At 40.0% G+C, this 61,113-nt stretch overlaps 1 protein-coding gene across 2 annotated transcripts; it reads left to right on the top strand.

The window, feature by feature from the left end:
• The first annotated feature begins 30,579 nt into the window (after window positions 1-30,579).
• GZMK (granzyme K) lies at window positions 30,580-48,266 on the top strand. 2 transcript variants are annotated; one of them, XM_064271928.1, is made up of 5 exons: window positions 30,580-30,721; window positions 30,997-31,144; window positions 39,166-39,316; window positions 40,058-40,327; window positions 48,077-48,266. In XM_064271928.1, exons 1-5 carry the CDS (start codon window positions 30,658-30,660, stop codon window positions 48,089-48,091), a joined length of 648 nt encoding a protein of 215 aa, XP_064127998.1. In that variant the 5' UTR covers window positions 30,580-30,657; the 3' UTR covers window positions 48,092-48,266. The 2 variants fall into 2 exon arrangements, with proteins under 2 accessions (XP_064127998.1, XP_003407962.1); XM_003407914.3 differs by lacking the exon at window positions 48,077-48,266 and adding an exon at window positions 42,392-45,126 and having other exon boundaries at window positions 30,581-30,721.
• The last annotated feature ends 12,847 nt before the right edge of the window (window positions 48,267-61,113 follow it).

Consider the following 61,113-nt stretch of genomic DNA (forward strand, 5'->3'; position numbering starts at 1 on the left):
CCCCGAGTTATGAAAGAGATCCAGTCCGAACCGTGTCTTTAAGTCAAATTTGTATGTAAGTCTTAAGTCAGAACAAGAACATACAGTTCTTATTTAGCCTTTCTTTGCCTGGTGGAGTAGTGGTTAAGAGCTATGGTTGATAACCAAAAGGTCAGCAGTTCAAATCCACCAGGTGCTCCTTGGAAACCATATGGGGCAGTTCTACTCTGTCCCATAGGGTCACTATGAGCTATGGGTTTGTTTGGGGTTTGTTAGTGAAAGAAAAGGTTTGAAGCCTTTTCAATGATTTAAAAGCTGCACATGCAGCAGGGGTAGGTGATGGTGATGAAGAATTAGTTGCAAGTAGGGGTTGGTTCAATCGTTTCTAAGTGAGGGCAAATTTAACATTAATGAGCAAGTATGAGTTGTCTGTAAGTCAGACATTCATAACCTGGGAAGTGCCTGCAGTCTTTATTTAAGAAATTAAAAAAATAATTCAAGATGCCAATGGTTGCCAATGCTTATTTCTACTCTAAGCTTGATAATGAAAAGATTTCCCCCAAAAATTGTTTTTAAAATATGGATTTACTATATGTTGGTTTTTACCCAGGAATTTTCCATCAATTTGTGTGACCCTTTACTCCAAGGGCATTGGTCATGTGAATGCTTGTAATCTTTATCTTTACCCAGCCTATTCTCTCTCTGGAGTCCTTTTGACACATTTACAAAACCACATTCTGGGAATAAAATCCTTAATAACAAATGTTGCAGAGTGTTCTAGATATCTAGAATGGAAAGCTAACGGATCTGTTAGGAGGGATTTTCTTCTTTCTTGAACTGTGAGTTATTAAAAGTTTCCTCATCTTATGGAGGTCCCCAGGTGGCACAAATGGTTTGTGCTCAACAAGTAGCTTAAAGGTTGGTGGTTTGAACCCAGCCAGTGGTGCTGCAAAAGGAAGTCCTGAGGATCTGCTTCCATGAAGATTATAGCCAAGAAAACCCTATGGAGCAATTCTACTCTGTAACACATGGAGTCACTATGAGTCGAAATCAACTCAAGGGCAACAGGTTTGGCCTTAGTTTTCATTTTATAAAACACTTCGAGCATTTTGATTTGGACCCCAGAGCAAGCGTCCTTGCCTTTGGTTTGGGCTGGTTACTTTGCAGAGTGTCAGCTGGTCCTGCAACATGCTAGCTGCAGGCAGCTAAGTTAGTCACAGGATACTTTTCTAAGGCTTCTGACTCCGTGAGATATGGCTCTTAAAGCAAGTGTCTGGGAGTTAGTGACACAAAGGAAGTGTCACTCAGAGAAGGAACTTCTCTACTACCATGCCATCCCACTGCCTGACTTCTTATATTCTGATTATGTAGTTATTACCCTGGAAATGGCTTGTGTGTGTGTGTGTTAGAGTGCTTCTGTAGACCAACAGTGCCATATTGTTCCTGGGGCCTCCTTCTCTGTGTTCTTTGCTTTCTTCAGAGAGGTGTTTAAACTCATTTTAGAGAGAAGAATACTTTCTGATTGAAGTCCAAACTTTAAAATATTTTTCTGGCTGCCACCCTACACAATATACATACACCTTGGCCAGAAATGCCTGTGTCCTAGCATGTCCAGTGGAATCCCTGGGTAGTGCAAATTGTTAACAAGCTTGGCTGCTAACAGAAATGTTGAGGGTTCGAGTCCACCCAGAGGCACCTCAGAGAAAAGACCTGGTAATCTATTTTCAAAAAATCAGTCATCAAAGACCCTACAGAGCACACTTCTACTCTGACATGCATGGCGTCACAATGAGTCGAAGTAGACTCAACAGCGACTGGGACTGGTAGCTTGTCTAGTGTGACAGTTTAAAGCATCCCCTTGGCAGCAGCAGCTCAGGAGCTTCTGGCTTATTTATTCCCCAACAATGTCCAAAACACCATTCCTAGAGCCAGCCTGTTACATCCACAGAGTAGGTTATAACATATGTAGTGTGACATAACAGAAACAAAGAATGTCCTCTACCCAAACTACCTCCACCCCTGATGGTCATCATAGCTAACATGTCACTATCATACATGCTTCCTTTGACTCATAAGAGATCTTTTTTTTTCAGTATTTCAGAAACCCCAAATAAAATGAGACTACACAAGAGAGTGACAACACATTAAAATACTATTGGGCAATGAGATATTGATGAGTATTAGCTGACAATAAATCCTTGCAGAAGAGGTCTTAAAGAAAAAGAGGAGTGCTGCAAGTAGAGATGAAAGGGTCCCAGTGGCCAGTTTCACCTGCTTCAGAATGTGGTCTTGACCAGTTCTGATCATTCTGGTTTTTTGCAAATTTCAGAAAACACTCAGAGAACTAGAGAAAAACACTTGGAAGGCATATATTCAAAGTTCATTTTGTTTATTAAAGGAGAAGTGGGCAGAAGTAGATTTTGAAACATGTGCTTTCCTGTTGACACATGTTCAAAGAATGTCTGGAGGAAATACTAAATTAAAATACAGACTGATTCAACTATTGGCATCAAATCACTTACAATGAAATATGGTTGCTATCTTGAATTTGAGGGAAAAGAAAAAGAAACTTCCCAACATTATAATTTTGTTGATGAAAACAATGAAAGTCTTAATTTAGAATCTATTTTATGTTATTTTTATTTTATCATTGTGAAATTCATTGGAGATATTTACTCACAATTACTCTATTATATCTCTGGTTCCTGATATTAGTGGTATAAAGCATGCAAAGAAAAAAAGGACTTTCATACTTAAAACAGAGAATTAACAACTAGAAATATTCAACTACGAATATTCCTCCTGTGATGTAAATTTTTAATCTTCCTCATGGAAAGGTAGTAAATCCTACAGGATAATATTTGATAATAAGCGTTTGACCAGCATAGAGGATATTGTTGTTATTGTTGTTAGGTGCCATCAAGTCAGTTCTGACTCATAGTGACCCTATGTAACAGGTTATAGCTACACACATTATTTGGCACAACCGTCTGTCCATCCTTTCACTCATTTAACAGATCTATAGAATGTGCAGTATATTCTTGAGGGGAGCTGAACAGGATATTAAGGGGCAGCGGTTGCCATTTCCACCTTCTAACAAAATCCCTATTTTATTCACGTCTCTCTCCTTCATGGAAGATAAGCTAAACCCCAGCTCAGTTGGTATGTCTAAGCTAGTCTTATGGGAAATCACATTCCCTTGCCAGTGATTGGTTTCAGGAAGACATGTGATCTTATTCTGTCCAGGGATATGTGGGAGGTGAGATCTGCTGCAGGAGCTTGTGGGAAAGGTTTGAGATCCTAAGAAACAGCTACAGGAAGAGCTGGCCCTTTCTTCCCTTTAACCTTGTTGTGTGGCCAGATGTAACACCTGGGGCCATGAAGTTAGTGCATGTGAGAACTGAGGATGCACGCCTAGGTCATTGATAGTAACACTGAGCCAAGGAATTAATCAATCTGGTGCCACCCTACCTCTGAGTTTCTTGTGTTTTCTATGAGAAAATGAATGTACTTGTTTAAGTCCCTCTGGGTTGGGTTTTCTGTTACTTGCAGCTGAAAGCATTCCTTGCTGGTACAAGGCACATAGACACAGACCTCAAGCAGTTAAAAATCACAGAAATAAATAACAAATATACAGAAATAAGATTGCTATGAGTCGGAATCAACTCGATGGCAACAGGTTTGGTTTTTTTGTTTGTTTGTTTCAGTTGCGAAGTAGTTAAAGCACTTGACTGCTAACTGAAAGGTCGGCAGTTTAAACCCACTAGCTACTCTTCGGGAGAAAGATGTGGCAGTCTGTTTCTGTAAAGATTTACAGCCTTGGAAACACTATGGGGCAGTTCTACTCTGTCCTATAGGGTCACTATGAGTCAGAAGTGACTCAGCAGCAGTGGGTTTGGTTTTGGTTTTATACAGAAATAAACAGGCTGAGTACGATAAATGCCATAATAGTATCGAGCAATATATCGACTCTATTACTTACAGGTGCTCCTCTTGCTTTTGGAAGAGGAAGAGAGCATTTCTGCCAGGAATGATCAGGGAAAAAAATCCTGTATTCAAATCCTACAGGATAATATTTGATAATAGCTGAATGTTTGACCGGCATAAAGGTTGTTGTTGTCATTCTCGTTAGGTGCCATCGAGTCAGTTCTGACTCATAGTGACCCTACGTACAACCGAATGAAATAGTATCCAGTCCTGTACCACCTCACAATTGTTGTTATACTTGAGCGCATTGTTGCAGCTACTGTGTCAGTCCATCTGGTCAAGGGTCTTCCTCTTTTTCACTGACTCTCTACCAAGCTTGATGTCTTTCTCCAGGGATGGGTCCCTCCTGATACTATGGCCAAAGTACGTGAGATGAACGAGGTCTTACCATCCATGCTTCCAAAGAGCACGCTGGCTGTATTTCTTCCAAGACAGACTTGTTCGTTCTTCTGGCAGTCTGTGGTATATTCAACATTCTTTACCAATACCATAATTCAAAGGCATCAATTCTTCTTCGGGCTTCCTTATTCATTGTCCAACTTTCCTATGCATATGAAACTGAAAATATCATGGCTTGTGTCAGGTGCACCTTAGTTTTCAAGGTGACATCTTTGCTTTTTAACACTTTAAAGAAGTCTTTTGCAGCAGATTTACCCAATGCAATATGTTGTTTGATTTTCTGACTGCCGCTTCCATGGGCGTTGATTGTGGATTCAAGTAAAACGAAATCCTTGACAAAGTCAATCTTTTTTCCATTTATCATGATGTTTCTTATTGGTCCAGTTGTGAGGATTTTTGTTTTCCTAATATTGTGATGTAATCCATATTAAAGGCTGTAATCTTTGATCTTCATCAGTAAGTGCTTCAAGTCCCCTTCGCTTTCAGCAAGCAAGCTTCTCTCATCTGTATATCAAAGGTTGTTATTGAGTCTTCCTCTAACCCTGATGACACGTTCTTCTTCATATAGTCCAGCTTCTCAGCATAGAGGTAGTGAATAGAAAGTAATGTATTCTCACTTGATAATAAGGAAGCTAGAGGGCGTAGAAGAAAAAGTGTTGTTGGAGCAATGTAATAAAGAGAGGTTAAGGTGGAAAATCATCCACACTGAGGTTGAGGGCTGAAGCTCTGGGACAGGGAAAAACATTTGCAGTGTTTCCCACTATAATTTCTGTAGAAGCCAGTTCTCTTGGTATGCTCTATGAAGAGAAATGTTCCATGGTTCAGGAAATTCAAGAAATTTAACACACTATATTTCCACATATCCACTTGGGTACTAACAATGCACGTTAGCATTTAAAACCTCTGAGACATCCTAAAGACAAGAACTATACTTAACTTTGTTTAATTACCTATATGTTTCCCAAACTCTTGGCCCACAGAACTCTTTTTTTCCTCAGGACAACTGTTATCATCACACCCACGGCTGGTGCTCCACTTTGGAAAAGGCTGTGCTAAAGATACTAGAAGGGGCCTAAAAAGAGAAGAGGAAGTAGTAGTAAAGAGACAAATAAGGACTGAACAAAGAGGGAGAAGAATATCAGGACAGGGACTGTGACAAAAGTCAGGGTCAGAGGATGTTTAAAGGTCAACCTGGTCAGCAGAGTCAAACGATGCAAAGAAATCAAAGAGAATGAGAATTGAGAAAAACCCACAGGATTCAGGGATAACACATTTCACTAGTGCAGTAAGACATAAAAAGCAATTTGTCAAGACAGCAAGAGAGAAGAACCTGATTATGAAACAAAAAGCTTTGATTATAAAGTAAAAAAATAAGTAAAAATTGAGTGTCTCTCTGAGTCGGAATCCACTAGGCAGCAACAGGTTTTAGGGAAAATGTGAGCTCCAGACTTTGGAGAGACAAAGAGGTAAATTAAGAATGCGCTAAGCTGCTAACTGGAAGGCTGGAGGTTCAAGTCCAACCCTCGGAAGAAAGGCCTTGCAATATATTTCAGAAAAATCAGTTTTTGAAAACCCTCTGGAGTACCCATGGGGTTGCCATGAGTCAGAATCAACTCAACAGCAATGGTTTTAGTAGGAAATCGGGTTTACAAAGCTCAAGATCTAAAGGAAATGACATGATAATTACATTGTTGCTAAAACCCATCAACTAACTTGTTGACCAACAATGAGAATTTAGCAGATCATGGTTTTGTCAGAGCCCTGGTGGCACAGTGGTAAAGAGATTGGCTGCTAACCAAAAGGCTGACAGTTTGAATCCACCAGCCACTCCTTGGAAACCCTATGGGGCAGTTCTACTCTGTCTAATAAGGTCATGATGAGTCGGGATTAACTCAACAGCAAAGGGTTATGCTTTTGTTGGTGTATCTCTTCTTAGCTTGGTGGTCTTTTTATGAGTGCTCCCTATAGTCGTTGGGCCATGTGTTGGCTCGCTAAGTCTTATAAAAATAAGAAATACGCTTTATTTTTTATGCTATAATCACCAAGATTTTTTTAATTATTATTTATGTGCTAGGTCCCTAATAAAGAAATTTAACTGAGGTATTGTTTCTATTTATATTGATTTGTTCACCATCAAGCCCACTTTATCTTTTCTTTATCTTTTTCTGATTTATTTCTAAAAACTCTTCATATATTAAAGATATTATCTTTTTGAGGGAAATGTTTTTCAGTACAAATGACACTTGTCATGTGCCTTTGGAATTGCCTGAGGTGTTTTTTTTGCCTTAAAAAATCTTGAAGTTTATATGTTCTAACTTATTGATGTTTTTCCTTATGTCTTCTTCTCGCAAACATTATTTTTAATTTACTATTTTTGGTTAGTGTTTACAACGACTTTATTTTTTCATTAAAATCTTTGAGTCACCTGGAATTTATTTTCAATAAAGAGTGAGGTAGGGTCCTCCACAAGCCTGACCCCAGAAGAACTAGGTGGTGCCTGGCTACCACCATGACCACTCTGACAGGGATCACAATAGAGGGGCCCAGACAGAGCAGGAGAGAAACATAGAGCAAATTCAAATTCACAAAAAAAAAAAAACAGAGACTGGCGGAACACCCCAGATTATGGTCACTAGACACCCTACTAACTCAGAACTGAAACCACTCCCAAAGTCCACCTTTCAGCCAAAGATTAGATGGGTCTATAAAAGAAACAATAACACATGTGAGGAATGTTCTTCTTCATCAACTATATGAGGCAACCCCCATGTGTCTATCAATTTCTTGTACCGCGGGGGCTTGTATGTTGCAGTGATGCTGGAAGCTATGCCACCAGCATGGTCACCCATGGCAGACAGGTTTCAGCTGAGCTTCCAGACTAAGACAGACTAGGAAGAAGGACCTGGCAGTCTACTTCTGAAAAGCATTAGCCAGTGAAAACCTTATGAATAGCAGCAGAACATTGTCTGATATAGTGCTGGAAGATGAGCCCCCCAGGTTCGAAGGTACTCAAAAGATGACTGGGGAAGAGCTCCCTCCTCAAAGTAAAATCAACCTTAATGACGTGGATAGAGTCAAGCTTTTGGGACCTTCATTTGCTTATGTGGCACAACTCAAAATGAGAAGAAACAACTGCAAATATCCATTAATAATTGGAACTTGGAATGTACAAAGTATGAATCTAGGAAAATTAGAAATCATCAAAATGAAATGGAACACATAAACATTGATATCCTAGGCATTAGTGAGCTAAAATGGACTGGTATTGGCCATTTTGAATCAGACAATCATATGGTCTCGTATGCCGAGAATGACAACTTGAAGAGGAATGGCGTTGCCCTTACAGTCAAAAAGAACATTTCAAGATCTATCCTGAAGCACAACACTGTCAGTGATATGATAGTATCCATATGCCTACAAGGAAGACCAATTAATACAACTATTATTCAAATTTATGCACCAACCACTAAGGTCAAAGATGAAAAAATTCAAGATTTTTACCAATTTCTGCAGTCTGAAATTGATCGCACAAGCAGTCAGGATGAATCAATAATTACTGGTGATTGGAATTCAAAAGTTGGAAACAAAGATGGATTGGTAGTTGAAAAGTATGGCCTTGGTGATAGAAATGATGCCAGAGATTGCATGATAGAATTTTGCAAGACTTCTTCATTGCAAATACATTTTTCACATTTGTGTTGAAAAATATTACCGTCGAAAAGATAATATCTTTAATATAAATGGTGGCCATGTACGTGGACCCTGCCAGATGGAATACACAGTGATCAAATCGACTATGTATGTGGAAAGAGACTATGGAAAGGCTAATATCAGTCAGAACAAGGCTAGGGGCTGACTGTGCAACAGACCATCAACTGCTCATATGCAAGTTCAAGTTGAAACTGGAGAAAATTAGAACAAGTCAAGGAGAGCCAAAGCACAAGCTTGAGTATATTGCACCTGAATTTAGAGACCACCTCAAGAATAGATTTGAGGTGTTGAACACTAATGACCGGAGACCAGGTGAGTTGTGGAATGACATCAAGGACATGATACTTAACCATTATGCCACCAGGGTTTCCAGAAAAAGTACAGTTAGCCCTAAAGACCAAAAAGGTTTTTTGGAGTCATCTAAACACTGGATTGCCCAGGCATAGGGTTTGGGAGTTGGATTAAGTTAAATTAAGGTGACCGGGGTCCAGAGTGCCACAGCTTCATATTTACATGAAACAGGGTCTAGCTTAGGAGACCTACTCTTTTAAAACGGGGGAAATATGAACAGGAATGCAAAAATCACAGTTAACAGAATGCAAATATTGAAGATCAAGCTCATACTCTATGGGTTGAAAACTCAGAGTTTCTTAAACAGATACGTCAGGTCTGTTTCAGTTGTCCTAAAGAGTATTGTCATTGTAGGGTCGGGGTCTAGGGCATGTGTTAACTTAACACCAGCTGGCAGAAGTGTCCCCTAACAGGGGAATGACACAATTTAAACTCAAAACAAATATTATGAGGAGGGCAAGAGCAAAGTTACCCCTAAAACCCTGGTGGCGCTTACTGACATACTAGGGATACCGATGGAACGTGTACTTAAGGTCCTCTACAGGGGCACAAGTCCAATTTTCCTGGTTTGGGGAAGTTTGTCTCTTGACATCCAGCAGCAGGCTCTTCTTGATTCTGGTATGATGAATTCAGGAGCTCAATCCACTGACCCTGACTGCAGCAGGGGTGGTGAGGAGAACTTTAGAGTCCAGTCTGCTTTTCTTGTAGGATGTCAGACATCCAGGTTTTGATCTCGGCCCACGCGCTGGGCTGAATGGAGTGTAGAGGGACCTCAGGCACTGGACCAGGGTTGCAGAGATGAGCATGACTGTGGAGAAAACACACTATGCTCAACAGAGATTGCAAGTATTCTTTTAAGAATTGGGTAAATTTTTCATGTAAGGGAGGTGGCTTCCAAATCTAGGGGGTGTGCCATATGCTTCCAGGGTTTCTGTCTCAGGGTTCTTTAGCAAAGGACAGCCATACATCAGTTCAAAGGGACTGAGTTTTAATTTGGACGTAGGGGCAGACCAGAACCAAAGCAGAGCCATGGGGAGGGCCTTAGTCCAAACTTAGTTTCCTCGCAAGGTTTCACTATATGTTTCTTAAGTTGTTGATTAGCTTTTTCGACCACTCCACTGAATTGGAGTCTCAGCACTGAATGCAAATTCCAATTGATGTCCAAGGTGGTTGCTACATCTTGAGTAGTTTTTGCAATAAAATGAGGCCCACTGTCACTTCCAATGGATCAGGGCAACCCAAACCCTGGAATGATTTCTTCTAGGAGTCTTTTGACTATCTTGGTGGCTTTCTCGTTTGGCATGGAAAAGCTTCAATCCAAATGGTGAAAGTATTTACAAACACAAGGAAATACTTGTAATTTCCAGGCACTCTGGGCATCTCAGTGAATCTACCTGCCAGTCTTCTCCAGGGTGTGTCCCTTTTCTTTGGGTCCCAGGAGGTGCAGCAACATTGTTTTGCAGATTATTCTTGGCGCAGGTGATGTACCGTTGTACCACTGTCTCGATGGCCTTGCATATTCTCTGTCCAATCAAATGTCTCTTTACCCAGGCATGCAGTGCATCATGCCCATAGAGAGTGGACTGGCGTGCTTCCCGCAGGACCGGGGTGACTAGAGTCTCAGGAAGGAAAAATAAGCCGGCCCTTATTCTTTTCTGTGGCGCCCCATTGTTCTGCCACATACCTGTCTTTTTCACTGTAGTGTGATGATTCATCTCATGGGGGCAACGTTAGCTGGGGAGCCAAAGGAGCAATAGCATGCCATTTTTAAGACTCAGACCCAGCAGCTCTTTAGCTAGAAAAAAAAAAAATTTATTTATTTATTTATTTTTTTTTTAGCTAGAGATGAACCAAAAAAGGGTTGGTGAATTTTTGAAGCCTTGCAAAAGCACAGTTCAAAAAAATTGTTCTTTTTTGCCTGGTACTGGGGTCCTCCCACTCAAAGGCAAAAATCTCTTGGCTTTTATGTTCAACAGGAATTCAGAAAAAAGCATCTTTCAAGTCTAAACCATGAAGCACTTAAAAACTGGTGACAGCATTGATAGCAGGGTGTAAGGGTTGGGTATCACAGGGTGGACAGTCACAGTTACCTGATTGATAGCCTGGAACTCTCACACAAACCGGTAGCTTTCATCTTTCTTCTTCACAGGTAAGATTGGGGTGTTGAAAGCTGACTCAGCTTTGAGATCTTCATTAAAGAAGGTCAGAGCACTCCGTGGGGTGGTTGGCCCTGGTATCGGCTGACACGGCATGAAGTGGGCTCACCAACCTTGCTCCACCAACACGTTCACATGCATTTCTCCATTCTGAAACAAGATCTCAGCCTGCAGTTTACATAATAGGTCTCATCCTAACAGCTTGACCAGGCAATTTCACAGGTATAAGGAGTGAGTGAGTATTTTTGTGGGAAGGGAGCAGGCGAGTGGTTGAAGAAAAGGCCTGGAGACTTCTTTCTCTGATGCTTCCACGACGGTAGTTGTTTTTCCCAAAGGTGAGGCTTGTTTTTGAGGTAAGACTGAATGAGTGGCCCCAGCGTCCATTGTAACCAAAGGCTCAAGTGAAAGGCTTGCCTCCCGCTCCCCTTCAGTCTGATTCATCCTCAGTGTATGCCATGGCTAGGAGTTGGGCTGCTCCCAAAGGTTTGTTTGGGTTCAATGGGCACATATTTTGGAGTCTCTTGGGGCATTCATTTCTCCGGTATCTGATTTCCTTACATTAGGCACACTGGGTTTTATCCAACTAGGGTTTATCACCAAGCTTTGGTCTTATCTTCTTGGAAGGTCTTCCTTTTCTTTGGCCTCCTCCCAGGCCCCTGATCCTTGCAAATCATCACCATCCTCACTTCTAAGGAATATTCTGGCTGTACTTCTTCCAAGACAGGTTTGTTCATTCTTTTGGCAGTTCATGGTATATTCAGTATTTTTTGCCGACACCATAATTCAAATACTTCAATTCTTCTTAGGTCTTCCTTATTCATTGCCCACCTTTTGCATGAATACAAGCCAATTGAAAACACCATGGCTTGGATCAAGCACACCTTAGTCCTCAAAGTGACACGTTTGCTTTTTAACACTTTAAAGAGATCTTTTGCAGCCGATTTATCCAGTGCAATGCGTCATTTGATTTCTTGACTGCTGCTTCCATGGGCATTTTTTGTGGATCCAAGTAAAATGAAATCCTTGACAACTTCAACATTTTCTCCGTTTATCATGTTGTTGCTTATTGGTCCAATATTAGCTTTTCATTAAAGCTATCAATTATTAGCCTTTGGAAAAAGTATTTCTATCATACTTAGAACTGTGTGCTAATTTCTACTTGAATTCATTCTAAATGAAAAAATTATGAAACGCTGAATCAATTAATCAATTACATTTATTGAGTTCCATCTTGAACATTGTATTTACTGCATTTCCCTCATTAATGAACTTGGCCGGCCCTTTCAAAACACCTACTCTTTTGCTTTCTGTGGCTTCATTTATTTTACGAAATCATTCTGATTAGTTTAAACAATTCAATTGCTTTCAACATGATAAAAATTGTTCCTTTTACCAGATCTGTTTGTATTATAAGGAGATGATATCATGTTTGTCATGGGACATATCACAGTATCTGAGTAGTTCAAATTAAAATGGAAGTGTTCAGCAGCTCCTTGGAGACCCTATGGGGCAGTTCTACTCTGTCCTACAGGGTTGCTATGAGCCGGAATCAACTCGACGGTAATGGGTTTGATTTTTTTGGTTTGATCCTTAATTGAGAGGCATTGGTGGTGGTTCAGTGGTAGAACGCTCATCTCCCATGCAAGAGATTCAGGTCTGATTCCCACCCAATGCACCCCATGCACAGCCACCAACAATCTGTCAGTGGAGGCTTGAGCGTTTTTACGAGGCTAAAAAGCTTTCTGAGGAGTTTCCAGGCTAAGACTAGGAAGAAAGGCCTGGCAATCTACTTTCAAAAATCAGCTAATGAAAACCATATTGATCACAACAGTCTGATTCACAACTGATCATGGGAATGACACAGGACCAGGCAGCATTTTGTCCAGTTGTGATTGGGGTTGCCATGAGTCAGGGGCCAATTCCATGGCACCTAACAATAACAACAATCCTCAACTGATCATTTTCTTCTTTCCCCTCTCTCTATATATATTTTTTTCTTTCCTTTCTGCCTCCTCTTTGTCCTAGCCTTTATCATCTGGTCCTTCCCTTGCTGATACCTATTCGTTGACTTGATTTAATATTAACCCCAGTTTTCTCCTTAAAACACTATACTCGGCTCCTACAACTTCTCACCTTCCTCTCTGCAAGGCCAGTGTCTCCACAAGCCTGGAGCCTGGGAGACGGGTCAGAGCTGCAGACCTTACTTCAGCAGTCATCACTGCTGGTAGGATTTTCATATGCGTACATCTCTTAGGACAAATATTTCAAGCAGTGTAAATAGTTTGTCTCAGGTCCAGCAACATCACAAGGACTACCTCATGTGGGTCTTTCTCCACTCCTCCCATAGCATGTGAACACAATGAAAAGGAACATTAAAGGCCACCCTGAAGAAGAAAAGAAAAAGAAGAGGCATCACAAAAGGCAGCGTGAGGTCTGGAGAATAAGTTGGGATAAGGGCAGTGTATCACCAAGCAACCAGTTTCAACAATACTGGGAAACTCCCATTTGCCAAATTCTGGAAGTGCTTTCTTGTGATTACTGTTCGTGCCAAGATCCTATACTCAAGGCTACTCTCATCCATTTCAATTACATCATAGTTTACTTGGAAAGGGGTGAATTAGGAGGAGGTTAAAGGACTATTGTGTTACTTAGTAATAGTGGATTAAGAAGCATCTTCATACTTAATAAAGGAAGGTCATTAATATGTTAAAAAAAATACGTTCTGATTAAAAGACGGAGTGGAGGAAAGTAAAACAAATTTCCCTCCATTCCACCCTCATCACTACCATCATTCTACCAAGAATTTCTGAAGCATGAGGCCTCTGTTTCTTGTTGTTAGCTGCCACTGAGTCAGCCAACAACTCAGGGCAATGCCCTTTCAACTGTTGTAATTCATAGGGTTTTCACCGACTGATGTTTTGGAAGCAGATTCCCAAGCCTTTCTTCCTAGACTGACTTAGTCTGGAATCTCTGCTGAAATCTGTTCAGCATCATAACAACATGCAAGCAGAAGGGTGGTGGCTGCAAATAAGGTTCATTGGCCAGCAATTGATCCTGGGTTTCCTGCATGGAAGGAGAGAATTCTACCACTGAACAACCACTGTCCCCTATGAGACAGTTTATTTCTACTTCTCCTCCACTTTAATAGCTCATATACAGGAGTTGTCAAGGGCTGATCAAATTAGAGCTCTGAGTGGTCAAGTGGTCTGACAGGTAAAGTCACTGGGTATTAAAAGGCCAGTGATTCTGGAGGAGACCATGTTGGGAATGGTGAAGGGAGTGCCATAGAACAATTCTCTGAAGTATTTAATTTGCTTAGGAAAAGGCAGTGCTCCACATGCCCCAACACATCCTACCAATTTCTCCACATGGAGGTTAAGGCCAAGGTCCCAGCCTATAATCAAGTGTTACTTCTCTTTGCTATTGCTGCTAAGCTCATCCATTTTAAGGGACCTCGCAGGAGAGATGGCTGTAATTTGAGATAGGATTTATATTTTCTTGGGACATTTGGATGTAATATTATCATACATCATCCCACCCCACCCCCAAATTTCCAAAGTTGCCATAGCATCATCATAATTGTTAGCAGATTCATTTATTAAATTACTGAAGCCTTTATAGGACAGACATCAAGGACAAGAGGATGGTAGTCTATACCAAAGGGGCTCAGGAAAAATACTGCCAAATCCTGATATCCAAGTGCCTGGGCCTCGTGGCCCAGTGGTTAACATGATTGGCTACTAACTGAAAAGTCAGCAATTTGAACCCGCCAGCCCCTCTGCAGGAGGAAGATGTAGCAGTCTGTTTCCGTGAGGATTACAGCATTGAAAACCCTATGGGGCAGTTCTACTCTGTCTTATAGGGTCGCTATCAGTCGAAATCGACTCGATGGCAGTGAGTTTTTTTAACTTTGGAGGGGGGCAAGGCTGGGGAGGGTTGGGCAGCCATGGAGCCTTGGAAACTTTGGTGTTAAGAACTTTTTTCAAAGGGGGCAAAAAGGAGATAAATGGGAAGGGCTTGAAACAAAGCCACTTTGTTATATCTACAGAGCAGTGCTTCTCAAACTATCTGTGGGGAGGACTGGGTGTATTTGTTTGCTTGTTTTTAGTTTTAGTCCATCATAGGCTGACATTTTTATAAAATACAATCAAAGTAGTATAAAAATTAAGTTAAATAAAAAACAAAGACATACAAAATGCATGCCAGATTTTTATGATCAGATTGAACAGACGTTAGATTTTTCACTATTAATTGTTATTGAGTCAATTCCAACTCATGATGACCCCGTGTACAACAGAATGAAACATTGCCTGGTCCTATGCTATTTTCACAATCTTTGGAATGCTTGAGTCCATTGTTGAGGCTGCTGTGCATTTTAAGTAACTTCCAATGTAAGGGGCTCATCTTTTAGCACTATATCAGGCAACACACTGTTGTGATCCATAGGATTTTCACTGGCTAATTTTTGGAAGTAGATTGCCAGGCCTTTCTTCCTAGTCTGTCTTAGTCTGGGAGCTCCACTGAAACCTGCCCATCATGCGTGACCCTGCTGGTGTTTGAAATACCAGTGGCAGAGATTCTAGCATCATAGCAACACCCAAGCCACCAAAGATTGGTGGTGAGATATTAGATTACATTTCATTAAATAAAATAAATTAATATAGAGCAATGCTAAATTGCTATAACAGCTTCCAAACTCCAACTCTCAGTTACTGTCCTCATCTTGCCTGTACCGGTAATTAGCAGGTCACAGACCATGCTTTGAGTGACTTTGTTCTTATCCACAAAACAAGGCTAACGATGAAGCAGGTGTCTGGGCTGTGGGAAAAAGGAAATCCGTTCAGCCCAAGGTGAAGAACCACACACATGACCTTTAGAGCTTCAGAGTGATTATTGTATTAGGGTCTCCTTATACAACACGGAGGAAACCCTGATGGCAGAGTGGTAAAATTCTACAGCTGCTAACCAAAACACCAACAGTTCGAATCTGTCAGGCACGCCTTGAAAACTCTGTGGGGCAATTCTACTCTGTCCTATAGGGTCACTATGAGTCAGAATTGACTTGACAGCAATGGGTTTGGTTTTTTGATTTATAGAACACAGAAGGGTCGAAAGAAAAAGAACAGAGATGGGGGAAGCAAAACCCTGTGCTCAAAACAACATCTCTAAGAGCAGCTAATGACAACAGCAAAACACAACGAAGCTAAGAAAATCTGAGAGGCCCCCAACATGTGCAGCCAGTCCTGGGCTGCATACAGTCTCGCACTTGCCCAGCCCAACACAGCTGCTGCAAAAGCCATCCAAACCAAACACACTCTCCATGCAGCAGACTCAACAGAACAAAAACCAACACCCAGAAATAAATTAGATCATGGAGCTCATCATGTTACACAGCCCACTGTTCTCAAATCCAGGATCCTAAATGCAATAACAAATGATACTATTAACCAGCATATCTGTCTAAAGCCAAAACCAAATAACTCATTACTATGCACCAGCATGGTTCTCAGAATTTTCCAGGTCAGCCATAAAAAAGAGTTATGAGGCTGTCTTCCCAATTGAATTAAATCTCACCCATGTCTAATTGCAGTGTATATAGCTAAATCCTTTATCCCTTCTGCACAGCCAGCTTGCTTCTTAAAGCATATAACCCCCTAGAACTTCTCAAAGCAGGGAATGTAGCCAGGTTGAAAGGAACATGGAGCCCCGAGGCAGAACATAAGTGTTTAAGAAATGACTCTGCCACTTGCTAGCTCTATCATCTCAAGCAAGTCCTTGAGCTTCAGTATTCTTATCTACAAAACAAGACTAAAGACACCCACTACCCTGGAAAAACAGCTGAAAATGCTTTGCAATTGGTAAGAAGCCATGTGGGTGTTAGTCCATACTGCACATAGCAATAAGCATCTGAGAGATGTTTTTAAGTATGCCTTACTCTCCACCCCCCCATAAAAAATGAAGCTTTGTCTTTTATAATTTGCATATCTTCCTGATAGTTAAAATCACTTCTGCATATCATGCATTATCTTCATTATTTTCCCAACATCACTGTGCTATACTAAAGAACTCATAGGATCCTGGGTGGCACAAGAAATTTTGCAATTGGCTGCTGACCTGAAGGTTGGATTCTGAACCCATCCAATGGCTTCAAGGAAGAAAGTCCTAGCAAACTGCTTCCAGAAAGATAACAACTGATTAGGAGTAGACCCAACATGCCACTATAGACAGAAGCACCATGTCATCCTTCTGCAGCAAAGACCCAAAAAACTAAGTAAAACACATACAAACATCAATCCTGATACCCCAAGCATCAAATGAAGGGGTAAAGAACTCAGTCAAGCATCAAACGGAATAAGAAACTGACAGAGAACAGAGAACGAGGACGGCTATGGAGTAGAGGTTCCCTACCAGCTAACATGGCACAGATTCACCCTCTTGGACTAGAGCCACCAAGAACCGTAGATAGGGAGTATGAGAAGGCAACTTCATGGAGCTCCCAACAGGAGACAAAGCACCCTCTCCACACATCACATCCTCTCCCTTCCCTCCTGCCCTTCTGCACAGCACACCAAGCACTGCACCCCTGAGCAGCACTGGTGCAGACCCCCGAGTCCCTGAATTCCATCTTGCACTCCCCCCTGGCCCTGCCCCGCCAGCCCCAGTTTGTTCTGCAAATGACCCATCCCCACCCCTTCCCACCCCCATAGGACCTGCACTGCTGTACCATAGATGAGCAACTGGCCCTTCTCACCTGGACAAGATTATGAGAAGTATTGTGCCCACAGACAAACAAGCAACAAAATATGCCCAGCCCACCTGCCCAGACATAACCAAATAAAACAAAAAAGCAGAACCAAAAAAACAAGTCTAAAATCAATAAATGAACAAAATAATTCCTAAATGTCCCAGAGACAATATCAAAACATGTTTAAAAAAACAGGACAGGACGGCTCCAGTAAGCAACCAAAATAAAATACCAGACGACTTTCCAGTAGAAGAAAAGGCACTGGAACTGGAACTACCTACTGGGAATTCAAAAGTCAAATATTCAGGGCTCTCCAAGAGATTAGGAAAGAGATGAAGGAAAACACAGACAAAAATAAGGAGAAAATAGACAAAATCATGGGAAATACAGACAAAATCAGGGAAAACACAGATAAAGCAATGGGAGAATTCAGTAAGGTAATACAGAAATAAAATGTCAAAATAAATAAACACCTAAAAATCATACAAAAACAGCACTTAGAAACCCAAAAGATAAACAAGACTTCAGAAATGGACAGTGCGATAGAAGGTTTTAGAAGGAAATTTCAAACAATGGAAGACAAGATCAGCAAAATTGAAGACAAATTCCTGGATATGACTTTGTTTTAGGAACATCAGAGAAAAGAATGAGGAAAACCTGAGAACGGTGTGGGATAAAATCAAGAACAAAATTTGCATATGATCAGAGTTCTAGAACAGGGGAAGAAAACAGAAAACACAGAGAGGATCATTGAAGATTTGATGACAGAAAACTTCCCCTAATATCCTGAAAGATGAAAAGCTAACTATCCAAGAAGCTCAATGAACCCTATATAGAATAGACTCCAAAAGAAAGCCACCAACACATATCACAATCACACTCAATTAAACCAAAGACAAAGAAATAATCCTGAGGGCAGATCAAGGAAAACAAAAAGTCACATACAAAGGGGAAAAAATAAGACTAAGCTCTGATTACTTGGCAGAAACCATGCAGGCAAAAAAGGCACAGGATGAAGTATATAAAACCTTGAAAGAAAAAAAAATGTCAACCAAGAATAATACATCCACAAAAATCTCGCTTAAATATGATGACAAAATCAGGACATTTCCAGATAAACAGAAATTACGAGAATAAGTAAAAAGCAAAACAAACTTACAAGAATTACTAAAAAGAGCCCTTCGGTTAGAGAAAAAACTTCAGGCAACAACCTGAATCTGGGAAACGGGACAGCATCAGCCAGATACCAATCTAGATAATGAACTCTCAAGGATAAAACAAAACTAAAAGACTTACAACAGGGAACCAGAGACATCAATCTGTAAATGACAACAACATTAGAATGAACTGTGTAGGTATAGAACTTTCAAATTTAGAGGAAGTCAAGGTGATATCAAGTAATAAAGGACTGGTTTAAACTTAGGGAGATACAGGTAAATTTCAAAGTAACCACAAATAAAGTTAATAAACTTACTCATCAAAATAAAGAAGAAAAATATAAAGTCTCAGTAAACACAAAATTGAAAAGAAAATCCACAAACAAAATGAATTCAGCAGAGGAGCGTTAAAGGAACAAAGAAAACATCAGCACCACAAAAAAAAAAAAGCATTACAAAATGACAGCAATAAACTCACACCTATCGATAATCACTCTGAATGTAAATGGCTTAAATGCACCCATAAAGAGACAGAGAGTCACAGAATGGATTTAAAAAAAGACCCATCAACATGTTCTCTACAAGAGACACACCTTAGAAACAAAGACATAAATATATTAAAAATCAAAGAATGGGAAAAACACATCACGTGAACACCAACTAAAAAAGAACAATAGTGGCAATACTAATCTCAGATAAAATAGACTTTGAAACAAAATCCACCATAAAAGACAAGGAAGGATATTATAAAATGGTTAAAGGGACAATCCACCATGTGGAAATAACTATAATAAACATCTATGTACCCAGTGACAGGGCTCCAAAATACATAAAACAAACTGTAACAGCACTGAAAAGAGAAATTTACAGTTCCATAATAATAGTAAGAGAGTTCAAAACACCACTCTCGGTAAAGGACAGAACATCTAGAGAGAAACTCAGCAAAGATACAGAAGATCTAAAAGCCACAATCAACCAACTTGACCTCAAAGACAAATATAGAACACTCCGCCCAACAGCAGCGAAGCACACGTTCTTTTCCAATGCACGTGGAACATTCTCCAGAATAGACCACATCTTAGGCCACAAAGCAACCCTCAACAAAAGCAAAAATATTGAGATAATACAAAGCATCTTCTCTGATCACAACACCATAAAAGTAGAAATTAATAACAGCAAAAGTAAGGGAAAAAATCAAATACATGGAAACTGAATAACACCTTGCTTACAAAACACTGGGTAATAGAAGAAATCAAAGACAGAATTAAAAAATTCCTAGAATCAAATGAGAATGAAAATACATCATACTAAAACCTTTGGAACACAGCAAAAGCAGTGCTCAGAGGTCGATTTATAGCAATAGATGCACACACCAAAAAAGAAGAAAGGGACAAAATCAAAACATTAGTTTTACAACTTGCAAAAATAGAAAGAGAACAGCAAAAGAAGCCCACAGCTACCAAAAGAAAGGAAATCATAAAGACCATAGCAGAAATAAATGAAATAGGGAATAGAAAAACAATAGAAAGAGTGAACAAAACCAAAAGTTGGTTCTTTGAAAGGATCAACAAAATCAACAAACCATTGACCAAACTGACAAAAGAAAAACATGAGAGGAAGCAAATAGCCCCAATAAGAAATGAAATAGAGGACATTACAACAGATCCAACTGAAATAAAAAGGACCATAACAGAGTACTATGAAAAATTGTACTCACACAAATTTGAAAACCTAGAGGAAATGAACAAATTTTTAGAAACACACTACCTAATGAAAACTAACACAACAGAAGTCAAGAATCTGAATAGACCCATAACAAGAGAGGAGATTGAAAGATAATTAAAAAAAAAAAAAAACCCAACAAAAATAAATCCTGGCCCAGATGGCATCCCCCCAAGCTTATGTCAGTTTGTCATACTGTGGGGGCTTATGGGTTGCTGTTATGCTGGAAGCTATGCCACCGGTAGGATCACCCACAGCAGACAGGTTTCAGCTGAGCTTCCAGACTAAGACAGACTAGGAAGAAGGGCCTGGTGTTAGAGAAAGAATTAGCCAGTGAATTAGCCAGTGTTATGAAAAGAATTAGCCAGTGAAAACCTTACGAATAGCAGTGGAACATTGTCTGATACAGTGCCGGAAGATGAGCCTCTCAGGTTGGAAGGCACTTAAAAGACTGCTGGAGAAGAGCTGCCTTCTCAAAGTAGTTGTTGTGGTTGTTAGGTGCTGCTGAGTCGGTTCCAACTCAGAGTGATCCTATGTACCACATAACGAAACGCTGCCTGGTCCTGCTCCATCCTCACAACCATTATGTTTGAGCCATTATTGCATCCACTGTGTCACTCCATCTCATCGAGCGTATTCCTCTTTTTCCCTGACCCTCTACTTTACCAAGCATGATCTTCTCCAGGGCATGACAAACCAAGTTATGGTGTTTTCAATCATCTGATATACATGTGAAAGCTGTACAGTGAATAAAGAAGACCTTAAGAATTGATGCCTTTGAATTATGGTGTTGGCGAAGAATACTGAATATACTATGGACTGCCAGAAGAATAAACAAATCTGTCTTGGAAGAAGTACAACCAGAATCTTCCTGACAAGCAAGGATGGCAAGACTTCATCATGCCCTGAAGAAGATCATCATGGCATAGGACTGGGCAGTGTTTAGGTCTGTTTTACATAAGGTGTGTTGAAATTGACTTGATGGCACCTAACAACAACAACCACAGATCTTTTCGGTTTCTTGCAGTAGTGTTTTGAAGTTTATATCCCTGGTTAGATTTATTCTAAATTTCCTCCCCTTCCCCCCAGCAGTAAATGGTATTGCTTTCCAGATTTCCTTTTTGTAGTTCTCTTTATTGGTGTATAGGAATCCAACTGATTTTTGTATGTCTATATGAAGAAGTATTACGTCAATTCCCAGAGACTTATTTTTCGCCAATGCCTTCAGTGCAGCTTGGACTTCTTTCTTCAGTATCATTGGTTCCTGATCATATGTTACCTCCTGAAATGTTTGGACATCGACCCACTCTTTTTGCTATAGTGACTCTGTGTATTCCTTCCATCTTCTCTTGATGCTTCCTATGTCATTTAATATTTTCCCCATGGAATCCTTCACTATTGCAACTCGAGGCTTGAATTTTTTCTTCAGTTCTTTCAGCTTGAGAAATGCTGAGAATGTTCTTCCCTTTTGGTTTTCTATCTTCAGGACTTTACACATGTCATCATAATACTTTACTTTGTCTTCTCCAGCCACACTATGAAATCTTCTGTTCAGTTCTTTCACTTCATCATATTTTCCTTTCACTTTAGCTACTCAACATTCAAGAGCAAGTTTCAGAGTCTATTCTGACATCCAGTTAGGTCTTTTCTTTCTCTCCTGTCTTTTTAAGGACCTCTTGCTTTCTTCATGTATGATGCCCTTGACGTCATTCCACAACTCATCTGGTCTTCAGTTATTAGTGTTCAACATGTCAAATCTATTCTTGAGATGGTCTCTAAATTCAGGTGGGATATACTCAAAGTCATACTTTCGCTCTTGTGGACTTGTTCTAATTTTCTTCAGTTTCAACTTAAACTTGCATATGAGTAATTGATGGTCAAGGCTCTGGGAATTGATGTAATACCAATTGAGATGCTTCAACAAATGGAGGTTCCGTTGAAAGTGCTCACTCATCTATGCCAAGAAATTTGAAAGGCAACTACTTGGCAAACCAACTGGAAGAGATCCGTATTCATGCCTATTCCCAAGAAAGGTGATCGAACCGAAAGAGGAAATTATCTAACAACATCATTGATATCACAGCTAAGCAAAATTTTGCTGAAGATCATTCAAAAGTGGCTGCAGCAATATATCAACAGTGAACTGCCAGAAATTCAAGCCCAGTTTAGAAGAGGACGTAGAACCAGGGATATCATTGCTGACATCAGGTGGAGCCTGGCTGAAAGCAGAGAATACAAGAAAGATATCTACCTGTGTTTTATTGACTATGCAAAGACATTCAACTGTGTGGATCATAACAAATTCTGGATAACATTGCGGAGAATGGGTATTCTGGAACACTTAATTGTGCTCATGAGGAATCTACATGGATCAAGAGACAGTGGTTCAAACAGAACGAGGGGATACTGCATGGTTTAAAGTCAGGAAAGGTGTGTGTTGGGGTTGTATCCTTTCACTATACCTATTCAATCTGTATGCTGAGCAATTAATCCATGAAGCTGGACTATATTAAGAAGAATAGAGCTTCAGGATTGGAGGAAGACTCATTAACAACCTGTGTTATGCAGATGATGCAACTTTGCCTGCTGAAAGGGAAGAAGACTTGAAACACTTATTGATGAAGATCAAAGACCACAGTCTTCAGTACGGATTACACCTCAATGTAAAGAAAACAAAAATCCTCACAACTGGACCAATAAGCAACATCATGACAAACAGAGAAAAGATTGAGGTTGTCAAGGATTTCATTTTATTTGGATCCACAATCAACACCCATGGAAACAGCAGTCAAGAAATCAAAAGATGCATTGCATTGGGCAAATCAGCTGCAAAAGACCTCTTTAAAGCATAAAGAAGCAAAGATGTCACCTTGAGGACTAAGGTGCACCTGATCCAAGCCATGGTGTTTTTGATTGCCACATATGTATGTGAAAGCTGGACAATGAATAAGGAAGGCTGAAGAATTGATACCTTTGAATTATGGTGTTGGCTAAGAATATTGAATATACCACGGACTGACAAAAGAATGAACAAATCTGTGTTGGAAGAAGTACAACCAGAATGCTCCTTAGAAGGCAAGGATGGCAAGACTATGTCTCACATACTTTGGACATGTTATCAGGAGAAATCAGTCCCTGGAGAAGGACATCATGCTTGGTAAAATAGAGGGCCAGGGAAAAAGAAGAAGACCCTTGATGGGCTCAAGCATAGCAACAATTTCAAGGATGGCACAGGACCAGACAGTGTTTCATTCTGTTGTGCATAGGGTCACTATGAGTCGGAATCCACTTAACGGCATCTAACAACAACAACATCTTATATCCTGCTACTCTGCTGAATCTTTCTATTAGTTCTGGTAGTTTCTTGTGGATTCTTTTGGGTTCTGTATGTATAGTACCATATCATTTGCAAATAGGGATAGTTTTACTTCTTCCTTACTAATTTGGATACTCTTTATTTCTTTTTCTTGCCTTATTGCTCTAGCTAGGGCTTCCAGCACCATGTTAAGTAGGAGCGGTGATAAAGAGCATCTTTTTCTTGTTCCTGTTCTCAGGGGGTATGTTTTCAGCCTCTCTCCACTGAGAATGATGTTGGCCATTGGTTTTGTATAGATGCCCTTTATTATATTGAGGAATTTCCCTTCTATATCTGTTTTATTGAGAGTTTTTATCAGGAATGGGTGGTGGACCTTATCAAATGCCTTTTCTGCATCGATTGAAATGAACATGTGATTCTTTTGTTTTATTTATGTGGTGGCTTACACGGATTGATTTTCTAACGTTGAACCATTCTTGCATACCTGGTATGAATCCCACTTGTTCATGATATATAATTTTTTTGATACGATGCTGAATTCTATTGGCTAGAATTTTGTGGAGAATTTTTGCATCTGTATTCATGAGGAATACTGGTGTGTAATTTTCTTTTTTTGTGGTGTCTTTGGCTGCTTTTGGTATAGGGTTATGCTGTCTTCATAGAATAAATTTGGAAGTATTTCTTCCTTTTCTATGTTCTGAAATAGTTAGAGTAGTACTGGTGCAAGTTCTTCTCTGAGTGTCTGGTAGAATTCCCCAGTGAAGCCATCTGTTGTTGTTGATATGAGGTGTTGCCAAGTCAGTTCTGACTCATAGCAACCCTATGTACAACATAACGAAGCACTGTCTGGTCCTGTGCCATCCTCACAAGTGTTATTCTTGAGACCATTGTTGTAGCCACTGTGCTAATACATCTCATCAAGGATCTTCCCCTTTTTCCCTGATCTTCTGATTTACCAAGCATGATTTCCTCCAGGGACCGATCCCCCTGATAACATATCCAAAGTATATGAGACGAAGTCTCACCATCCTTGCTTCTAAGGAGCATTTTGGCTGTACTTCTTTGAAGACAGATTTGTTCATTCTTCTGGCAGTCCATGGTATAATCAATATTCTTCACCAACAACATAATTCAAAGGCATCAATTCTTCTTAAGGTCTTCTTTATTCACTGTACAGCTTTTGCATGCATATTAGGCGATTGAAAACGCCATAGCTTGGGTCAGGCGCACCATAGTTCTTAACGTGACATCTTTGCTTCTTTGCTTCTTTAAAGAGGTCTTTTGCTGTAGATTTGCCCAATGATTTCTTGACTGCTGTAGATTTGTCCTATGATTTCTTGACTGCTGCTTCCAAGGGTGTTGATTGTGGATCCAAGTAAAATGAAATTCTTGACAATTTCAATCTTTTCTCCATAATTAAAAAAAAAAAAAAAAATTATATATTTTTTTTTTATTATGGTGTTGCTTATTGGTCCAGTTGTGAGGATTTTTGTTTTCTTTATGTTGAGTACTGAAGGCTGTGGTCTTTGATCTTTATCAGTAAGTGTTTCAAGTCCTCTTTACTCTCAGCAAGCAAGCTTGTGTTATCTGCACATTTGCAGGTTGTTTATGAGTCTTCCTCCAATCCTGATGCCCAGCTCCTCTTCATATACTCTAGATACAACCCTGATGCACACTTTGCTTGACTTTAAACCACACAGTATTCCCTTTTTTTTCCTTTTGGTCTGAGTACATGATCCTCATGAGCACAATTAAGTGTTCTGGAATTCCCATTCCTCATAATGTTACCCATAATTTGTTATGACCCACACGGTTGAAGGCCTTTGCATAGCCCATAAAACACAGGTAATCATCTTTCTGGTATTCTTTGCTTTCAGCCAAGCTCTATCTGACATCAGCATGACATTCCTTGTTCCACTCCTCTTCTGAATCCGGCTTGAATTTCTGGCAGTTCCTTGTTGATGTACTGCTGCAATCACTTTTGAATGATCTTCAGCAAAATTTTACTTATGTGTGATATTAATGACATTGTTCGAAAATTTCCACATTCTGTTGAATCACCTTTCTTTGGAATAGTTACAAATATAGATCTCCTCCAGTCAGTTGAGCAAGCACCTCTCTTCCAAATTTCTTGGCGTAGACGAATGAGCACTTTCAGTGCTGCATCCATTTGTTGAAACATCTCTATTGGTGTTCTGTCAATTCCTGGAGACTTGTTTTTCGCCACTGCTTTCATTGCAGCTTGTACTTCTTCCTTTCCTTCAGTATCATCGGCTCTTGACCATATGCTGTCTCTTGAAATGGTTGAACATCGACTAATTCTTTTTGGTACAGTAACTCTATGTATTCCTTCCATCTTCTTTTAATGCTTCATGCATCTTTAATATTTTCCCCATAGAATCTTTCAATATTGCAACCCGAGGGCTGAATTTTTTTCTTCAGTTCTTTCAGCTTGAGAATTGCTGTGTGTGTCCTTCCCTTTTGGTTTTCTAGCTCCAGGTCTTTGCACGTTTCATTATAATACTTTTCTGTGTCTTCTCAAGCCACCCTTTGAAATTTTCTGTTCAGTTATTTTAATTCAATAATTCTTTCTTTCTTTTTAACTACTTTATGTGCAAGAGCAGATTTCAGAGTCTCTTATGATATCCGTTTTGATCTTTTCTTTCTTTCCTGTCTTTTTATGACCTCTTGCTTTCTTCATGGAGCTCTGGTTGCAAAGCGGTTAAGAGCTAAGCCTGCAAACCAAAAGGCCAGCAGTTTGAATTCACCTGATCTTTGACAAAGGCACAAAGTCCATTAAAGGGAAAAGAGAGTCTTTTTAATAAATGGTGCTGGCAAAACTGGCTGTATATCTGTAAAAACGAAAGAGGATGCATACCTCACACCATACAGAGGAACTAATTCAAAATGGATCAAAGGCCTAAATATAAGGAAAAAAAAAAACTATACACTATAAAAATCATAGAAGAAAAAATAAGCTCAATGCTAGAGGCCCTAATACATGGCATAAACAGGATACAAACCATAACCAACAATACCCAAACACCAGAAAATAAGCTAGATAACTGAGATCATCTAAAAATTAAACACTTAAGCTCATCAAGGAGTCATGGTGGCACAATGGTTAAGAACTCAGGCTGCTAACCAAAGGGTCAGCAGTTCAAATTCACCAGCAGCTACTGGGAAACCCTAGGGGGCAGTTTTATTGTACTATAGAGTCCCTACGAGTCAGAATCAACTCAACAGCAGTGGGTTTGGTTTGGTTTTGAATGCTTATCAAAAGACTTCACCAAAAGAGTAAAAAGAAAACCTACAGACCGGGAAAAAATTTTTGGCTATGACATATCCGGTAAAGGTCTAATCTACCCTACACCTCTGAAACAAAAAGACAAACAATCCAATTAAAAAATGGGCAAAGGATATGAACAGACGTTTCACCAAAGAAGACATTCAGGCGGCTAACAGACACATGAGGAAATGCTCACAATCGATAGCCATTAGAGAAATGCAAATCAAGACTGCAATAAGATATCATCTTACCCCAACATTACTGGCACAAATCAAAAAAACAGAAAATGACAAATTTTGGAGAAGCTGAGGGGAGATTGAAATTCTTAGGCATTACTGGTAAGAATGCAAACCGGTACAACCATTTTGGAAAACAATATGGTGCTTCCTTAAAAAGCTAGAAATGGAAATATTATATGATCCAGTAATCCCACTCCTAGGAATATAGCCTAGAGAAATAAGAGCCATCACAGGAATAGACACATGTACACCCATATTCATTGCAGCATTATTCACAATAGCAAAAAAATTAAAACAACCTAAGTGCCATCAACAGATGAATAAAAACAAACTATGATACATATTACACAATGGAATACTATGTATGCAACAATAAAGAACAATGAAGAATCTGTGAAACATCTCACAACATGGATGAATCTGGAGGGCATCATGCTGAGTGAAATAAGTCAATCACGAAAGGACAAATACTGTATGAGACTACTACTATAAAAACTCACAAAAAGGTTTACACACAGAAAGAAACAATTTGGTAATAACTGGGGAGGCGAGAGATGTGGAGGGAAAAACACGAACTAGACAATAGATAAGTGGTAACTTTGATGAAGTGTGAGACAGTACACAATACTGGGGAAGTCAGCACGCCTTGACCTAAGGCAAAGTCATAGAAGATTCGTAGACACATCCAAACTCCCTGAGGGGCTGAATTATCGTGCTGATGGCTGGGGATCATGGTCTCAGGGAACATCTAGCTCAATTGGCACAATATAATTTATAAAAAAATGTCCCACTTCCTACTTTGGTGAGTAGCATCTGGGTCTTAAAAGCTTGTGAGCAGCCACATTTAAGATACTCCACTGGTCCCACCCTGACTGGAGCAAGGGAGAGTGAAGAAAACCAGAGACACAAGAGAAAAACTAATGGACCTCAACTACAACAGTCTCCACCAGATTAAGTCCAGCACAAATAGATGGTGCCTGGTTACCACCACTGACTGCTCTGACGGTGACCTCAATAGATGATCCCGGACAGGGCTGGAGAAAAATATAGAAAAAATTCAAACTAAAGAAAAAAGGACCGGGCTTACTGGTCTAACAGAGAATGGAGAAAACCCGAGAGTATGACCACCAGACACCCTTTTAACTAAGTACTGAGGTTACTCCTGAGGTTCACTCTTCAGCCAAAGATTAGACAAGCCCATAAAACAAACAATAATACACGTAGCTCAACCATGTATATGAGACTAAATAGCCACACCTGCCCAGGGACAAGGACAAGAAGGAGGAGGGAACAGGAAAGCTGAATGAATGGAAATGAGGAACCCAAGGTCAAGAAGAGGAGGGTGTTGACACATTATGGGGTTGGCAACCAATGTCACAAAACAGTATGCATATTAATCGTTTAACAAGAAACTACTTTTCTCTGTAAATATTCATCTAAAGCACAATTTTAAAGAAAAAATATATATTATTAAAGTAAATATTGTTAAAAAAAAAAAAAAAAGATTACAGACAAGAAAACCCTATAGAGCACAATTCTACTCTGCAACACATGGGGTTGCCATGGGCCGGAATCAACTCAATGGCAGTGGGTTTGGTTTTATTTTGTTTGATATTAACATGGCCACTTTACGACTTGGAAAAGTAACGCAGGAGGGATCCATCCAGGGCACAACAGCAGTGACAAAGATGCCTTGAAAATTCACAGGGACATTGGGTGAAACTAACAAGTTTGGTTTGTTAAGTTTGTGGCATTTCTTTACCTGGCTCCTTCTTGTCTTACCCTTTGTTCTCTCTGGCAGAAATCCACTGCTCTGCTGAGTGTTAATTCTGTTTATCTAATATGCAGACAGCTTTACTGTTGCCACATCCTGTAAAGTGAAAGGAGGCTATCAAATTCTGTGCTCTGGCAATGTCTTTATTAGCATACAAATTATTTCAGTTCAGGAAGTGCTTTCCTCCAGGTTGCATGCTGTGTAACCTTGGGCAAATTAAACTCTCTGAGCCTATTTCTTCAGTTGTAACCTAAATATAATACTTGTCTTGCTTTCCTCACAGATGCAACACATGAAAACATATAAATGACCATGTAAAAAGAATTTCTGAAATAATTTAAAGCACTTTACTTATATAAGCCAATAAAAATTATAATTCCTACTTTGTTGTCCTGGAAAACAACAATTTGGTAAGAGTTTCTTGCAATCTGCCAAGCATAATAGCGCAGGATTTCAATTCTCCTTTATGAAAAAAAATAGACTATAGAATACATATGTTTTTGAAAAGGGAAAGTAAAATCTGCTAAAGAAAAAAAAAAATTTTTTTTTTTTTTAAATCTGCTAACTCAATGCAAATTTCCATCAGTGTTCTTGGAAAGTAACTAGGTGCCGGATTTATCTATTTGTGCTCACTTCATAATGTTTGCACTACAGAGCAGCTGCTGTTGTTGCTGTTAGGTGCTGTCAAGTTGGTTACTACTCATAGCAACCCTAGGTACAACAGAATGAGACACTGCCTGGGCTTGCGTCCGTTGCTATGTTTGAATCCATTGTTGTAGCCACTGTGTCGACCCATCTCATGGAGGGTCTTCCTCTTTTTCCCTAACCCTTTAATTTACCAAGCATGATGAAACCAAACAGAATCTTGTAGTGAAGGAGAAAGTGCTTTAGAAGGCCTGGCAATGCGTTTGTCATCTGTCCCTGTGAAAATGACAAACCGCAATCCTTGATTTTTAAAAGATGTTGTTATTAAATCCCTGGATAAACACATGATCATTGTCAATTAAAAATGAGCAAAAGAGAAACTCCAAATTAAAAATATTTTGCCAAAGATCTTCTTTAATAAACTATGAAATCTCCCAAAAATGTAACTAAAATTTAACTAAATTTGGCCAAGTTTAGGGAAAATGGCATGACTAGGGATAAAGTTTGCTACAAAGTGTACGGGTTTCTCTGGATGACTTTCAGGCTTAGATAAGCCACATCGTAAAGCAACCGTGATCTGTGTAAGGTTCTACAACTCTACACAATAAATCTGTATCCAAAGGAAAAACAGAGAAAAATGAAATACGACCGGCACTATTTTCTGCCAGAAAAATGATAAGGATTGCTTTAGACTAATGAACGCCTTTGAACACTGTCTGCAACTTCATCGAGGTCTTATAGTCTGGATTTTTTTTTCACTCTTTATAACATAAGTAATCTTATACACGTATTGGACATGATTACCTCCAGAAAGGAGTTCTTTAGTGCCCGTATGTATCTCCCTCATGGAAACGCTGGTGGTGTAGTGGTTAAGTGCTACGGCTGCTAACCAAAAGGTTGGCAGTTCAAATCCACTGGGTACTCCTTGGAAACTCTGTGGGGCAGGTCACTATGAGTCGGAATCGACTCGACGGCCACAGGTTTGGTTTTATATCTCCTTCAAAAGTGCTAGAAGCATAGCTCTGAAACTCCCCCAAACTAAAATACACTCAAATCAGGGTGTGAAAAAAACACAGTGGTAAGAAAGTTAAAACTTGCCAAAGTCAAAACTCAGTCTTCAGAACCTTCTTCCTTTGCCAGTAGGGTCAGAGTATTTAACCTGGGATTCTTATCTCTAAATTATTAAAATGGCCAGGTTTTCCTCTTTTTCCCTATTTTTCCTAATAGCTGGCTCTTATATGACTCCAAAATGTAAGTATCTCTTATGCCTACTAAGTGCAATCATTAAATGAATTTGTAATGATGATATTGTTACATTAGAGACAGAAAACATTTTCACAACCATTTCTATCCTAAACTGTAATGTGTTATACAGTTATTTGTCAGCAAAATTATAATAACAGCTCTTAGGTGACTGTAGGGTTTTTCTTTTATCTTTGAAAATAATATAGTGACTGACAACAGAAGAATTATATGAAACAACCTGCATGGATCTTTCATGTTAAGTCTTGCGGATTTTTTTCTAGGTTTCAACATGGAAATTCTTGGAGGCCAAGAAGTGTCACCTCACTCTGAGCCATTTATGGCCTCCATCCAGAGTGCTGGAAGTCACGTGTGCGGAGGAGTTCTGATCCATCGGCTGTGGGTGCTGACAGCAGCCCACTGCCAGCTTCAGTGAGTACCCTACACTTTTCTGGTATATGTGTTCTTCCTTCAAGTTGGTTAGAAAAGAACTTGCCTCTCCTGGGAGAGAGTTCGATCTACTGTTGGCTTCTGTGATAACTGACTGACTGGTGGAGTTTATTTACCTTTCACGCATCCACACATTATTGGATTTTCCTCGTTGGGAAGAACTGGGCTACCTTTCCATTCTATTCTGAGGCAGACCGTTAGACACTTTCCAGTCTTCTGAATAATGCAGGGAAAACAGCAACCGTAATAATTGAAGCAGCAGTGCTCCTAACCTTGTTAGGTCATGTTGCTTGTGAGGAAATCAGACAGCCTGAGTTTGCTCTGTGCTCCTCAGTTTCCCCATTTTACAAGACAGTAAATAATAATAATAGCATCTGCTTCCAGGGTTTTTAAGAACTAAATGTTATCAATTTAAATATTCTAGCATGCTTGGCACAGAGTAAGTACAAATAAATTGCAGCTCTTATTATTATTGGAGTCCCGGGCTGCAAACGGTTAAGCGCTCGGCTGATAACTTCTAAGTTGGAGGTTTGAGTCTTCCCAGAGGTGCCTCAGAAGAGAGGCCTGGTAATCTACTTCCAAAAAATAAGGCATTGAAAACCCTATGGAGCACAGTTCCCTCTGACACACGAGGTTGCCCTCAGTTGGAATTGACTCAATGGCAACTGGTTTGGTTTGAATTATCATCATCATCATCATTACGTGTGTGAGAAGCTGCTTCGCTAAGGAACTTACAGGCTCCTTACATTAGCTCCTTGCCCCACCCCACTCCCAGAGCTCTAAGGCTCACAGTTTGGCTCTCTAAGCCTCTCTAAGGATCAATAAACTTTTCCAGGTGAATTTTTAAAAGTTATAGTTTACCAAAAGAGAGAGAGATTTTTCTGGGATACTTAGAATGAAAGCTTTTCTGAAGACAGAGTGTAACCTCTCAAGTCCATTTCAGCCTATTTATCTCTTACCTACTTCAGCTAATAAAATACAAAATCATCTTGGGATACTGCAACCATCACAAAGGAGAAAGCAGTAGAAAACTAATTTTGTTGTTATTTTATTTGTTTGGTAGGCTTGTTTTTAGTTTGTTCATTCGTTCATTCGTTTGTTCGTTCATTGGTTTGCTGCCTTACATTTCTTGCCTGAATAAGCTAAGATGAAACGGAGCTTTCCCCTTTCCTCACATTCATTACTTCACTTAAGAATTTAACTTCGCATAATGGCTTGCTGTCTGGTTATCACCTGTATCTAAATAGGACAACTGAACTGAATTGCTTCTCCACATTTCTTTTGGGTTATTGCCTGATTGCCCCATCTTAATGGTACTGTTTAAACGCACATGGGAAGTTTTGAAGCCTATAAACAACAATTCCTGTTTTATTTTTAAATAGCAAGTCACTGATTCCCAACTTAATATAGTGATATCTTTTAAATGGGGTTCTTGCCATCACAGGGACCCATGTGTCCCCATCACTTCTGCCCTTCTCTCCAGGACACAGACCACCTTGGGACCAGCCTGACAGATGGTGACTGTCAGCGAATGTTCACTCAATTCAAAATGTTCACTTCTTCGACCATGTTTCTCATATGTGCTCAATTAGACTATAATCTTGACAAACACAGAGCTTGACATAAACACTCAACAAATGCTGGCTAGAAAGAAGGAAATAAATTGGAGGACAAGGGGGAGCGGTTAGGGGTGGCTAAGCCTAAAACATTGTGTATGAAGTCCTTCACAAGCCATGAAGTGCTATCCAGTGTTAAACAGTATAATTGAGTTTAAAATTTTGTCAAGTAGACTTGAATCAGTAGAAGCCGATTCCCAAATTGCGAGAAAGAGTTTTTAAGAAAACAGGCAAGACATCTTGGAATGAAAAAGAAAAATTATTGCTAAAGCCCATTTGAAATGGCTGGAGTATAAAGAACTCCAGGATATGTGGATCAGATTTCCTCTACAGAGCACTTGGGTGTAAAAACGGAGGCGGGTCAGTGCTTGGAAAAATATTAAGCTTCATGAAATCCAAAATATTTATGAGCTAATTCAATGGTGACTTCCGAGGAATGTACTCCCAAGTCTCCTGTGGGAATATTTTACTAACTCCAGGCCTCTCTTAGCAAAATGGTAAAGTGAGCCAACCCAAGAGATGATCCTTCCTCACCCACATCCACACGGTTCCCCATGTAGTGTCTTTATTAGCTGCATGTCAAATATATAAGGAAACCAAAAAAAACCTCCTGTATAATCTTATTTTCAACATTTTAATTTATCAGAAGCAAAACTATCACTGACTACCATCCATTGTCCTTCATTCCTGGCCTACCTGCCCCCGGGTCTTCTCCAAATCCTCCCTCAATGAGCATCTCCCCCTCCTTCTACCTGCTTCTCAGGCTATTAGATGGAACCCACCAGAGCCCTTCTAGCACAGGCTTACCCAATTTGGAATCACTCAAGGCTCCCAGAGTATAATGGTTAAATGTATAGGCCTTGCACTCAAACCATTTGAGTTTTAACTTTACCCGAGTTTGCACCCTAGAGCCTCCTCTTAATATCTGTGTGATTTTCTCAAGTCTGTTAATTTACCTGAGCCTAATTTCCTCATCTATAGAGTGGAGCTAATCATAATACCTACCTTATAGGGATGTTGTGAGGTTTAAATGAGGGAAAATATGTACAGTGCTTAGCATAGAAAATGGCATACCATAAAAACTTAATAACTGTTATTTAGTGTTGTTCTTATTTGTGCCTTCTCAGGTAATATTAGAGGAACTAGTCTGACAACCCAATCAGTCGAGTCAATTCCAACTCATAGTGACCCAATAGGACAGAGCAGAGCTGCCCCATAGAGTTTCCAAGGAGCACCTGTTGGATTTGAACTGCCAGCCTTTTGGTTAGCAGCAGTAGTGCTTAACCACTACACCACCAGGGTTTCCGTTGATGGGTTAGGACCCTGAAAGTCCTACGGAGAGCCAGGCCCTACCTCCCCTTTTAGGCAAAAGAGACCTAAAAGAATAGGGACTCTGCATTTCCTGTCAAACCCCAAGGAGGGGGTCTAAGTGGAAACACTGCTAAGCACCAAGGCAAGCTAGTTGAGGAAATAAGAGGCTGGTCATGGGGCTTGAAGAGGGGTCGTAGAAAGAGCACTGGACTTGGAGTCACAAAAGCTGGGTTTGAGTCCTGATTCCCCTACTTAAGAGGTGTGTCATCTTTCAAGCTTTTGAAAATCAGGGAGGACTCTTCATAAGGTCAAGTAACGGTAGTCTTCCCCAGAGCTACAAAAGATTCCTCGGGGGCTAGTGAGGAATACACAGCCCTTTAACAACACTAAGAAGGGTTATCATTATGCTCAGTAGAGAGAACACTACACATGTCTTCTGGCAGGCGATGAAAAGACAGTGAGCAGTACTGTGGTCCTGCTCTGCATGCAATCCTGTTCCAAATAAGCCCAGCACAGCACTCAGGAAACTGCATTTTAAACAAACACCTCCAGCTGGTTCTGAAGCAGGTGGTCTAAAGGTCACACTTCAGAGTAAACTGTGCTATACAAATGTAAGACAGCTGGTGTTATTTCTTCTTCATGAGAATTTAGACCTCCGTTTTAGCTAAGGAGGTGGGATCCTAGAACTCAGGTAATTCCAGGTATCCTGCAGACAGAAAAATTTTCTGTACCGTTGTAGCACAGAGTCCAGATGAAGAATATCTAGAAATGGAAAGTTCAGAAAGCATTCATCATCTGCTTGGGTTGTTTTGGGAATTAACATGTCCCAGTGGAGGCAAAAATAACCAAAACATTTCAAAGGCAATAACCAGGCAAAGAAATTGCTAAACAATGAAGGAAAACCTAAAATTTTCTCAGCCACATCCTCCATCAAAATCTGTCCTCCGAAAAAAATAATAAAAATTTTTTAAACCCATCTCCCTTGCCCCCCACTTGTATTTCATAACCTTCCTTGTGTGAGTGACTTTTGCATGGATCCATCTTTTCTGTTAGAATGTGAGTCCCTGGGGGTTTTATATCAGCCTAACCCTCCAAAGTTTTAAGTTTAGTAGGTATGTTGCATTTGAATTTGAATCAATCATAGGGAGTCCAATCCACATCCTATGAGAAATTTCATCACCAGCCTGATTTTGGAACAGGCAAACCTTTCAACAAATAGAGTGGAAATTCCTAAAATAAACCCTTTTGGTAGAAACCATTTAGGGGATAATTCCAGGAAGTCACAGCTCCACTGTACACAAACCAGCTCTACTGCCGTCACATCTCATTCCCCAAACCAGAAACAATCATTACCTCATTTCTCTGTATGTTTCTCTGCTCTTTTTCATATGATCAATCTTTATTAATCTGTAGCATGAGTGTGTTTGCACTGTAAGCTCCCTTGATCCCTTTTACAAGTATCAAGGAAATAATCATATGTAAACAAATAAATATAATCATAAATATAATTTTTATTCCCCAAAAAAAACGATTTGAGTGACTTCAAAAAGATACATTGCAATAGGATATTTCTGTAGTATACAAATGGCTCTAAGGTATTGCCAAAATCTCAAAAAAAAAAAATTCTATTTTTGCATTATTGCATTAGATACACATGCAATTTTACCTAACACACAGCAAATCATATCAACTTTGGCACTATTGAAACACTGGTACTGTCACCGTGTGTGACCAGGGATAAAAAAAATTCTTGTTTCTTTACCTGACTCACCAGTTTGTACCGTACAACCATCAACAATAGAATTATTAATGACTTGACTCAACGGCACTGGGTCTGGGTACTAACCCTAAAGAATCTTCAAACCAGCAATGTTTTTGCTAGTTTGAAAGGAAAGTTTCCTTTCTTTCCCAAATCATCTTTCTAGGTGAGAATACAGGACGTATGAGCATGTGTGGCAGTCGTGTAATGGTCCTTCCTTCCCCATGTTGTCCCAAGATGAGGTCTAGATGTGTCAGGTGAACAAGTATAGAGTTGGGTCCATATCTTTGGTCATGAAAAACATTTACAATAATGTGCACAAATCTCAACCCGCAAACTCAAGTATCTAAGAAATAGAACTTCCTTTATTTTTAGATAAATTAACATAATTTATTGTAAACTTGATCTCAACCAATTAGGACTTCACCCCTTTCTTCCCACGGTTGGCAGCAAATTCTGACATTCTTTCACAATGCTGAGGTATGGAGTGGGGTTGAATGGGGTGAGGTTGGCCCTTGATATCAACCTTTCATGCAGGTGTCCACTGAGATCTCTGTCACTCTATCTAATTCTCAGTCCTTGGTCCAGGCAGGTTACCTTGGAGATGCTCTTTGTTCCTGTATGTATACGACCTTCCCCACCATTTCCACTCCCTAGTGGGGAATTTGGAAATGATTCTGCTGCTTCCATTCCACTCTAAGGCCCAGGAACTTTGGTGAGGCCACCTGTAACCTCAACAATTTCACCCTACTCTGCAGCAACCACTTCCTGTCTGGGGCTCACTGCCTCTGAAACACTCAAGACTCAGGCTGCTTCACCTAAGACATCTGTGCTCTCATTGTGTCCCCTCTATCACTGCTACCTTGTCCTACAGCCTCCAGGGAATCTTTCTGGTTATGGGGAAGCCTACTGTCGTTTGACCTTGTGAAGAGTCAAGCCCTTTGTTTTTTAAAAGCTTGAAGCCAGTAAGAAAAATGCCACATCTGAAAAGGCTGCTTTTTTCCTTGCTTTCCGTCAGTAAACAGGCCTCCACAGAGGGAGCAAGCACAGCTCTTGAATGCAGAGGGGAAGACAAAAGGGAGAATTTATCTATTCATCCATTCAACAAATATTTATTAATGATTACTACATGCAAGGCACTGTTATAGAAACTGAGGACACAGCAGTGAAAAGACAGTCAAAATTATCCACCTTCAAGGACCTTAAATTTATCAGGAAGAAGAATTTATTAATATCTTTAAAATATTATTCTATAAAATATATATATGACTGGTGTAAATAAATAAGATTGGTTTTAGGGAAATTATCTACCTCCAAATGCTCAAAATTTTCTCTCTGCTTAGGACAGTGGTTTTCTGACTTGTTCAGGTGGTGGAATCACTGGAATCCATTGTGTTCTTTGCTTTGATAATATATTTAATTCTATAATATGAACCAGGAACCAGCATAATATCTGGAATTATGACTCACATGTATACACATTCACAGGAAAAAAATGAATAGATTAAACCATATGAAATTCCATTTTCATTGGTGAAAATGGCTATCAGAAATTTCATATGGTTCTATTAGTTATTTACCTAAACAAGGCTAACCGATTCCATTTTTAATTGATTTTTTTTCTGCTATTTGTTTGTTCTGATGTCTGCTAACCTACTTTTTACTAACAGATAAAATATGGCTTAAGTAAAAATGATGGACAAAAATAAGGTAATAAGTAGAATTTTCTCAGTATTGCCACTTGGCAAAAGATAGCCTTTGTTCTATTTAAGAAGCAAAGTTACCTCTTTCCAGAAAGTAGAACACAAGTATTGTAACAAAAAAACTGACTAAAGAATGACATTGCAAAACAAAATCTGTAAAGCAGTGACAAGTAATGCAACTACCATTCTAAGATAGTTTTCTTGGTCCTCAGAAATGTACACCTGGCACGTAGATGCATCTGCATTAGCTGAACTGCCACCAGGGAACACTGGTGTGCCAGAGCCAAGCCTAAAATGGTAGGTTTGCCCCACCTTAGCTTATCAGCGTATTACATCTTTTTCGGAGGCACTCACTTTAACATTATACAAATTCATTAGACAATTAGATTGATTTTTTTTTTAATTTTTAATTAGTAAGAAGCTTAGGTAACATGAAGTCCATTTATCATGAATTTACAACTTTTATCAACTTATTGTGACCTCTTGGCATTAAATAGCTTCCCCAGAAATTTCCCATCTGCTTCAGGACAGCTCCGACACAGCATCTCCTGACCTCTGCCCCCAGGTGGTGATGAGCTTTTGCATCTCTGGACAGAGATTTTCACTCCATCTAAGCTGTTCAGGATCTTCACTCCGCCTAAGCGGAACACTTTCAACAAGATGGATTGATACCGTGGCTGCAACGTGGTCTCAAGCATAACAACAAGCATAAGGATGACTCAGGACTGAGCAGAGTGTTTCGTTCTGTTGCACCTAGGGTCGCTATGAGTCAGAATCGACTCCATGGCACCTAACTACAACAAGCTGTTCAGGAAGCCCTGGAGGTGCAGTGGTTAAGAGGTCAGCAGTTCAGATTCACCAGCGGCTCTTTGGAAACCCTACAGGGCAGTTCTGCTCTGTCCTATAGGGTCACTATGAGTCGGAATCAACTCAGCGCCAACAGGTTTTAAGCTGTTCAGAATCCCTGGGTGGTGCAAACGGTTAACACACATAGCTGCTAACTGAAATGTTGGAGCTTCAGGTCCACCCAGAGGCACCAGGGAAGATAGGCTTGGTGATCTACTTCCGAAAATTCACCCATTGAAAACCCTGTGGAGCACAGTTGTACTCTGACACACATGGGGTCGCCATGAGTCAGAATTTTTTCAAGCTGCCCAAGCTTTAGCTTTCCCCTTACACTCCATGTTCTTGGAGTCCTACTTTCTGAACTATGGAGGCCGGAATCATAGATATTGCATGTAGAAGAATGCTTTCTCTTGGCCTTCTTTTCAGGGAAACCTTGGTGGCATAGTGGTTAAGTGCTACAGCTGCTAACCAAAGGGTTGGCAGTTTGAATCCACCAGGCACTCCTTGGAAACTCGAAGGGCAGTTCTGCTCTGTCCTATAGGGTCGCTATGAGTTGGAATTGACCCAACGGCACTGGGTTTGGTTTTTTTTTTCTTCTCTTCTCTGCCCCAGAGCATCCAAGAAGCTACAGACATGCCCTCCCTACTTCTGTAGACTAGGCCCTATGCCTGGTCATGCAGGCTGAACACAGCACAGCCCCATGATGTGTCTCTCACTTTGTTGTCTGTATTCTCAAGGTGATTTTAGCTGACCTCTTTGCTTTTACAGCTTTGCCAAAGGCCAGTCTCCCAAGGTGGTTTTAGGAGCACACTCTCTCTCAACAAAAGAGGCCTCGAAACAAACATTTGAGATTCAAAAGCTCATACCATTCCCAAGATTTAGATCGGATCCTACATCGAATGATCTCATGCTGATTAAGGTATGTAGCATCACCTTCCTTCAACTTCTCCAACGTTCTTATACAGCATGGTTCAGTAAGTTAAACCATCCACACAGAACCATCCTTCCTTTGTTTGAGATGATTGTGACATATTCCATAAAGGTCCAGATTATTCCATAAACTGCCTGAAAAAGAACAAAAATTTATCACCAATGGGTCAGAGCTGTGTTTATCCAAGAAGAAGCAACTCCAATGCTCTCATATGTGGAAGAGGAACATCTCAACGATCCACACTGAAGGCCTTTTTCCCAAATGCTTTTCTCATTATCAAGTGAAAAATGTAACCCTAGTTTATACAACAGAGCCAACCAAGCGACTTCAGGGACTCAGCAGTGAGTTACAACTTAGTCTAGACCATACTTCGTCTAGACCATACTCAAGGGTCCTATACAGCAGGAAGTGGCCCAGCCCTGAAAGTCGTGAACTGTGGATGCTGTTCCACGGAAACCATCCAATGCAGGGCAAAGGCCAGTGTGCTGGAGACTGGGCAGAATTCCTACTCTGTGTAAGCTCTTTCCCCAGGCACCACTAAGCTCTGCAGGGAATGGAGAGCATGTTCAGAAAAGCAACAGCCACAAAGGCAGCTGTGAGCTACCACCAAAGTAGATGCGAGAAGAGTGACACCCTCCTAGGACAGAGGGACCACACATACGCCGCTTAGGGTAATAGCAGAATCCTACTGAGGTTGAACGATAATTTATTCTCTTTTTAATCTGCCAGCTTCACACGGCTGCAAAACTCAACAAGAATGTCCAGCTGCTCCATCTAATATTCAAACACGGTATTAGAGCTGGAACCAAATGCCAAGTTATTGGCTGGGGAGCCACTGACCCGGATTTGTTAATCCCCTCAGATACCCTGCAAAAAGTCACTGTTACTGTGATAAGTCGAAAAGTTTGCAACAGCCAAAGTTACTACAATCACAACCCTGTTATAACTGAAGACATGGTATGTGCAGGAGACACCAAAGGCCAGAAGGATTCCTGCCAGGTAAGAGTCTTGGGACCAGAAGCCCTGGTGGTACAGTGGTTAAGCACTCACCTTCTAACAGAAAGATCAGTGGTTCAAATCCATCAGCTGCTCTGTCGGAGGAAGATGTGGCAGTTGGCTTCCATAAAGGCTTACCGCCTTGGAAACCCTATGGGGCAGTTCTCCTCTGTCCTGTACAGTTGTTGTGGGTCACAATAGACTCAGCGGCAATGGGTTTTTTTTTGTTTTTGTTTTTGGGTTAAGAGTGTTGGGTATCCTTCAAACAGGCAGCTCAGAGTGCTGAACTGCAGTCAAGGCTCCAGTTGCTCACTAACACAGAGAAGGAGCCACATGGAGGATATGAGGTCGGAGTTCTAAAAATTTATCCTCCATTCCTCAGTGGCAGTCTCTATTATTTCTCATTTACCAAGATGAATAAGTCATAAGAATTCATCCAATGCCTGATAAGCACTCATTAAATGTTTGTTAACGAGGACAGCAGGCTATATCTGAACGTTTACAGGCTTCCTATGAGGGTTGTTACCGTCCTCAGAAAGCCTACCGACACTAAGGTCACTGGAGGTGACAAGAAGGTAACTTACCCAAAAAAACAAATACCGTATAAGTTAATAGAAGGATCTCATAAGACTCAAATGCAAAAAAAAAAAAAAACACTGAAATATATAGTCTGTGTTTCTTAAATAATGTTGATTGACAAAAAAAGAAGACTGTTATACTTTTCAAAAGCTTTAGTTTCTGAAGATGATTTAAAAAAAAAAAGAGTATGTTCATCTTTATAGGTGACTAATAAGTAGCATATGGATTCCCTAAATTGTGCAAACCACTAAGCACTCAACTACTAACGGAAAAGTCAGCTGTTCAAATCCACCCAGAGGCACCTCATAAGAAAGGCCTGGAAATCTACTTCTGAAAGATCACAGCCATTGAAAATCCTATGGGACGCAGTTCTACTCTGACATGCATGGGGTTGCCAAGAGTCAGAACTCTACAGCAACTGGTTTTGTTTTGTCTTTTTAATATGTAGCATAGATGAATTGCTAATTTTTTTAAAACTTAGAACATTCACAAGCATTATGTGAGGAGTGAGGGGTTGTGATTTCAAAGATTCTTTGTATCTGCAGTTCCCCCAAACTATCATCCTCTTAAACATCAATATCCTAGCTGACCAGAACACAAAGCACTGAAGTTTGCAACATGACTGGCAGCCAAGAAAAAGGCTGGTCTTCAGATTTGAAAAACAGCTCTTCAAATGCAAGTCCATGTCACCCTCTCTCTCTTTTCTTCCTCTTGACAAAATTTTAGTTATGTATTTTATCGTCACATTGAGTCCTCAAAATGCATTTCAGCCAAAGAGCATTTACTAAGAGTTGTGTATATACACAGCGCTATAAGAATGTGAAAAAAGAAACAATAGCAGAAAAGATAGTTTCCACCATCAAGACATTTACATACATTGCTCTTTTCTGCTGCACTCGATGGCCGCTTGATTTAAGGTCTGTGAGCAAAAAAATGAAATTAAAAATCTTTTTAATTTCATTTATTTCAGTGGATTGTTTCAAACTTTGTCTGCACTCATTTTTTAACTAACAAATTTCAGTAGTCACTGGTCACCAAAAGAGTGTACATATTTTTAAGCAAAAAAATGAAATTCAAAATCTTTTTAATTTCATTTATTTCAGTGGATTGTTTCAAACTTTGTCTGCACTCATTTTTTAACTAACAAATTTCAGTAGTCACTGGTCACCAAAAGAGTGTACCTATACATAGACATAGGCCCAGGCGGAATGGAGACATAGACATGGACATGGAGACATGGACAGAGACAGAGACTTAATCACAGTCATAGACAGAGACAGAGACATGTAAAGAGAGAGAGAGAGAATGTGTGTCATTGAGAAAAGACATAAAACATCTATACTGAGCAACAGCCTATGTCAGGCATTCTTCAGGACACAAAGAAACAAAGGACCTAGATCATAACCCTTTGATTAATCAACTGTTGGTAATAGAAATAGCTCAACAGCTTCTTGACCAATTATTATCTGCTCATTTTCTTCTTTCCAGGGTGACTCAGGTGGGCCCTTGATCTGTAAAGGTGCCTTCCGTGCCATAGTCTCTGGAGGTTTCAAATGTGGTGAAGCTAAGAAACCTGGAGTCTACACCCTATTAACCAAGAAATACGAAGCTTGGATCAAAACCAACCTTGCACATTAAAATTACACATGATTTTCTTGGATCTACTACTTGCTTGCTTTTTTCATAATATGCTCTACAGGCCAACTTGATCTTCAGATATGGGTTGCTATAGTTAAAACAGGGCACAGATGGCATCTAGTTCTGCCCCCTTATGACTGATTTTGTTAACGAATCAAATTCTTTATCCTGTATATCACTAATGTATGTCTACTATGCTGATTTCATTCTGAATAAAATTTAGAAGACTGTTTTGTCTTTGATGGAAATAAGGTAAAGCAAGTGATACCCCCTACTCCACCTGCCCTCCCCAAAGGGCAAAGAGGTGATTAAATAAGACAGTAATGATACCATCTTCAGCCAGGGGTATGTTGTGATTTCTGCTGGATCATCATAAGTTGTCTTTTTTGAAAAGAAACAGTAAATGCTAACTCCCCAACTCAAATTAGAATAGAATCATCAAGGTTTATAGAAATATTTAAGATTGCATTTATTATTTATTTATGCCACACTTGGTTACAGAAAGAACTAAAACAGTGTACACAAATACCTGCAATAAAACAAAATTTAAAAAGTAAGTTGGGGAAGAAATTGAGGCAAAGGAGAAATGAGAGTAGGAAAAAGATGAAGGCCAGAGTGTTGTTAATGCCCAAAGTCCGTTAAGTTTCTTCCTATATGTTTGCTAGGAGGAGTGACATTTTGCTCTGCGCTTTCCATTAACCAATGCAAAAAGATCAACGCAATCCATTATGTGAATTACAGTGTTCAGGAAATAAAAATAAAATATTTTCTTCGCCGAGAAGTAGGACCACTTGTGCTGGAACTGGAACTAGAGAGAAATTCTCCCACTGTTCTCTTAAGAAGGACACTGTGACATGGTTCCCATACCCCTACCCTCAGGATCAGCTGAGAAGATTGTTTTTAATACAGAATTCCCTGGCCCCTTTCCCAAAAATTCAGGTTGAATAGGTTTGAGGTGGGCCGGGAAATCTGTATTGTTTAAAAGCAAGTCAGTTGATTCTGATAAATGGGCAAATCTGAAATCCACTGATAATGAACTGCCTTAATAACATCTTACAATAAAGACAGCAATGGGGAGTACACAACGTGGGATTGTTTTGTGTAAATTCTTCAGGGTACACTGATGGCTTAAGACCAAAGTGCAATTCCGTAAGTGCACTTCAGGGTCTCAGCTGTCTTAGACTGGGGTAGACCAATGACTAGAGCGGTGACAATTTCTAGTTTGGGATGGTGGTAGGGAATGGGAAGAGTCCTTTAGTCTTCTCCTCCTTCAACAGTCAGAAGCCAAAGGTTAACCTCAGCTTCTATATTTAATTTGAGTGTGAGAGGGTAAATAGGGTTCCTTTCCAGGTGGCACATCAAGTTTTCTTATATCCATATAGAAATGGACGTTTTTGGTTGGCTGGCTGCTTAGTTGGTTGGTTGGTTGGCTGGTTGGCTGGTTGGCTGGCTGGCTGATTGGTTGTTGGTTAATTTTTGGCATGGTTCTTAGAAACCAATAACAAGCACAACACTGAACTATGAATACTTAGACAAATGGAAGCACTGGTAAAAAGTAACCTAATAAAAATCATATAAATGCTTTGAGAGGGTAAGTAAAAATACTTTTCTATAAGTATGTCACCTTGTGTCATTTTGATTCATTAAAAATGTATTGATTATCACCCCAAAATCCCAAAGTATATTTCATAAGAAAAGAAAGGGGAAATTTTGCAGAGACTCTGGACTCACTATTAAAAAAATAATTCTAAATCTATTTCCTCTAAATTTCAAATCTGTGGAAAATATCCTGTAAGTCTTTTTAACAACAAGGACTGTTGAGATCACCCCTGATTACAGTTGGTGAGTATCCTGAAAAGCTGTCACTAAAACCTAAGAGTTGCTTTTTTATTTCAAACACCATGGTGTTAACATCCAATAGTCAAACTAGATTAAATTGCCAGACAGGAAGCTTTGTTCAACAGCTGTGGCAGAACTGGAGACTCTGAAATTGGAAGATAAACAGTTTATTTTGACAAGCAGCTGATGATGGAGCCACAATTGAAATGTATCCCTTATCTTTTCAGGGAAATAGTATTTGGTTAAACATACGGACATCTCCCCAGCAGAGCCTAAAAGAGGATAGTATTTTAATTTGGGGAGTTCTGTGTTTGAGAGCTTATTTGATTCTATCTGTGGCTTCAAATGGAACTTGAGAGTCAAACTGAGGCAAATAGCCAGATTTAAAAATTGCTTAAAGGTTTTAGGGGAAAATGGTTTGCTGAGTTCCTAGGTTGTGCAAATAATTAATGCACTTGTCTGCTAACCAAAAGGCTGCAGGTTCAAGTCCACCCAGATATGCCTCAGAAGAAGGGCCTGGTGATCCATGTCGAAAAATCAACCACTGAAAACTCTATGGAGCACAGTCCTGCTCTGCACACATGAGGTCACCCTGAGTCAGAGTTGTTTCAGCTGCAATCTGTCGTGGTCGTAGTGTCTTTCTGAGTCATCCATTTTCTCCCTTCTTTGTGACTGTGAATACAGCACATTTGCTTTCTCCACAGACATACAAGATGACTTCAAGCTTTTATGCCCACCCTGTTTTAACAGAAAGTGACAGTATTAAGAAGAATTAGGTCCAAATATAACACATGAAATAAATGAATATTAATTCAGGTAAGCAACTAAACCAGTCTAGAACCAGGTAGTAAAGTTAGTCCTACCTTCTGACTCATAGCGTTTGCACATAATAAACCCCACTCACCCTCCAAGGATCTGAAGAGCAGTGCTTCAGAGCTTGATTGTGTCAGAAAAGTATTTAATTAAAAGAGGTGGTGTCTTGGTCAGTCAGGGAGGCTCTTCCTCTTTGCCTGAGCTCTCTGTTTGGGAAGACATTCACGTGATGAGGGGGGAAGGAGACATGCGCTCAACCAGACAGTTCACAATGTACCCCGTTCTCTCAAAAAGCTTACAATTTCACAAGATTACGAAAACACACCTGAGAAGTTAGTTACTCACATAATGTCTTATGGTTATTTGAGAACCAAATACATGCTGGCTAAATAGTCAGACTCAATGGGTTTTGAATGAGTCAACTTTGCTTTTAAGCTTTCACACATTGACTTCCTGTTTACAGGCTTGACTTCTTCAGTCTTTTTGTTGAGCCATCTCAGTCAACTCTAGATTGACATACACTCCTCATCACCACTTATCCTCCTGCCTGAAAGGATCACATTCAAACCCTAAGTGTCTAACAGCTTACTAGGGTCAGCTTGAGGACGCTGGTGGTTTAACGGTAGAATACTCACCTTCCATGCGGGAGACCAGGGTTTGATTCCAGCCAACACACCTCATGCGCAGCCACCACCCATTTGTCAGTAGTGGTTTGCATAGCTATGATGTTGAACAGATGTCAGTATAGCTTCAGACTAAGATGGACTAGGAAGAAAGGCCTGGCAACCTACTTCCAGAAATCAGCCAAGGAAAGCCCTATGGGTCACAACCATCTGATCCACAGCCGATCATAGGAATGGTTCAGGTAACATTTCATTCCACTGTGCATGGGGCAGCTAACAAAAACAACAGTCAGCATACAGGGCTTACACTGAGGCTTCTGCTGGGGACTTGGAACAAAGGAGAATAAAATTGCCTTCTGTGAGTTAAAATTTAAACTTCATAAATATTAGGCCAGACCAGAGATGCAAAATCACTCTGAAGAGACTGAGGTTCCCATGCCTGCAAGATTAGCTGGAATCTAACAAATCTCAGGACTTAGTATCTCAGCCAGAAGGAGAGGGTGACAACTGTGGTTACAGGAAAATGGAGTCAACACAGGCAGTGGGCCAATAAGTACTAACTGGGGAAGGAAGGAAGGGTTAGCCCCAGACCTGTGTTCTAGTCCCATGGTAAGCCATTCTTAACTGTAGCCTGACCTGCTTCATAGAGATTTCTTAGCTATAATCCTTACGGAGGCATATCACCAGGCTTTTCTTTCATCGTGCTGCTGGGTGGGTTCAAACTGGCAAATTTTGGATTAGTCAAAACCCAAATCCATTGCCATTGAGTCAATTTTGACTTGTAGTGACCCTAAAGGACAGCATAGAGCTGCTGCATAGGGTTTCCAAGGCTGTAAATCTTTATGGAAGCAGACTGCCACATCTTTCTCCCATGGAGCAGCTGGTGGGTTCGAACTGACACCTTTTTCGGTTAGCAGCTGAGCGCTTAACCACTGTGCCACCAGGGCTCCCTTTAGATTAGCAGTTGAGCACAGACCATTTGCACTAAGGGACCTTTTCAGTTGACTTACTTGGTCTTTTTCTGATTCCATGTTCACTTAGCAAATTTTTATAAGCATTTCGCTCTTTGCGACAGTTATTCCTCATTGAAAATTAATAAACATTTTGCTTTTCTACATCTATGACTTTTTACCTGTAAATTGGGGTAATTTGCATCTCTCTTTAAGAGACAAAGCCTCTTTTGGTGCAGTGAAAAAGCCAGGTTTCAATCCCTGCGGTAATGAAGGTCAAACGCTGAACCTTGGTAAATTCACCAACCTGAGGCTTTTCAAAAGATGAGCAGTCTGCCTTTCCCCTAGCGAGGACTCCTGGCATCGCTGCCAGGCATTTTGTTTATGTGTAGGCAATCTACACTTACATATTCCCATAAGTGCTCTGATTATCCAATAAATTCAAGAAGTATTATGGTTTATGTTTTTGTTTTTAACTATGTTCTATCTGGTTCACGAAGTATCAGAAATTACCGGTTTGCTCTTAACAGCATTTCCTCTTCTTCCTTGGTATCAAAACTCTAACTTATTTGGGGCCACAAAAGTGCACAGCTAGCAGACAGCATTTCCCAGCCTCTCAAATGCTAGTAGTATGTCTCAGCTACCTAGTGCTGCTATAACAGAAACACACAATCAAATGGCTTTAACATAGAGAAATTTATTCTCTTACAGTCTAGGAGGCTGGAAGTCCGAATTCAGGGTGCCATCTCCAGGGGAAAGCTTTCTCTCTCTGTTGGCTCTGGAGGAAGGTCCTCATCATCAATCTTCCCCTGGTCTAGGAGATTCTTAGCTCAGAGACCCTGGGTCCAAAGGACACACTCTCCCCTGGTTCTTCATTCTTGGTGGCATGTGATACCTTTCCTCTCTGCTCAATTCTCTCTTTTTATATCCCAAAAGAGATTGACTCAACATACAACCTAATCCTGTAGATTGAGTCCTGCCTTATTAAAATAACCGCCTCTACTCCTCCCTCATTAATATCATAGAGATAGGATTTACAACACCTAGAATAACCACATCAGATCACAAAACAGTGGAATACCATGCAATAGTGGGAATCATGGCCTAGTCAAGTTGACATACATTTTGTGGGTGGGGTGGAGGAACCCAATTCAATCCACAACAAAATGGTTATGAGATGTAAATAAAAGTCATTGGCGGGAAGCTTCTAGGAAGTTCCTTTAAAAAGCTCTGACTGAGCCAGGAAATAATGCCCTTTTCCTTTTCACCCTTTGCTTCTTTGTTTTATTTCCTTTTCTCCCGGATTACAGATGTGTATGGCTTGAGCTTCAGCAACAACATTGGACCATGAGGCAAATTTGAATAGAAGCCAAGTGCTCTTAACAGTGAAGCAGAAAGAAGGAGTTTTGATGACCCAGAAGGTACTATGCCAGTCTCGGACTCTTCTCTTCACCTGAGGAATTGTTTTACATGAAGGAAAAATAAATACTTATGTTTGATCCACTATCATTTGGAGTTTCATGTTATGTATATCCCGGCCTAATCTTAACCGACAAAATCAGAAACCTAAAACTTCTGTCCTTCATCTATGCTCCAAACAATGACAAGCAAGTATCTTTATGTCCTTATGCCCCAAAAAAAACGTTGCCATCAAATCGATTCCAACTCATAGCAATCTAATAGGACAGAGTAGAACTGGCCCATAGGGTTTCCAAGGAGCAGCTGATGGATTCGAACTGCTGTCCTTTTGGTTAGCAGCTGAGCTCTCCACTGTGCCAATCTCAATTGACTTTAGCTTTTCATCTTGCCATATTTAAACAAGAAATGATTCAGAAAGGTAACATTTAAATGTTATAATCAATAAATCATTTCCCCCTCACTGCTCCATCCTGTGGCTTAACACAGAGAAAATGCCCTGGCTTATTTGAGAAGATATTTTTATCCTTAACCACATACTGCTGTACAGCAAACATTCTTGTTCCTGTTATAAAAATAATACATGGCACTTAGTCTGTAACACTATTTTTTCTCCATTTGTATAAATTTTTAAGCAGATCTTGTAGAACTGTTTTTTGTAAAGTTTCATGAAAATAATGTTTTCTGGCATTTGAGGTTATTACTTGTTTTATTATTTCACAATCATTTGAAATAATATAGCAGTTTTTCCAACCAAACTACAAAACAACTCCATTAGAAGACACTTGGAGACAGTAACAGTAATATTCTGAATATTAGAAAACCAAAGCAGTCCCACACATGGCCAGACCAGCCAACAAGACAAGGAAGGGCCATGTTAGCAACCAATCAAGACAGACTCGTATATCTCCACTGCTAAGTATCCACAGAGACTCATTCACTCATTCATTCACTCATTCAACAAACAATTATTGAGCACCTCCCTATGCCGGTCACTAAGGAGCTCTGATAGCGCAATGGTTAAGCACTCTGCTGCTAACTGAAAAGTTGGCAGTTCAGACCCACCAGCCACTCCATGGAAAAAAAGCCCTGGCACTCTGATCGCTTAAAGATTACAGCCTATGAAACTTTAGGAGGCAATTCTACTTTGTCATGTAGGGCTGCTATGAGTCAGAATTGGCTTGATGGCACACAACAACGTGCTGGTCACTGAAGATATCAAGAAGAAAAAACATAATTCCTGCCCTGTGAAAACTTGCAGTCTAGTGAAGAAACATGGACATGCAAGTAAATATACCGTGCTCCAAAAATAGTTATAATGGAAACATGTACAGTATTGTCATAATAAAGACATGTACAAACCAACTGTATTATGATCCAAAAAATTGTTATATCTGAGACATGAACAAAAATTATTATAGTAGAGATAAATACATGGAAACAGAAAGCTCATTCAAGTATAAGTCGTTCAGAATTCCTGGAGGACAAACAATTTGCTGTGCCAGGCTGGGCCTATGCAAATGAGCTCCAATTCACTAATACTTTGTCATCAATTTCCTTAAGTAGGAAAAGGGAAATATGTAGAAGACCAGATATGTACTACCCATCTCTGACCAAATAAGTGAAAACAAGAGCTACAGGAATTGCTGTAGTAAAACCATATCGATAAAGGCGAATACATTCACTCCTTTTAAGAGCTCAGCTCTCTCCCCCACCTACTGCCATAGGAGACACATCCAACACTAAGCCACATGAGCAGCAGAAATTTCTCAGGAGGAAATAGCCCATTTCTGTTAGCAAGAAATGACTCAGCTTTTTCCACAAATCAAGGATGATTATTCATCTGCCTTTTTAGAAGATTCAGGGACAGAGGTATAAGAAGAATTTGTGACCCCCACGATTTGACATGGGAACTCTGGGATAGAATTTAAAAAAAAAAAAATTGCCATCTAGTTAATTCTGATTCATGTGACCCCTGTGCTCCATAGGGTTTTCAATAACTGATTTTTCTAAAATAAATCACCATGCCTTTCTTTTAAGGCACCTCTTTGTGGACTTGAACCTCCAACGTTTCCATTAGCAGCTAAGCAAGTTAACCCATGCCAAACTTTGCCTTATCAGCAGCCTATGTTCTCTTAATCATAAAAAAAGGCAACTCAGCAACTATCAAAATGAAGTGGGCTAGTATATTGGTTTCCATGGGCCACTGCCCTGCTTTGTATCACCTCCTTGTGTGATATAACCAAAGTAACCTGCACAGATGACAGGTTTGGGTTTGTCAGACTCAGCTGTATTTATGCAAGGCCTTAGTTCTATGTCCAGGTGTTCTTACCTTCAAAACTGTGTAGTTAAAATTATTAAACTTCAAACTAACCCACTGCACCTTAATTAGGAAAAAAAATTTTTTCAAAAATAATTTTATATGAAAATAGATAATCATATAAATCTTATTAGAATTTATGTTATAGAATTCACTGGACAATTAGCCCCATGACAGCTGGGACCCATATCTGTTTTATTCAGCACTGTACCATCAGAACTTGGCACAGAATCTAGCATGGAGTAGCCACTTAATAAATAAAAAAAAAAAAATACATGCAAATAAATGGATAGGTGGGTGGGAGAATGGGCGAATGAAAGAACTTATATACTGATGAATGAAGGAATGGTGAATGAATAAATCTCTACTTCTGGAACCATTTAAGAATATAATAATTATATACTTGAAATCCCCTTTAAAAATGTTTGGTAAAGGCAAGACGGTATTGGTGGTAAAATAGGTGAACTAGAAAGCCCCATGATTATTTGATAGTGGTTGGAGCTCCATGAGAAGAAAAAACACTATATAAACATTGAGTACTGTCATGGATTGAATTGTGTCCCCCCAAAATTTATCAGCTTGGTTAGGCTGTGATTTCCAGTGTTGTGTGGTTGTCCTCCATTTTCTGATTCTAATTTTACATTAAAGAGGATTAGGGTGGGATTATAACACTCTTATTCAGGTCCTATCCCTGATCCAATGTAAAGGGAGTTTCCCTGGGGTGTGGCCTGCACCACCTTTTATCTCTCAAGAGATACAAAGGAAAGGGAAACAAGCAGAGAATAGGGGACCTCATGCCACCAAGAAAGCAGTGCCAGGAGCAGAGTGCATTCTTTGGACCTGAGGTCCCTGAGCAGAGAAGCTCCTAGTCCGGAGGAAGATTGATGAGAAGGCTGACAGAGAGAGAGAGAGCGAGCCTTCCCCTGGAGCTGATACCCTGAGTCTGGACTTTTAGCATACTTTACTGTGAGGAAATAAACTTCTCTTTGTTAAAGCCATCCACTTGTGATATTTCTGTTGTAGCAGCACTAGATGACTATTATTACTTATTTAAAGGTTTCAATGAGCTATCGTTTATATAAGACCTGGTAATCATTGTCATTGCTTTGTAAGGAGAAAAAAAAGATTGTAAAAATAATTAGTATGTCTGATCTGAAAGAGATTACTTTCAAATTATAGTACTTGTTTTGGCCTTGCCATCATTGTCTAAATACCACAGTAATTTAGTCAGCTTTAAGCAATATTGAACCTTAAGCTGTAAATTATTTCATTAATTTTTATGAAATACTTGTTCTTCTCAGTTGATTATATTCTTAAACGGTTTAGAAATGTTATTATTTTCCCAAGCCTACGTAAAAATATGCTTTCAAAGGTGCTTAACGAATTTGATATGGTCATTATAATACCATCTGGGCCAGTAAATCTGAGGATGAATATAACCAAAAAACCTTGCAGATAGTGGCACTGATGCAAAAGAGGTCAGATAGCTTTCCCCCAGGTTCAGACCCAAGCCCAAACTTGATTTCTTGATTTCCTTTAGGAACCGGTTGTCAAAGGAACACAAGGTCTTAAGCTCTGCAGAAAAATGGTTTTTTGACAATTGATCCCCTTCCCAAATGTTATTCTGTGTGGCTACTTGTCTCAGGAGGACTTCAGACTAATAATAATTAGTTCTGAATACCCTATTCCTAACTTACCCCCATGGAGGTTGTCACAGAAATATTTGATGCTAAGAGGTATGTGTCTTACACTACGATAGTGACTACTCAAAAAAAAAAAAAAATAGCCCCTAGATTTTAGAATTGGAATTGGAGCTGGAGATGTGGAAAGTAAAGTGAGGCAGAAAAAAACAAGAGTCATGGGGGACCCCAAACACTTGAGTCATTGGAAGGCTGCCGAGACACAGATCTGAGTGCAAGTTGTCTACTTATGAGGTGACTCCAGGAAACTGACAGGGAAGTAGGGGGTGAGACAGGAGAGAAAATAATAAGTCAATAAAGAATATATTTTCATGCCAGTTACTACCATGGAGCTCATTCTCACTGGGGAACTCTGGGAGACAGCGTAGAACACACCTGAGTTATTCTAGAAGTCAGGATATTTAACCACCACCCCTCCATCATCATTGTTTGAGACCCATTTCCAGGGTCTTAAGTTTTCCAGCACTTCCAGCTTGTCTTGATAATGGGTTGAATGTGCTCCCATAGCCATGGGAGAAAAATAATAACAAAAAGAAACAAAAACTCTCTGGTAGAGCTTTTAAATGACTAGCCTTTACAGTGTGTTGGTGAATGCCAAGGAGATATGGACACCAATGGTGTCTGCTACAACTGCTTTGGAGAAACTCACTAGGTCCCTTTGATAGTGTCCTTGACTGTTTCCTACTGTAAAAGCTTGGCTAAATGGCCAGCTCTTTCAGATGATAAATGAATTAGGGATGGGATGTTAGTTACTTTATGATTAAATTTACTACTTCTAAATAACATGTTTGATTGTAACACAATCTTTAATATCCTAATCCAGGGTTCAAACTGAACTGATGGAGATTTAACATTCTGAAATCATACCCCACAAGTTGGTTCAGCAAGCAGACCCTATTTTAAATTACCAAGATACTGAATTGTCTCACATGTAGGTTCTATTGATCATGTACAGTGACTTCTGCTTGCATTCAGACAAGCGCAAACTCATGTTTATATGCAGCTAGCTTTACTACCAGGCATGAGTCATAAGTCCCCTTAAGAAGTTTCATTCAGCCAATTGTGTGGACAGTTTTTAAGTGGCACTATTTCCCCCACACCTGCACACAAACACCTCATTGGCACCTCTTCCCTTGGTACTGGTGGGATTGAAAACTCCACATTGCAGTTAATATGTCACTCCCGAGAATTAGTGGTACAGGTTATAGGGACTTCACACTGAAACCAAAGAAACAAAATTGAGGCACTGCCTACCCAAGAGAAAATGTGGAGGAAAGAGCACTGGACTCTGGAAATCAGTGAAATATGGATTTTGATCCTTACTCTGCCATTAGCTGTTCAACCTCGACCAAGTTACTTTATCTCTCTGGATTTCCATTTCTTCACCTGCCAAATATATGATTTGGAGGAGACAAACTCTAAGGTTCCTAACAACTCTAAAATCCCATGACTCTGAATTCAAAAATATTTCTCAATGATTATGCCACTTGATGAAGGCAATATTTTATGTTTGTCATTTCTTAGCAATTGACTTAGCCATGCTGTTCAAGTTCCCTCCTTTTCAGATGCCACATCATTTCCAAGCCACAGCCACAGACGGCTGCTTGTTATCAGTATCAGAGACCAAATAGAAGAAGCAGAGAGCAAGTCGGCAACCACACGATGCTCCTCACCCCAGTCTCAGTTTCACAGGCTTGACAACCCCCAATTTTTCTTACATTAGGGGAGCATATGGAAAAAGTATCTCAGCAAAGTCATCTTTCTTTTTACATAATATTTATTGGTATCTAAGGAAACTGGAACAAGATGACAGGTCCTAAACATAGTCAGACCAAGCCTAAATGAAATGAGACAGTAAACCTTATAATTAATAGACAGCCCTTTTTGTAATTAACTTTTTATTATGGAAAATTTCAAGCATATACAAAAGTCGATACTGTAATGAGCCCCCATAAGCCCATCACCCACCTTCAACAATTTCCACTTTATAGCCTAACTTGTTTCATCTCTACTGTATCCAATCCTCCCAACTTCAGATAATTATGAAACAAATCCCCATCATCATATCATGTCACCCGTAAATATTTTAACATGTATCTCTAAAAGAGAAGGACTCTTTTTAAAAGCATACCCACAATGCAGTTATAGTAGCTTTAAAAAAGCTTTTTAATTAGTATTTTTAAAAATTAACTTTCATGCTTTAATATCAAGCAATAACCACTCAATGTTCAAATTTACTGATATATTCAAATTTGATATTGACATAGAAAATTTATTGATATGACTCTTAAGCCTCTTTTAATATCTACATTTTTCCATCATATTTTTTCCTTATAATTTAGTTATTGACGAAGCTGGGCCATTTATCCTTTAGTTTTCAGAGCTGATTATTTGATTATTACATCTTCATGGTGTCATTTAATGTGTTCTTCTATTTCCTATGAATTGGTAGTGAGATCTACAGACCTTTTATCAGATTCAATTCTGGGGCAGTGTGTGGTATGTATTTAATATCTGTTAGCAGTACATAATATCTGGTTGTCTCTCTTATGTTGTTAGCAACCATTGACCGTTGCCTAGATCTATTAATCCTAGAGCACTTCTTGCTACTGGGTTAGTTGCTGTTTCTAGGCCTTTTCAGTGGACTCAGCAGCTATCAAAGAATTTTTCGTTTTGTTTGTTTTTAGAGGAACACATCATGAGCACATACTGACACTTCCAATTTGAAGTCAGGTTCATAGGATTTTTATTTAATCTCATTCTTATATTCATTATCTCCTTTCTTCCGTGTTGAAATGCCAGTTCTCGATAACAGAATCATAATTACTCATTTGCTGTTTCACAATACACACATCATGGTCGCAGATGGCAAGACCAACATTGCCACCAACAATATGATTAGTATTATCAGTGAAAACAGTTTCAGGGTTTGTTGATTGGGAGAGGTTTTTTTTGCAGGGGTTTACCTTTAAGGCATATTCCACTGAGAATGTGCAGAGAAGTTTCTGTGTTTTAGTCACCTGAAATGGTTTTTCTTTGTATGGTTATACCACCAACTCAATACACAGGTTCATTTGTTTCATATTGCTTTCAATTTTTAGGGACTAGTTTTTTAAATAAAATTTTGTTTTACAATTATGTGAAACATTTATGTTGTTCCAAAGTCAGATCTACAATACAAATAGAGAAAACTCTATCTTTGATTCTACTCCTGTCTCTTCCTTCTCCAATACGTAATTTTTATTTTATTAAAACGTATTTTTAATTCATTCTTTTTTATTATATTTGTTAATCTATCCATGAGTATTGTTGTTGTTGTTAGGTGCCATCGAGTCAGTTCCGACTCATTGCGACCTCACGCACAACAGAACGAAACACTGCCCGGTCCTGTGCCATCCTTACAATCGTTGTTATGCTTGAGCTCATTGTTGCAGCCACTGTGTCAATCCACCTCGTTGAGGGTCTTACTCTTTTCCGCTGACCCTGTACTTTGCTAAGCATGATTCCTTCTCTTGAGACTGATCCCTCCTGACAACATGTCCAAAGTATATAAGGCGCAGTCTCGCCATCCTTGCTTCTAAGGAACATTCTGGTTGTACTTCTTCCAAGACAGATTTATTCGTTCTTCTGGCAATTCATGGTATATTCAATGTTTTTCGCCAACGCCACAATTCAAAGGCATCAATTCTTCTTCGGCCTTCCTTATTCGTTGTCCAGCTTTCACATGCATATGATGCAATTGAAAATACCATGGCTTGGGTCAGTCACACCTTAGTCTTCAAGGTGATATCTTTGCTTTTCAACATCTTAAAGAGGTCCTTTGCAGCAGATTTACCCAATGCAATGTGTCTTTTGATTTCTTGAGTGCTGCTTCCGTGGCTGTTGATTGTGGATCCAAGTAAAATGAGATCCTTGACAACTTCAATCTTTTCTCCATTTATCGCGATGTTGCTCATTGGTCCAGTTGTGAGGATTTCTGTTTTCTTTATGTTGAGGTGCAATCCATACTGAAGGCTGTGGTCTTTCATCTTCATTAGTAAGTGCTTCAAGTCCTCTTCACTTTCAGCAAGCAAGGTTGTGTCATCTGCATAACGCATGTTGTTAATGAGTCTTCCTCCAATGCTGATGCCCCATTCTTCTTCATATGGCCCAGCTTCTCGGATTATTTGCTCAGCATACAGATTGAATAGGTACGGTGAAAGGATACAACCCTAAAGCACACCTTTCCTGACTTTAAACCAATCAGTATCCCCTTGTTCTGTCTGAACAACTGCATAGATCTATGTACAGGTTCTTCATGAGCACAATTAAGTGTTCTGGAATTCCCATTCTTCACAATGTTATCCATAATTTGTTATGATCCACACAGTGGATAGATATGTAATATTTGTAGTTGAGTGTCCAGGCTGCACAATATTAGACATGACACCAAGATCTCCCACTGGAAGGAAAAAACACACATTTAAATCACAAAGTCCACAATTGCAGGGGCTTGCTTTAAAAGAAAAAAAGTCCTTTCTCTGCAAATTATACCATCTTCATGCTCAAGTGTATCAGACATGCAGAACTGACCAGGCCAGAGAGCAGCATTCAGAGACTCAGCAGTGGTCCTGGCTGGAGGCAAGACTGGAATAAAAGATTCCATGACTGCCAGGGGACACAGTAAGCAAGGGGTCTCAAATCCAGAGAATCAGAAAAGAAGCCAGAGTTTGCAATCCAAATAGTCAGGGACAAACTAAACTATAAAAAAAAAAAAAAAAAAAACTATAGATAGTGTAAAAAAACAGGATTTAAAAGCCCAAAAAGATGAGCTACTTTAGACATAATAGTGCAAGAGAGGACCTTGGGTCAGGACTTCCTGTCTTCTGGCCTGTCTCTCCTACTGATGTGTTTTTGCAATAGCTATGGCTAAAAGAAGAATGCATTACTCTAGGCAGACTTACTACTGTAACAAATCACTCCAAAATTTCAAAGTCTCAGTACAACAGAAATTTGTTTTTCGCATTCCTAACTGTTCAACGAGCCATCCAGGCAGCAGCCATCTTCACAACGACTCAGGAACCCAGGCTCCTTCTGACTCATGGCTCTACCCACCTCTAGGTCCTCAGAGCTTTCTCATTTAGGGGGCAGACAATGCAAAAAGAGAACATAGAGGATAATGCAGGAAGTTCTATAGGCCACAGTCCATGGCCCCTTCTAAGTGTAAGAGAGTTAGGAATATATAATCAAGCCGTTCACAAAGGAGTCAAGTAAAGTAGGCTGGTAAACTTGTCAGGCCACAGAAAGCCTGACTGAAGGCATCTAAAATTAATCCTGTTTGTTTTCCCCTGCCCCTTCTATGTAATTGCCACCTGTTACCACAGATAGGAATCGACTCGATGGCAGTGGGCTTGCTTGGCTTCACCACAGATCACAAGAGGAGCCTTGGTGGCCCAGCGGTTAAGTGCCCGGTTGGTAGTCCGAAGCCACCAGTTGCTCCATGGGAGGAAGACGTGGCAGTCTGCTTTCCTAAAGATCACAGCCTTGGAAACCCTATGGGGCAGCTCTACTCTGTCTTATAGGGTTGCTATGAGTTGGAGTTGATCGGATGGCAGTGGGTTTGTTTTCTTTTTTTAAACCTAGGATAACTGTGTTATCCCATAAAACAAGTAAATATTAAGTCTGTATCTCCTGAGCAAATCTCATTCTGCCTTCCACATCAGAAAAGCAGGAGAAATTGAGGGCAAATGAAGGGCACAATAGGCATATTTTTGTGATTATTCACATTTTCTTGGTTGCATTCCTAGATGAAGGATGGTGATAAGAAGGAACATGAAGATACAGGAATTAACAGGTTTTGAATACCTACAAGGTGCCGGGTATAATGCTGGCCCTTTACTACACGAATCTAATTTAGTCTCATTAAACTATCGTAAAATATGTATGTGGGGAAACTTAGAGAGTATTTTGGCCCAGATTCTCTAGAAAACAGAGCCTGGGGAAAGGATGAAATGTTGATTTGGGAGTTGCAAACCAAAGGTGACAAGGCTGAGAAAAAGTGGAGAAAGGCAAGGGAAAATAGAAGCAAGGAGAAGGGATGTGTCACTCAGCAAGCAGGTCCACTTGGCATGCAGGACATCTAAGGATGGGATGCAAGGAAAAACCAGGCCTCAGGTAGTCCATGGTACAAAGGGGAGCAAGGGAACTTTTCTGCATTGTTCCTCCTTTCTCCTCCTCCCGTTTGACAAAGTTTGCCCCATGGGGAGTTGACTCACCTGCATTGCTGGTTACACCATCCATCCCCTATAACAGATATGGAGCGGTGTTTCACCCAAGTCCATAAGTAACAGAATAAGCAATTAATTCTGGGTAAGCAACTTTGGACATCACTCAAGACAAGTAACTGGCAGTAGGTCTAAGCAGGGCTGAGTCTGAGCAGGGTTGACTGGGCCAAGTTAGTGGGTAGCTGAAGCCAAATGAGTAGCTGAGGACCCAGGAGGCAACTAATGCTGGTGGAATCTGGGGGCACACACCAGATTGGTGCCTGGTAAAGAAGTCCTAGTGGCACAGTGGATAAAGTGTTCAGCTGCTAACTGAAAGGTCAGCAACTCAAACCTACCGAGTGGCTTCTCTGAAGAAAAGACCTGGCGATGTGCTCGCATAAAGATTTACAACCTAGGAAACCTTATGGGACAGTTTTCTCTGTCCTATAGGGTCGCTATGACTCAGAATATACTTGATGTCACACAACAACAAAGAGAAATTAAGTAATGTGTCCATATAAAAAACGAAACCTGTTGCCATCGAGTTGATTTCAACTCATAGTGATGCTATAAGGCAGTATAACTGCCCCATAGGGTTTTCAAGGCAGTAATCTTTACAGAAGCAGACTGCCACATCTTTTTCTTATGGAGTGGCTGGTGAGTTTGAACTGCAGATCTTTTGATTAGCACCCAAGCACTTAACTGCACCACCAGGCTCCTTAATGTGTCCATATAGTAAGTAACAAATTCAGTCTACAAGCCAGATCTCCCTGACTACCAGGATCTTGAGCTTTCATAACATCTATTTAAAAAACAATATAGACACTCAAAATGTATTCAGTGTAGCCAGGAGTGGCAGTGTAAGCATAGTGCTTACCAGATCATCTGTAGTGAACAATTGCATATTTTTTTACCTCATCAAAGACTCTGCTTTTAGGTGTCACTGACATCTGTTTCCCAATCCCACAGCACCTTCCTACAGAATCAAAGCCTTTTTTCAAATTTTCAATCTTGACAGGGGCAGATAATCCAGTAAGCAAGGTAAGCATGGGCTTACTTGTGCTTACTGATCTGTAGCGAACCGTTTCACAGTTTCATCTGGTAAGCAAGGCAAGTACCATGCTTACCTTGCTTATTGAATAATCCACCCCTGAATGTAGCAACGACAAAATGGTGGCCAGAATTTAATGTAGACTTGCTTCTTAGCAGACAACTTCATCTCCTTCCGTATCACCAGTGATCCTACAGAAGGAGTTTCTAGAGGCCTAAATGTTTTTACAAGGGTATTGTGCACCCTGGCCATGAGTTTTATAGTATGCAGTTAGACTTAGGGTGACAATAACAAGCAATAGCTTCTCCTTCCACCTCTTTCAAGCAGTTTTCTCCTTTTTAAGAGGTGGAAACTTAGGTATACTTTTAGGGTAAACTCTTTCTTTGTTCTGGCAGAATCACCAGTTTGGCCATGCAAAGGTAAAAAGGCATGACCAAAAGGAAAAAGTATTTGAGAGACTCTGGCTCCAAGAAACTATTCCATTCAACGGTATTAATACCTATCAATTATAAAAGTAAAGTTGCATCTCTGTTGATAATGAGTTGTGTTTTTTTGAGAGCAAAGATTACAAACTCACATGCTCACAGGGGCAATGCAATTAAGTGTGTAAAGCATGCTGGGTATGTTGTTGTTAGGTGCCATCAAGTCAACTTCAACTGATAGCGACCCTGTGTGACAGAGTAGAGCTTCCCCTTAGGGTTTTCTAGGCTATAATCTTTAAAGAGGGGAAAGGTCATGAGGTCTTCTCCTGTGGAGCCTTTGGGTGGGTTCAAACTGCCAACCTTTCAGTTAGCAGCTGAGCGCATAACTGTTGCACCACCAGGGCTCCTTACATTGGGTATAAGAAACAATTATTTTTGTTCACACAAACACACTTTGTATCTTAAACTCACATGAATATTCTTCATTTTCTCTAAGAAAAGTTATCTTTTCTATTTTTTTTTTTTTTAATAGGAGGGTGTCTTAGGCTGGGTTCTCTACAGAAGCAAAACCAGTAAAGCATATAAACATACATAGAGAGAGATTTACACCACGAGGTTGTAGAGGCTGGAATGTCCCAGGTCTGCAGGTCAGGATAGAGGCTGCTCCTGATTGACGTAGCCACAGGGGCTGGTGAACTCAAGATCAGCAGGTCAGAGAACAGGGCTGTTTCTCACAGGCTGTGAAAATCAACAAATCCCAAGATCGGCAGGCAAGGCCTCAGGAAAGCTGCTAGCTCAAGTCCCAAAAACCAGAGGTCAGATGAACAGGAGCCAGCTGCAGGATCCAGAGTGAGCAAAAGCCTTGTCAGAATGTCCACATATCTTCTATGCTGGCCACATGCTCAAGGAAACTCCCTTTCAACTGATTGGCTACTCACAGCAGATCCTATCATGGAAGTGATCACATCACAACAAACCTCATCATGGAGGTGATCATAACATCATACAACTGCAAAACTACATCATAACTCCCAAACCACTGAGAATCACAGCGCAGCCAAGTTGACACACAAACTTAACTGTCACAGTGGTCTTCTCTAGAATTCGTACACATTAGTTCAGTACACATTTCATGATTCCCTTAATTCTACCATAAGAAAAACAGCAGCACAATGCAATAATACATGATAATTAGT

This window comes from Loxodonta africana, chromosome 2, assembly GCF_030014295.1.
Source record: "Loxodonta africana isolate mLoxAfr1 chromosome 2, mLoxAfr1.hap2, whole genome shotgun sequence".
Lineage (NCBI taxonomy): Eukaryota > Metazoa > Chordata > Mammalia > Proboscidea > Elephantidae > Loxodonta > Loxodonta africana.

Excerpts from the sequence above, each read along its gene's own strand:
- GZMK (XM_003407914.3), top strand. The coding sequence starts at position 30,658 with ATGGCCAGGTTTTCCTCTTTTTCCCTATTTTTCCTAATAGCTGGCTCT. Across the intron at positions 30,722-30,996 it reads CTCTTATATGACTCCAAAAT|GTTTCAACATGGAAATTCTT; the intron begins GTAAGTATCTCT and ends ATTTTTTTCTAG. Across the intron at positions 40,328-42,391 it reads GCCAGAAGGATTCCTGCCAG|GGTGACTCAGGTGGGCCCTT; the intron begins GTAAGAGTCTTG and ends TCTTCTTTCCAG.